Source organism: Triticum aestivum, chromosome 7D, assembly GCF_018294505.1.
Source record: "Triticum aestivum cultivar Chinese Spring chromosome 7D, IWGSC CS RefSeq v2.1, whole genome shotgun sequence".
NCBI classification, from domain to species: Eukaryota; Viridiplantae; Streptophyta; class Magnoliopsida; order Poales; family Poaceae; genus Triticum; species Triticum aestivum.
In genome coordinates this window covers 222,199,196-222,268,702 of record NC_057814.1, presented here as the reverse complement: position 1 = coordinate 222,268,702, position 69,507 = coordinate 222,199,196, and the positions used below count along the sequence as shown (strand labels likewise).

Sequence of the window (69,507 nt, the reverse complement as noted above, 5' to 3'; positions counted from 1 at the left end):
AACTGTGAAACTATGATGTTATGCTAATCACATGCCACATGATTTTTTAATATATTTTAAAGAACTGTTCTCACTACGTACTACTCCCTCCGTCCCATAATATAAGAACGTTTTTGACACTACACTAGTGTCAAAAATGTTCTTATATTGTGGGACGGAGGGAGTACTTAGCTGTAAGTACATTGTTATAGAAAAATTTGTTATATAATTAGTTAATCAACATCGTTACTCCATAGCTGCTGTAGTTCGTATTATGTATTTCTCATGGTAGTTTTAAAATGAGAATTGATTCTATTGACTTTATGAGAAAGAATATTATGATGTGTGCCTATTTTTCTTTAGTATAAGACTGCTGTTTACACGGAGAAATTATGATTGCAGGAACTAGGGGAGGCATACCAAGTGCTTAGTGACCCCGCTCAGCGCCAAGCTTATGATGCACATGGGAAATCTGGCATCTCAACGTATGTTTGATTTCCATTGACAAATTATCTAGAGGTTTTGAAACCTACTCGAAACTTTAGGGCTGTGGACTTGACACTTATGGCAAAGCAGCATGAGTACTGTTAGTCGGGGCTTTTGTAAAGGACTAGAGGCAACTAATTTTCTTCACTCCAAAAGATGCAATTTTTGAAAAAAAAAGTTTCACCTCATATTGTAAATAATCTTATGATAATCATATTCTAACTAACTTGCTTGTCAACATTCTACAGGGATGGGATAATTGATCCAGCAGCAATTTTCGCAATGCTATTCGGTAGTGAGCTTTTTGAGGATTATATTGGTCAATTGGCAATGGCGTCAATGGCTTCACTTGATAATTTTGACGATGATGAACAGATCGACACAAAAAAGTTGCAAGACAAAATGCAGGTTTAGTCTAGATAAATTCTATGATCATTTACTAATATGCACCGACTCCATGACCATTAGTTTGGTTGTTGATCAGATTTCCATCCATTTTCATTGCATTTTATACTCTTTCGACCACTAATCTGCTGAATGGTAAACTACAACCGCAGGCTGTTCAAAAAGAAAGAGAGGAGAAACTTGCAGAGATACTTAAAAACCGTCTGCACCTTTATGTTCAAGGAAATAAAGAGGAATTCGTTCGGCTTGCTGAGGCCGAGGTGTCCAGACTTAGTGATGCAGGTTTGCACCCTTCCTCCTTGAACTCTGGATCCTTTTCCCTTGGTTGTCCTGCCTATTGCTGTAAGAATTTAGCCGACAGTTGATGCGTTTGAAGGAGCTGCAATTTCGATGGTTCACTGTGTGATTATCTTATTTGATGTGTTCATGAGCATAGTGTATGTGATGGCATTCTTAGAATCGTCTGGAAAAAGCAGTTACTGTTTTTTCGATGGGGTAAGTTGGCAGGGGTAACAGCTGTTTCGCATTTGGCTTAACTAAAGACAATCAAACTTTATAGTCCCTCTTATCTGCTAACTAAAAATAATATTTAATGAATTACATCATTGTTGACGTCTTGTCTGAAGCAAAGGATGCATGGAAGATCTAAGCTGGTCTGTAGGAGTACTCCATAGTCCTAATTTGCTCTTCTCTTACTGAAGTACATGACAATGCTATAGGTAGACTAGAATGTGTTTCCTGAACCTTTTTGTAACTGTCTAATGCTTTTGTTTTAATACATTTTTCTGTTTGTATTCTCCTGTATGCTCTGTTGGATGGGCCCTTGATATCTGTAATCTGAAGTTCCTCCCTCTTTTTGTCCTGTTGTCGTTGTCCTGCAGCATATGGGCTTGTTATGCTGAACACTATTGGCTATGTATATTCAAGACAAGCTGCAAAAGAACTTGGAAAGAAGGCAATATATTTGGGGGTTCCGTTTGTAGCAGAATGGTTCAGAGACAAAGGCCATTTTATCAAATCCCAAGTAACAGCTGCAGCAGGTAAAAGTGTCTCATCAATATTTTGTGAGCTTGTTTTGATATGGCTTATCGCGATTGCATACGTGATACAGTGCTTCTTTGGGTCGTGAGTGTTCATGCTAGCACATGAATGCTAGTATCATGTTGGTGATAAAACTCGGTTTTCTTGCGGTATATTGCAGGTGCAATAGCTCTTATGCAGCTGCAAGAAGACTTGAAGAAACAGATGGGTGCTGAGGGCCAGACCACAGAGGAAGAACTTGAAGTGTACATGCAGAACCACAAAAAAGTTATGGTTGATTCCTTGTGGAAGCTTAATGTTGCTGACATAGAAGCCACCATATCACATGTCTGCCAGATGGTCTGTCCCAGCTTACCTGCAACCTTTTCATGCATGTTATGTGCCTTGTATTCTTCAGTACTTAAAAGCTGATTAGCAGTGATTTGTAACATTGTGTTGATACCAGGTGCTTCAGGACCCCTTGGCCAGGAAGGATGACCTGCGTCTTCGTGCCAAAGGACTGAAAACTTTAGGGAAAATTTTCCAGGTATTGCTCGTTCATTTGTCTAATTCACGTGTCAGTAATGTCATTTCAGTTAATGAGCTTTATTTCTTCTCCATAATAGGGTGTTAAGCTCAACAGTGGCGAGGGGGAAGGTTCGCACATGAAGAATATAGATAACATGGATGACAATGCCGGTAGCTCCCCTGATTCGTCACCAAAACGGGAGCCATCATTCAATCCCATTCCTAACCCTCCTCTTACCCAGGTAGTTGCCCCTAAATTTTCATCTCCTGTGAAATTCCTGAAAAACAGCTGTTCCTTTCTCCCATTGTAAATACATTGTCATTTTGACTCAGTGGAATTGTATTGGACTTGGGCCAGAGTTGTTTCTTGTTTTGACTTTTCAAACTAACCTTGGCCATAGTTAAAACTCTTACCTGACCTATTTTTCCCTCCTCCCACACAAGACACTGAGAACTCATTTTTTGTTGTTGTGCTAGAGTCCATATGTGGAGGCTCCCCAGTTTGGCGGAACCTATTGTTCGTTCAACTTCCCAATGCCGACGGCTCCACCAGGTGCGCAAAGGGATCCGGTGCCTTGATGGCTGACACCAGATTTCGTGTACCATTAATTATTTCATGTAATATCGCTTGTGCATGGTGCATCATTTGTACCTGTGGTAGTAGAGGAGACGGATGAGTCCGAATCAGTCAGATATAACCTCACTATTTCTCCGGTTGTGTAGCAGCCGCGCATTGTCTGTCTATTGTGTACAGTTGTGTTAAGGCTGCTGTTACAGCAGCAGCAGGTCACAATTGTTGTACATGATTTGGTGTTGTTATTCCTGAGCTGAGGTCTCTTGCTGACATTGAGGTTTACATGTCTCTGCTTTCTGTTGTGACTGTTCTTTTTTGCCAATTGCGCGATGAACAGTCGTTCTGTGCAAAGAAGTTGATGTCCTGTTTAGAATGCAGAAAACTGTACATTTTTAGGGCCCCTGTTTGATTTGATGAATACCAGAAGGAGCTGGAAAATTTTACAGGATTGCATGGGCTGATGGGCATGCAATGTGCAATGGGAAAAAGATAAAAAAATACGAAATGATAAGTGCCTTACGTGTGGCATAAAGCAACATGGGCCAAACGCCTTCATTATCATCCATTTTGCTACGTCAATCATATGACATCAGCGGAATCTTTTTGGTTTTTTGAACTTAAAAATATTTTATCTCCTAAATAAAAAATTGATTAAAATTCGTTTTCATCATTAAATTCGTCTCGACGAGATCTTCAAAATTAGATCCTATATTGATATGTTTCGATGACTTTTTTGGGGGCCAAAAGTTGCCATGATATGTTTCATCTATTCTTTTTCTTCTAGTTAAAGCAACCATTGCATTTCAACTACTTTTCATGGAAAATTTTATTAATTGATCATGGCAATTATATTAATTAACCACGACAAATTTACTTCATGGATCATGGCAATTTTTAGTAATTCATCATGGCAATTTTTTATTTTCACCATGGCAATTTTTTTTTGTATGAACTATGGCAGGTTTTGTGCATGTATCATGGCAAATTTAAATAATTCACCATGGAAATTTAATTTATGGTTCATGTCAAATTTGAGTCTTGACCATGCATTTTTCAAGTAATTGACGATGGATTTCTTTTTAATTATGAACCATGTCAAAATTATTTCATGGATCATGATAAATTTTAGTAATTCATCATGGCAAGTTTAGTTTCTTAATCCCTTTTCTATAACATGTCAAAATTTACTTTAAACGTAGAAGAGAAAAGTAATTGAAACATATCATGGCAACTTCGGTACAATAGACATGACAACTTTTAACCCATCTAAAAAGTCGTCAAAACATATTAATATGGGATCTAGTTTTGTATATGTCGCCACGGCGGATTTAATGGTGAAAACAGTTTTTTAATCAGATTTTTAATTTAAGAGATAAAACATTTTAAAACTGAAAACCCAAAAGATTCCCGCTAGCATCATCAGTTACGTAATTTGTGCATGCATGCGGTGACATGGCGCGATCTGTGGTGATGGGGGCGTTTAGTTCAAGTTGCTTCGTGCCACACGTGTGGTACTTACCGGGGTCCAAAAAAATAGAAACCATAGGAAGCGTCACATGAAAAGAGAAGGAAAGAAAAAAAGTGACGCGGTGTTGATCACATCATATGGAGAACGAGTCATGAATATGGATATGGATGACTATTGGCATGATATATGTGTTCTCATCAATAGATAAGACTCAAATATTACTTTTCCGTAGTTAAGCGCAAAGTGGCATATGAAATTTTTGGCACGACAATCCATGGGGAATATGTGGTGTTTTCATGATTGATGCTACCATTCCCCCAAGCAACCACAAACAAAAAAGCAATGGCACAACTAAGGGCTTTTCAAGAACTTCGAATGTTTTCAGTGAACTGATGCAATAGATATATACCATTTATTCCCTCCGATCCATATTACTTGTTGGTTTAGTACAGAGTTAGTACAACTATGGCATTGTCATGAGCCTTTGCTCAACTAGACTATCGGAGTTTGATCATGGTAAATGAAGGAACTCAGACCCGATCTAGACAACTTGAGAAGAAAGTTAGAGCTATGAGAGAATTCATGGATAAGATCCAAGCAGATCTAGCCGAACGGATGCAACAACAGGTTGAAGAGTTTCAAGCTCAAATACAATTACAACAACAGTTTGAGAAGCAAAAAATTTCTTCTATTTTTGAAATATAGAGAGAGGTTAGTGGCTTCAACCTCACACAAAGAGGGATAGAGGCAACACCTTTTGACGCAAAAAATATAACTTTGTACTAAACCAACAAGTAACATGGATCGGAGGGAGTACAAAATTTCAATTCAATGGACAAATAAATTCGTCCGCGAATACTTCTATGTTGGAGTTTTTTTTTTTGGAATTTGTATGATAAGTTAAATATACATAGTGTCGACTCAATTATTGTATTAGAATTTGTTCGGTGATGTTTGTGTGTGGGAACAACTCACAACTGAGAAATTTTTCTATGGTGACACTATTCATGCATGTAATTCAAACGAATGGACTATATGAATGGAGCAATTTTTCTTTGGATCAAAGTTTCATAGGAAAAACAAAAGGTTGACAATCCACTCAAACCTCAATTTTACATTGATATGCACAAAGAACAAGACAAATGTCATAAGTAGCATAATATTAACTTCACCTTACCTTTACATATGTTTTTTTACCTTAATTTAACCATGTTTTTTAGGATTCTTGTGTTTTTCCTATTTATGCGAGCCAAACATCCAGTTCTGCAGAATCATACACACATTTCTACAAATTTATGTGTTTTCACAATCCACTACTTTGGACATGCAATCCTACCTAATTCCCATGTTTTGAAATTCTGGAAATCAAAGAGGCCCTCAATGTTTCTAAGGGCCTCTTTGGATCATATGATTTTAGGAGATTCGAATCCTAAATTTTCTTTTTCCGTAAGGAAGCCCTTTGGATCACATGATCGAGGTTTTAAAATTCCTATGGAATCCATTCCTATATACACATTCCATGGAAATATGAATACGAGCTCCAACCTTATTTTCTTTTTTGCTTTTAGAAGTCCAATGCACTTTCACTCTATCTCTCTCTACCCTCTCTCCTCAATCCTCTAAAATCCACGTGTTTCTTTTTCCTGTGCACCATTCAAAGGCATATACTGCAGAATTCATGTGTTTGAAAATCATTTTATGATTCCATGCTACGTGACATCTAAATCCTGCGTTTTTTCCTACCTACGTTTCAAATCCATGCAATTCAAAGTGGTGTTACAAAATCAAAAGAATACAATTGGAATAGTGGAGTCCATATGTCTTAGAGCATCTCCAGCGCGCCGGGTTCGTCCTGGGGCCGCCGGCACCAATTCGGTTTTGGCGCGAAAACGCCGAGTCAGTGGCACGCGCCTCGTCTTTCCCAGAACGCCTCGGTTTCCCGCGGGGATCAATGGCAAGGCTGCCGCCGGTCAGCCTTGCCATTGATTCCTCACGGGCGGCGCGTCACGGGCGGCCTGGCGCGACGACGCCTCCCCTTCCAGCACGCGTTCACACGTCGCCTGGGGCTATAAAAACCAGAGGCTTCCCTCGCCGCTGGCCACCCAGTCCACCGAGCCCAAACCAGCCGCCGTCCCTCCCTTCCGCCGCCGAGCACTGCCGCTCTCCCCTTCCCTCCCCTTCCCCTCCTTCTCTCCATGGCGGAACGCTTCCCCGGCGACGCCGCGGCGGCCAACGGCTTCGGCCGCCGCTCTCTCCAGGAGTGCGAATCGTGGCTGCTCTTCGAGGCGAACATCCCGGCGCCGCCGGACATGCGTGTCGGGCCGACGGGGTGGAAGCTCAGCAACGGCGGCGACCCCATCCCCCCCGTTCCCGACGTCGATGCGCGCTGGCTTCTTCGCCGCCGAGGTCGACCGCATGCGGTCGTCCTTGTCGGAGGAGCAGCGCGCCCTGCCCCAGTACGCCGCCGACAACAACGCCGCGTGGGCGGACTACTTCAAGCGGCCGCAGGCGCAGCGGCTGGCGTCCACGAACGGGGCGCCGGTGGTCGGCGGCGTGAAGAACAACGACGGGCGTTGCCTCTGGTGGGGCGTCCCCGGCCGAACCCTGCACGAGGTGATAGCGCACCTCGAGGGCGGCAACAACCCGCCGCGCCGGCGGCCGTGCCGGCCCCTCGCCGGAGCGCCGGGCCGTGGGTGCCCGGGAGGTTCGGCGGCTCCTCCTCCTCCCACTCTTCATCCTCCTCCCGCTCCTCCTTCCACTCTTCTGGCTCGCCGGCGCTCCTCGGCGTCAAGGCAGAGCCCGCCGCGGAGACACCTGTTGGAAATATGCCCTAGAGGCAATAATAAATTGGTTATTAATATATTTCCTTATTCATGATAATCGTTTATTATCCATGCTAGAATTGTATTGATAGGAAACTCAGATAGATGTGTGGATACATAGACAACACCATGTCCCTAGTAAGCCTCTAGTTGACTAGCTCGTTGATCAACGGATAGTCATGGTTTCCTGACTATGGACATTGGATGTCATTGATAACGGGATCACATCATTAGGAGAATGATGTGATGGACAAGACCCAATCCTAAGCATAGCATAAAAGATCGTGTAGTTTCGTTTGCTAGAGCTTTTCCAATGTCAAGTATCTTTTCCTTAGACCATGAGATCGTGCAACTTCCGGATACCGTAGGAGTGCTTTGGGTGTGCCAAACGTCACAACGTAACTGGGTGACTATAAAGGTGCACTACGGGTATCTCCGAAAGTGTCTGTTGGGTTGGCACGGATCAAGACTGGGATTTGTCACTCCGTGTGACGGAGAGGTATCTCTGGGCCCACTCGCTAATGCATCATCATAATGAGCTCAATGTGACTAAGGCGTTAGTCACGGGATCATGCATTGCGGTACGAGTAAAGAGACTTGCCAGTAACGAGATTGAACAAGGTATTGGGATACCGACGATCGAATCTCGGGCAAGTAACATACCGTTTGACAAAGGGAATTGCATACGGGATTGATTGAATCCACCACACCGTGGTTCATCCGATGAGATCATCGTGGAACATGTGGGAGCCAACATGGGTTTCCAGATCCCGCTGTTGGTTATTGACCGGAGAGGCGTCTCGGTCATGTCTGCATGTCTCCCGAACCCGTAGGGTCTACACACTTAAGGTTCGGTGACGCTAGGGTTGTAGAGATATATGTATGCGGAAACCCGAAAGTTGTTCGGAGTCCCGGATGAGATCCCGGACGTCACGAGAGGTTCCGGAATGGTCCGGAGGTGAAGAATTATATATAGGAAGTCAAGTTTCGGCCACCGGGAAAGTTTCGGGGGTTACCGGTATTGTACCGGGACCACCGGAAGGGTCCCGGGGGTCCACCGGGTGGGGCCACCTATCCCGGAGGGCCCCGTGGGCTGAAAGTGGAAGGGAACCAGCCCCTAGTGGGCTGGGCGCCCCCCATGGGCCTCCCCCCCATGCGCCTAGGGTTGGGAACCCTAGGGTGGGGGGTTCCCCCTTGCCTTGGGGGGCAAGGCAACCCTTTCCCCCCCTTGGCCGCCGCCCCCCTTGGAGATCTGATCTCCCAAGGGCTGGCGCCCCCCCAGGGGTCCTATAAATAGTGGGGGGAGGGAGGGCAGCAACATTACAGCCTTGGGCGCCTCCCTCCTCCCCTACAACACCTCTCTCTCTCTCGCAGAAGCTTGGCGAAGCCCTGCCAGAGACCCGCTACATCCACCACCACGCCGTCGTGCTGCTAGATCTCCATCAACCTCTCCTTCCCCCTTGCTGGATCAAGAAGGAGGATACGTCGCTGCACCGTACGTGTGTTGAACGCGGAGGTGCCGTCCGTTCGGCACTCGGTCATCGGTGATTTGGATCACGGCGAGTACGACTTCGTCATCCACGTTCATTGGAACGCTTCCGCTCGCGATCTACAAGGGTATGTAGATGCACTCCTTTCCCCTCGTTGCTAGTAGACTCCATAGATGCATCTTGGTGAGCGTAGGAAAATTTTAAATTATGCTACGATTCCCAACAGTGGTATCAGAGCCAGGTCTATGCGTAGTTACTATGCACGAGTAGAACACAAAGCAGTTGTGGGCGTTGAGTTTGCCAATTCTTCTTGCCGCTACTAGTCGTTTCTTGTTTCGGCGGCATTGTAGGATGAAGCGGCCCGGACCGACCTTACACGTACGCTTACGTGAGACAGGTTCCACCGACTGACATGCACTAGATGCATAAGGTGGCTAGCGGGTGTCTGTCTCTCCTACTTTAGTCGGAACGGATTCGATGAAAAGGGTCCTTATGAAGGGTAAATAGAAATTGGCAAATCACGTTGTGGTCATACGTAGGTAAGAAAACGTTCTTGCTAGAAACCTACAAACCACGTAAAAACTTGCAACAACAATTAGAGGACGTCTAACTTGTTTTTGCAGCAAGTGCTATGTGATGTGATATGGCCAGAAGATGTGATGAATGATATATGTGATGTATGAGATTGATCACATTCTTGTAATAGGAATGACGACTTGCATGTCGATGAGTATGACAACCGGCAGGAGCCATAGGAGTTGTCTTTATTATTTTGCATGACCTGCGTGTCATTGAATAACGCCATGTAAATTACTTTACTTTGTTGCTAAACGCGTTAGCCATAGAAGTAGAAGTAATCGTTGGCGTGACGAATTCATGAAGACACAATGATGGAGATCATGATGATGGAGATCATGGTGTCATGCCGGTGACGAAGATGATCATGGTGCCCCGAAGATGGAGATCAAAGGAGCATGATGATATTGGCCATATCATGTCACTATTTGATTCCATGTGATGTTTATCATATTTTTGCATCTTATTTGCTTAGAACGACGGTAGTAAGTAAGATGATCCCTTATAATAATTTCAAGAAAGTGTTCACCCTAACTGTGCACCGTTGCGAAGGTTCGTTGTTTCGAAGCACCACGTGATGATCGGGTGTGATAGATTCTAACGTTCGAATACAACGGGTGTTGACGAGCCTAGCATGTACAGACATGGCCTCGGAACACACGCAATACACTTAGGTTGACTTGACGAGCCTAGCATGTACAGACATGGCCTCGGAACACGGAGGACCGAAAGGTCGAGCATGAGTCGTATAGAAGATATGATCAACATGGAGATGTTCACCGATCTTGACTAGTCCGTCTCACGTGATGATCGGACACGGCCTAGTTAAACTCGGATCATGTTTCACTTAGATGACTAGAGGGATGTCTATCTGAGTGGGAGTTCATAATCAGATGAACTTCATTATCATGAACATAGTCAAAAAGGTATTTGCAAATTATGTCATAGCTTGCGCTTTAGTTCTACTGGTTAAGATATGTTCCTAGAGAAAATTTAGTTGAAAGTTGGTAGTAGCAATTATGCGGACTGGGTCCGTAAACTGAGGATTGTCCTCATTGCTGCACAGAAGGCTTATGTCCTTAATGCACCGCTCGGTGTGCTGAACCTCAGCGTCGTCTGTAGATGTTACGAAACATCTGACATACACGTTTTGATGACTACGTGATAGTTCAGTGCGGTTTAGAATTGTGGCACCAAAGACGTTTTTGAAACGTCGCAGAACATGTGAGATGTTCCGAAGACTGAAATTGGGATTTCAGACTAGTGCCCACGTCAAGAGGTATGAGACCTCTGACAAGTTTCTTAAGCCTGCAAACTGAGGGAGAAAAGCTCAATCGTTGAGCATGTGCTCAGATTGTCTGAATGCCACAATCGCTTGAATCGAGTGGGAGTTAATCTCCCAGATGAGATAGTGATAGTTCTCCATAGTCACTGCCACCAAGCTAGTAGAGCTTCGTGATGAACTATAACATATCAAGGATAGTTATGATGATCCTTGAGCTATTCGCGATGTTTGACATCGCGAGAGTAGAAATCAAGAAGGAGCATCAATTGTTGATGGTTAGTAAAACCACTAGTTTAAGAAGGGCAAGGGCAAAAGGGATACTTCATGAAACAGCAAGTCGTTTGCTGCTCTAGTGAAGAATCCCAAGGTTGAACCCAAACCTGAGACTAAGTGCTTCTGTAATGAGAGGAACGGCCACTGAAGCAGTACTACCCTAGATACTTGGTAGATGAGAAGGCAGGCAAGGTCGACAGAAGTATATTGGATATACGTTACATGAATGTGTACTTTACTAGTACTCCTAGCAGCACCAGGGTATTAGATACCGGTTCGGTTGCTAAGTGTTAGTAACTCGAAATAAAAGCTGCGGAATAAGGAGGAGACTAGCTAAAGGTGAGATGACGATATGTGTTGGAAGTGTTTCCAAGGTTGATGTGATCAAGCATCGCATGCTCCCTCTACCATCGAGATTTGGTGTTTGCGTTGAACATGATTGGATTATGTTTACCGCAAAACGGTTATTCATTTAAGGAGAATAATGGTTACTCTGTTTATTTGAATAATACCTTCAATGGTCTTGCACCTAAAATGAATCTCGATAGTAGTGATACACATGTTCATGCCAAAAGATATAAGATAGTAATGATAGTACCACATACTTGTGGCACTGCCACTTGAGTCATATTGGTGCAGAACGCATGAAGAAGCTCCATGTAGGTGGATCTTTGGACTTACTCGTTTTTGAAAAGATTGAGACATGCGAACCATGTCCATTGGTATATATGCATGAAGAAACTCCATACAGATGGATCATTTGGACTCACTTGATTATGAATCACTTGAGACATGCAAATCATACCACATGGGCAAAATGACTGAAAGTCCTCGTTTTCAGTGAGATGGAACAAGAGAGCAACTTATTGGAAGTAATACATTTTGATGTACGCAGTCCAAGAGTGCTGAGGCATGCAGTGGATATCGTTATGTTCTTACTTCACAGATGATTTGAGTAGATGCTGAGTGTATTTACTTGATGAAACACTAGTCTGAATTATTGAAAGGTTCAAGTAATTTCAGAGTGAAGTTGAAGATCGTCGTGACAAGAGGATAAAATGTCTATGATATGATCATAGAGATATCTGAGTTACGAGTTTGGCACACAATTAAGACATTGTGGAAAGTGTTTCACAATTAACACCGCCTGGAACACCATAGTGTGATGGTGTGTCCGAACATCATAACTGCACCCTATTGGATATGGTGCGTACCATGATGTCTCTTATCGAATTACCACTATCGTTTATGGGTTAGGCATTAGAGACAACCGCATTCACTTTAAAAGGGGCACCACGCAATTCCGTTGAGACGACACCGTTTAGAGAAACCTAAGTTGTCGTTTCTTAAAAGTTTGGGGCTGCGATGCTTATGTGAAAAAGTTTCAGGCTGATAAGCTCGAACCCAAAGCGGATAAATGCATCTTCATAGAATACCCAAAAACAGTTGGGTATACCTCCTATTTCAGATCTGGAAGCAAAAGTAATTGCTTCTAGAAACGAGTCCTTTCTCGAGGAAAAGTTTCTCTCGAAAGAATTGAGTGGGAGGATGGTGGAGACTTGATAAGGTTATTGAACCGTCGCTTCAACTAGTGTGTAGCAGGGCACAGGAAGTTGTTCCTGTGGCACCTACACCAATTGAAGTGGAAGCTTATGATAGTGATCATGAAACTTCGGATCAAGTCACTACCAAACCTCGTAGGACGACGAGGATGCGCACTACTTCAGAGTAATGCGTGATCCTGTCTTGGAAGTCATGTTGCTAGACAACAATGAACCTACGAGCTATGGAGAAGCGATGGTGGGCCCATATTCCGACGAATGGCTCGAGGCCATGAAATCCGAGATAGAATCCATGTATCAGAACAAAGCATGGACTTTGGTGGACTTGCCCGATGATCGGCAAGCCATTGAGATAAATGGATCTTTAAGAAGAAGACGGACATGGACGGTAATGTTACCGTCTATGAAGCTCGACTTGTGGCAAAGAGAATTTTCACAAGTTCAAGGAGTTGACTACGATGAGTTTTTCTCATCCGTAGCGATGCTTAGGTCCGTCGGAATCATGTTAGCATTAGCTACATTTATGAAATCTGGCAGATGGATGTCAAAACAAGTTTCCTTACCAGTTTTCGTAAGGAAAGGTTGTATGTGATACAATCAGAAAGGTTTTGTCGATCCTAAGGATGCTAAAAGGTATGCTAGCTCCAGCGATCCTTCCATGGATTAGAGCAAGCATCTCGGAGTCAGAATATACGCTTTGATGGAGTGATCAAAGTTTTTGGGTTTATACAAAGTTTGTTAGAAACTTGTATTTACAATAAAGTGAGTGGGAGCGCTACAACAATTCTGATAAGTATATGTGAATGACATATTGTTGATCCGAAATGATGTAAAATTTCTGGAAAGCATAAAGGGTTGTTTGAAAGGAGTTTTTCAAAGGAAGACCTGGATAAAGCTGCTTACATATTGGGCATCAAGATCCATAGAGATAGAGCAAGACGCCTGATGATACTTTCAAAAGACAGCACACCTTGACATGATTTTGAAAGAGTTCAAAATAGATCAGCAAAGAAGGAGTTCTTGGCTGTGTTACAAGGTGTGAGTATTGAGTGAGATTCAAGACCTGACCACAGCAGAAGATAGAGAAAAGACGAAGGTCGTCCCCTATGCTTTAGACGTAGGCTCTATAGTATGCTATGCTGTGTACCGCACATGTAGTGTGCCTTGCCATGAGTTGGTCAAGAGGGTACAATGGTGATCCGGGAAAGGATCTCATGACAGCGGTCGAACTTATCCTTAGTACCTAGTGGATTAAGGAATTTTCTCGATTATGGAGGTGGAAAGGAGTTCGTCGTAAAGGGTTACGTCGATGCGAACTTTGACACTAATCCGGATGACTCTGAGTAGTAAACCGGATTCGTATAGTAGAGCAATTGTTTGAAATGGCTCCAAATAGCGCGTGGTAGCATCCACAAGATGACATAGATATTCGTAAAGCACACGGTTCTGAAAGGTTTAGACCCGTTGACTAATAACCTCTCTCACAAGCATAACATGACCAAACCAGAACACATTGAGTGATAATCACATAGTGATGTGAACTAGATTGTTGACTCTAGTAAACTCTTTAGATGTTGGTCACATGGTGATGTGACCAGTGAGTGTTAATCACATGGTGATGTGAACTAGATTATTGACTCTAGTGCAAGTGGGAGACTGTTGGAAATATGCCCTAGAGGCAATAATAAATTGGTTATTAATATATTTCCTTATTCATGATAATCGTTTATTATCCATGCTAGAATTGTATTGATAGGAAACTCAGATACATGTGTGGATACATAGACAACACCATGTCCCTAGTAAGCCTCTAGTTGACTAGCTCGTTGATCAACGGATAGTCATGGTTTCCTGACTATGGACATTGGATGTCATTGATAACGGGATCACATCATTAGGAGAATGATGTGATGGACAAGACCCAATCCTAAGCATAGCATAAAAGATCGTGTAGTTTCGTTTGCTAGAGCTTTTCCAATGTCAAGTATCTTTTTCTTAGACCATGAGATCGTGCAACTCCCGGATACCGTAGGAGTGCTTTGGGTGTGCCAAACGTCACAACGTAACTGGGTGACTATAAAGGTGCACTACGGGTATCTCCGAAAGTGTCTGTTGGGTTGGCACGGATCAAGACTGGGATTTGTCACTCCGTGTGACGGAGAGGTATCTCTGGGCCCACTCGGTAATGCATCATCATAATGAGCTCAATGTGACTAAGGCGTTAGTCACGGGATCATGCATTGCGGTACGAGTAAAGAGACTTGCCGGTAACGAGATTGAACAAGGTATTGGGATACCGACGATCGAATCTCGGGCAAGTAACATACCGTTTGACAAAGGGAATTGCATACGGGATTGATTGAATCCTCGACACCGTGGTTCATCCGATGAGATCATCGTGGAACATGTGGGAGCCAACATGGGTATCCAGATCCCGCTGTTGGTTATTGACCGGAGAGGCGTCTCGGTCATGTCTGCATGTCTCCCGAACCCGTAGGGTCTACACACTTAAGGTTCGGTGACGCTAGGGTTGTAGAGATATATGTATGCGGAAACCCGAAAGTTGTTCGGAGTCCCGGATGAGATCCTGGACGTCACGAGAGGTTCCGGAATGGTCCGGAGGTGAAGAATTATATATAGGAAGTCAAGTTTCGGCCACTGGGAAAGTTTCGGGGGTTACCGGTATTGTACCGGGACCACCGAAAGGGTCCCGGGGGTCCACCGGGTGGGGCCACCTATCCCGGAGGGCCACGTGGGCTGAAAGTGGAAGGGAACCAGCCCCTAGTGGGCTGGGCGCCCCCCCATGGGCCTCCCCCCATGCGCCTAGGGTTGGGAACCCTAGGGTGGGGGGTTCCCCTTGCCTTGGGGGGCAAGGCAACCCTTTCCCCCCCTTGGCCGCCGCCCCCCTTGGAGATCTGATCTCCCAAGGGCTGGCGCCCCCCCAGGGGTCCTATAAATAGTGGGGGGGAGGGAGGGCAGCAACATTACAGCCTTGGGCGCCTCCCTCCTCCCCTACAACACCTCTCTCTCTCGCAGAAGCTTGGCGAAGCCCTGCCAGAGACCCGCTACATCCACCACCACGTCGTCGTGCTGCTGGATCTCCATCAACCTCTCCTTCCCCCTTGCTGGATCAAGAAGGAGGAGACGTCGCTGCACCGTACGTGTGTTGAACGCGGAGGTGCCGTCCGTTCGGCACTCGGTCATCGGTGATTTGGATCACGGCGAGTACGACTCCGTCATCCACGTTCATTGGAACGCTTCCGCTCGCGATCTACAAGGGTATGTAGATGCACTCCTTTCCCCTCGTTGCTAGTAGACTCCATAGATGCATCTTGGTGAGCGTAGGAAAATTTTAAATTATGCTACGGTTCCCAACAACACCACTCGGCCGGCGCACCCGCAGCGCCGGCATCGCCATCAACGAGGGCGGCCGGCGTGCCTCCTCCTCGTCTCCTCCGCGTTTCGTCAAGCCGAAGACGGAGCCGGGGCTCGCCGCCGTCAAGCCCGAGCCGGACCTCCCCGCCGTCAAGGAGGAGGCGCTCGACGACGACGCGGCCCTCAAATGGGCGCACGACGATTGGCTGCAGACGGAGAGGGAGCGCCAGTGCGCCGCCTTAGCGCAGTTCGCAGCTCGTCGCCGTGGCCGGGACGAGGGGGGCATCGTCGTCCTCGACGACAGCAACGACGACGACGACGCGCCGCCACTGCCGGTCCGCCATGGAGACGCCGGGCAGACGTCCAGCAGGGGCGGCCGCGCCATCAAGAAGGAGAAGACCGATGACGACGACGAGGACGGCGGCGACGTCGGCGACTTCGCCTCGCTGATCGACTTCTTCGCCACGTAGATGCCTTTTTTTAATAATTTATGTAAAAAACCGAACATGTTGAATATTAATGTCAAGTTTGCCGAATTTTAGCTGAACTTTGCTGAATTCATATTTTTTTTTAAAATAAAAAAAGCGTCTGGGGCGACTCTGGGGTGAGCGGCTGCGAACCCGCTCGCCCCCGCGCCGATTTTAGCACCGGCTCGCCCCTGGGGGCGCGTAAAATCGCCGCCTTGGGGCCAACGGCCGGAGATGCTCTTATATGGGCAAACCCATTTGCAAGCTATTTTTGCTCTCACAGTGATTCACATCATCAAGATTAGGATTTTCTTGGTCCGTTAACAACTACCCGATGAAGACACGAGAGACCTATATCATGCAACATGCATCAGTACACTATAAGAACATTTTAAATCCCATTGCATTCAGTTGTGATATCTAAACTACTATTATGTCAAGTTTTATTTTTATTTTTTAGCGCTACATAAATTTCTCACATATTTAAATCGTAAGAAATGAATTTATTATTCTATATAATACGCAAAATACTATCGAATTACGACGCAACACGCTGGATATTTCTATGAACTCGTATGCACTCTATGCTGGAGGAGTGGAGTTCTAAATTTTATTTCATAGGTATGCACTATATGTCATATATTACATGTAAGTCTTGCAAAAAACTCACGAACTACTTGCTTGTACATATCATCTAGTACAACATAAAATACACTCTTCCTAAGAAAAGGGATAAACACACCTTTTACTTGTGACTGTTTTTTTTTTTTTTTGCGGATGAGGTTCGGCGCAGCTCGTTGCCCCATGCCATAGGTGTTTACTTTTCGTGTATCGCTTTTGGATCACTAAGATTTGGGTCGCAGGCGCTTGCCTATCAAGCTTTAGGTCGTAGTTGGTTGTTTTGGTGTTGCGTGGGTCGTGCCATCTCGACGACCTAAAGATCGCTATGTTGTTTGAGTCGCATCTTCATTGACGATGTAAAGTCTAGAGTGGACGAACTGCACGCAGTTATCCGGCCGGTCGCGCGCGGCGTGGTGATGCGTGCAGTTTGATTAACAAAATGAGTAAAGTGGAGATACAACGCGTGATACATGCAAATACCCTACCGCACGTCGGCCTCGTGGAGTAGCCGTGGTACTTATCCGACACGCAAAAGTGGGCGTGCTGCGCAGGACGTACAATGTGGGGGCGTTCGTTTCCTGTCCAGCGGGACCGGCGACGCTGACTAAAGCTATATACGGACTGGACTGGTGACGGCAAAAGATTAGGCTAATGTGCTTCTACTCGCACGAGTCCCTTTCCCGGCTGGGCGAAGAACAAGTGGTGCCGCGACAGCAGCCGGTGTGCTTCCTGTTCCGCCTGGATCTGCTCATGCCGATCCCCGGAGCGACGACGCCGGAGGCGTTGGTATCTGGGTTAGTGAATCCCTTCCTATTTAGTTGTTCTTGGTCAAAAATCTAATCTAGCGAGCTCGCCCCGGTCGCCGGTGCTACAGATCGATCTTGGCTGCTAGGGATGCAGTGGCGCATGAGGCGCCGTGCGTTTTGGGCGGGGGCGGCGACGCTGTGCCCGATTCGGCCGCTGGCTCGTCCGATTCGGCCGTCGGACCGGTCTCGCCGGGCGTGCGTCAGTTGGATCAAGGGGTGGGCTTGGCTGATGGCAAGTTTTCCGGGGCGTCCTGCAACACCTTCAGCTCTGGAGGCGGTCCGTCGAGTCGGGCGGCCGCAGTGGCGCGGCGGATTCGTGCACGACATTCAGTTCTGGGGGCGTGGCGACGAGTCGCCGGCCGTCGTCTCGAGCTGCACAATGCAGTCCCTACGTCACAGCGGCCCGGCTTTGGCTAACACCACCATCCGCGTAGGCTGGAAGCGGAGGTACATGCTAATTGTGCTGTCGCCTTGGGCAAATCTGTATTTACTTGATCGCATTCGTACGAGCTGATGAGAGAAGTTTCACTAGTTTGGCCAAATTGGGGATAAAGACTGGCGCTCAATCATCCCTGGCTGAAAAGTTCTTAGTAGCTATCCTTAAGCCGTACCGCATCGTTCGTTTGGTGAAAATTATCATTGCCACTGCATAAAAAAACGGTTTAAGTTCCGTTGACAGATAATGATTGAATTGCTGCTGCTGGGAACCAGTTGAATTGTATGGATAAGTTACTTTGTCCAAAATTTTCAGTCCCTAAACTGGTTATCCATTGGCATGTTGGCATTATTGAGTGTTCAAACAATGCAAGGGGGAGGATGTACTTAGTGCAGTCCAATTCGTAGAAGTTTGGTGGCTTTTTTTCCAGCAGTCTGAATGTATGATATGGGGAAGAATAAAGTCTGAATCAATCATGCCGAAAAAGGATCCTAAATCGATTTTTGTAATTATGAACCTATGTTGCAGCAGTTTGTGGTCTTTTTATTCTGCTATCCGTGGTAGTTATTTTTCATAACTATGTTGTTTGTGCTTTTCGAAACGCAGGCCAAGAGGTCCTCGTGCGCCAGACGAGAGGGCTGTAGTAGCTGACCGTGTTCCGCCATTGGAAGCTGCTATTAGAGGATTCGCTGATAGGGGGACTGATGTGGGCGTCAACCCGGTGCTTGGCACTATTTTTGATTCGCTGGTAGAGGCGTATGAATTCTATAATCTATATTCATGGGAGGTCGGCTTTGGGATTCGTTACGGCAAGAGCAGGCAAAATGTCAATGGGACATCTAGTCCTCGTCTCGGCGCACCTCGGGCACAGGATCAATGGCAGCAGTGGCGGGGGGCTGCGGAGACGACGCGCAGAAGATGAGCTCTGGGACACCTTGGCACGGCGGCGTCGATGGATCACGGCAACTAGCTGTGCTTGTGTGCTTGTTTGAACGAGAACGTCCAAAACAATCGGTACTGGGACAACGGCTGGTGCATGGGCCTTAAATACATGCATTTGGGGTAAAGTGTTTACATTACACATTTGTTCGTCGCAACGGTAATATTGTGTCCTTCATCCTGCGCGCGCAAAGTGCTCCGCAGGTGTGCGTCAGTCGCCGGTCAGTGCGCGATACACCGAATATAGCAATACGAAACACAGCGCTCGCTTTGGCCGCTCTATACGCCAAGTAGCACTTGCAGCTGGTCCAAATCGCGAAGCAGTACCAGCCGTGGATGCGCTGCGTGCAGCCCTGCACTTCTCATGTAAAGTCGTGTTATCTTCAGTGTTATACTTCTCTTTCTAGTGAATCACACGTTGCCCCAATCCTCCCGAGCGACGGACAGATATTAAGGCCCTGTTTGTTTAATAAGTCATAGGACTTTTTTAAGTCCCAACTTATAAGTCATAAGTCCCTACCTGTTTGTTTACATCGACTTATAAGTCCCGAGTCCCTGCCTGTTTGTTTACAGGGACTTAGGCCCTGTTTGTTTAATAAGTCATAGGACTTTTTTAAGTCCCAACTTATAAGTCATAAGTCCCTACCTGTTTGTTTACATCGACTTATAAGTCCCGAGTCCCTGCCTGTTTGTTTACAGGGATTTATAAGTTGATAAAACACTTGTTCACATAACCCTTTTTCATACAAACGAATTACAGAATAGTGACAACCGAAATAACACTTGTTCATACAAACGATTAACACTTGTTGACGACACACGTTGCTTCCCCGCAGCTTTTCCTCTATTGCCGGCCAATGAGGACCCATGGGCTCGACCTACACCGCGTCCGGTGACCTGCGACACGGTCCTCCCACGCCCTATCACGCCTCCCTCAACGGCAGTTGCGCCCGGGGCGACGAACGGACGCAGGTGAGAGCCGGCTCGGCCTCCCATGCTCAGAGACCGTGCTCGGCCTCCTCCGCCCTGGGGCACGGGCCTCCCACGACCAGGTCCAACCGGAGGAAGGCCATGACCGGCCGACTGGTCGAAGAGGAGTTGCTGGTACGAGCCCAACTCCGGGAAGCCGTTGACGTTGCTGTTGAGATCCAAGAAACCCATTCCCCTCCCGAGATTTGCACCGGCGGATGAGCCTTCGGATGTCTGTTGAGACAAGGGGAATTGAGAGAAGAAGGGGATCTCGTCCTCCTCATCGGCCATGGCGGCGGCGATTGAGGGTGCCGGCGGCGGCGGCGATTGGGGCGAGGCAGGGAAGGAGCGAGGCGAGGAGGAGGGGAACGAGCGGGGCGGGGTTCGTGCGGGGCGATGCGGGGTAGGTGCGTCCAGATCGATAAGTCCCAATAAGTTCCTCCCTGAGAGTCTTTTTTGATAAGTCCCAAATGACCCCAATAAGTCCCTATAAGTCCCTCCTGTTTGGTTTAGATGGGACTTATATGGACTTTTTTAAGTCCCTAAACCAATAAGTCCCTTGAAACAAACACCCTCTAAAAACCTGTGTGTGTTTTGTCTCTGTTTTTTTATCAAGTTTGGATTGCTTACCACATAGTATGTCACATGGTTGTTTATGAGTTCTTTTTGGGGATGTTGTTTATGAGTTCTTGATAACGATGATGACACACTTTGCGGTTTGAGTCGAGCCTCGGCACATGGATTGCCGTGTGGGGAGGATCATGCAATCAGCTGGCGTCTTCGTCTAATCCTCTCGCACGCGACAAAAGTTCAGCCCGAGTTTCCCCTGCATCGGAGCCAAAGCAGAGTATTATGATCCGCTAGAGTCGAGAGTCTAGAGCAGCACCCGTTAACGCACAGGTCCACTCCGCGTCCTCCCCCTCCCGCGTCCCGTCAGCCGCAGCAGATTCCCCGGGAGCTCGCCGCCGAACCGATGGCGTCGCAGGACGGCGGGTGGGGCGACGGCGGCGACTCGCTCTTCGAGGGCATGGTCCTCTTCGCCCCCGCTGACCCCGCAGCCGCCGAGGCCGAGGAGGCACCCGAACCCCCCAAGCCGCCCACGCCCCCTCCCGCCGCCGCCGCCGCCTCCGACGCCGAGTCCAGCGCCACTTCCCAGCCTCTGGACGAGGACCTCTTCTCCGATCTCACCCTGCTCGCCCCTCAGCCTCCACTAGACCAGGACCAACACCCCCAGCCCCAAGCCCAAGATCAGAACCACCGCCCCGCCTCGCCAGTCGCGGTCACGCCTCCCCCCGCCGCCGCTGCCCTCTCGCGCCAGCCGTCCTCCTCGTCGCTCCGGAAGAAGAAGAGGGCCGTGCGCATCGGGTACGGCCGCTCGCCTCAAACCGCCCCCGCTCTGCCGCCTACCGTGCCAATCGCTAACACCGCCGCCCCCGCCGCCGCCGCTGCTACGGCTACTGTACTTCGTACTACCAGTAGTAGTAGTAGCCTCTCCGATGCTTCTACATATGACGCTATTCCCCCTATCCCCATCCAGTACCTTGACCAACTAGGCAATGACGATGAGAGAGATGCAGCTGTGGTGGATCCGGATGCCAATTCTCTGGATGCAATCAGCGTCAATTCTTTGGATGCGAAACAGGAGGCGAAAGAAGAAGATGGTGGCAAGGATGCTGGAGAGGCTGTAGTTGCAGTAGTGGGGATCGAGGAGAGGTTGGCTCTTCTTAGATCTCAAATATCTAGTAAGCTTGATTCAATCCAGCAGAGCGCCGCTGCTGTCGCAGCCAAGAGGAGGCAGCTGGCGGGTAGGCAGAGGAAGGTTGCAGAGGATGTCGGTTCGGCGGCATCCAGGCACAAGGATTTGGAGAGGGAGCTGGAGGAGGCATGCGAAGCCGAGGATTTTGAGAGGGCCGAGAGGATCAGTGACTCCCTTGCCGCTCTGGAGAAGGACAAAGATCGGTTGTTGACTGCGCTGCGTGATGCGGAGCTTGATTATGATTCGGTGGATTTGGAGTTGCAGGATGTGCTTGAGTCCCGCATAGCCGTGGAGGAGGAAGCTGCTGCCCTTCTTGAGCAGTTTGCAAAGGTAAATCAGCTGTGCGTTCTTTTACTCAGCTTGCATAAAACTGTAATGTCAATGTTAGATGTACTTCCTTGAATTCAGGCATCCTTTTAAATAACACTTTGACATAAATAGGCTTTCATTGCATCAACCCTAGTCTTTCTAGAGAGCTACTCAAACATGTTTTTACACTAAGTATCTACTGATATTTTTTTTATTGGATAACATTAGTGGGACTACTATGCTTATATAATGTCTGATTTGATGATATCGTAATACATGTATTGTGTTGATGGCACTATTACAGTCCATTGGCATAATACTCCAATGTAATAATAAGTATCTAAAAGGTACTGAAATGTTCGAACAGCATGAAAGTTGTGAAAGAGAAGGATGATTTGAAGTTTTAGACTAACCCAAACGAATAAATTTTAGCAGTTCTATATGATTACGAAGGACACCAGTGTCCATGTTTACCTGAACCAGAGAATGGTTTGTCTGTTAAGAGTTATTCCCCTTATGAAATTTACTGGCAACTATATGATATCTACCTGAATACAGTGATAGTTAAATAGATGTAGTAATCTATGTTGCGACAATTTTTGACAACAACTAATTATGAACCTCTAAAGGATTCACTACATTTCAGTTTCTGTTCTTCTAGCTCATTAATATTCAAGCTCTGTCTTTCTTAGGATGCCACTGAGCATGCTGATTCTGTAAGCAAACAAGCAGAAGAAATGTCGTCGAAAGAAATAGAAGGGTGGCAAACATCAATGGAGTTACTACAAATAAAGAAGCTAGAGACGGAGGTTGAAACAGAATTGGTTTTAGCAGCACGTTCAGGGCTAGAAGGTTCAGTAGAGCATTTAATTGAAGACGATAAGAGAGAAAAGGACATTCTAAGTAAGAAAGGAGAAACCCTTGCAGTGGAATTAGCTGAGCTCCTGGAGTTGGTGAGGTTGAAAGAAGCAGAGATAGCTGAAAACAATGCTCAGATGCAGGAGGTTCAAGAAAGGATCGGTGCGGTGGTCTCCAGATTTCATGGCTCCCAGTCAGATATTGACATGAAGATCAATTCCTTGCAGGAATCCCAAACTAAAATTGATCAAGATACTGAGGCACTTGCCTTAAAAAAGAATGAAATCGACAACTGTATCTCTTCAGCAGAGCAGAAAGACTCAGACTTACGGGAAATCATCAATGCTTGTTCTGCTGAAGCAAAAGCTTGCCAACAATCAGTTGAAATCAGAAGGAAGCTTGCATCATCAATCTTGAAGTCAAGGCAGGATAGAATTGGGTTATTAAAAATGGAGGAGGAAATTTCGCAAGACATCCAAATGCTCAGGCAACAAACAACTGATGCTAGAACTAGTCTTCAGGTACAACATCTATTCTTTAAATGATTTCTTTTTGCTGATAAAGAACATTGGGTATATACTGAGATATTTTTCGGTGCTGATAAGATCCTCATTCTGAATATTTCTTAATTGATGGGTCTGCAGGAGATATCTTCAAAGAGAGCAGGCATACAGCAAGAGATGGCTACATGTAAGCAGAAGCTGAGCTTTATTGACAAAAGAGGCCCTGAACTAGAGGCTGAAAAGAAGGTTGCTGCTGCTGCAAGGAACTTTAAGGAAGCAGGGAGAATAGCTGCAGAGGCAAAAACACTGAATTCTGAGAAGGAAGAACTGCGTGCTAAATTGGAGAAAGCTGGTACTGATCTGGAGGTTATAGAAAAGGATATCGCAGCAACCACTGACAAGATACAGGAATGCGAAGGGCTTATTGTGCTCAAAGAACAAGAGTCAGCCATGGCAAGTTACAAAAGGCTCCGTCTGGACTCCTCTGCTGCTAGAGCAGAATTGACTGCTGCAACTGAAACAGATGACGGTGAGGAAGTGGAGATATTACGCAAAGAAGCTGAAGCCGCGGAATCTAAAGCGCTGGAACTCAAAACATTGTATAACCTCCAACCGGATAGCGACGAATATATATTTCAGCCTGTAGTTCCTATAGCATTCATAACGAATTCAACATGGCAGCACTTGGCAGAGATGGCATCTTCTTTTGGCCTCTCCCCTGAGACATGAATTGGATAGTGGACTTTTAGACATGGCTGTGCTTTGGTACACTTGGTAAAGTTTTGCCCCGTAGCAGAACCCTCCTCCCGGCGAATATGCCTACCTCATTGTTCCTCTAAGCTATCGGCATCTGGGATCTACTCCAAACAGGAGTAGTGTAAATTGAGTGTATACCACCTGTTTTGCATACTCTGAACTCTGAGGAATTTTCTTCCTCCCTCATTTTTGTGTACATTAAGACTGTAATTCTTTTGTTGTGCTGGTTTTTGATTGATTTACAGCGACGGGTTATCAGTCAAAATGTAATCAGAATAATATATCCATGAATAAAGCTTCTTCTGCTTTGCCATCACATCTTGCAGAAATTGGATGAGCAAACTGTTACAAATAAATCAGTGGATGTATATTCTTTTTGGCAAGACTTTTGGTAAAGCTGTACCTCAGTAGACTGGTTTCTGGTGTTCTTTTATATATTTTTGACAGCAGGTTTTCCTGGGCTTTTAAAATGCGATCTTGTGTAATGTACTATGACCAAGCACTGGAGCGTGGAAGCTGTGAACCTCCTAACCTACTCTCTACCTGCCAAACAGAATCACCAAAAGGGGGTGACATACCAGTATGCCTTTCTGCTTGTTCTACTTGTACAATAGATACTTCATGTGTCATATATAAGTTGATGTGTCAAATTTCAGGAGCACTTCCAGCTTCAGAGAATGGCGAATACTTCCAAGGGCAAGGTGTGTGTCACTGGAGCCTCTGGCTTTGTTGCCTCTTGGCTTGTCAAGCGACTTCTCGAGTCAGGGTATCATGTTCTAGGGACAGTCAGAGACCCAGGTCCTTCTCCTCTCACTCTAATGATCCACTCTCTTATTCCTCTCGTTGCTGCTAATGATGGAACCCGTTCTTGTTTCTTCTTGATAATGCGCAATTGTTGAAAGTGATAGCAATGTGACGGATATATTTTATTTGCTAATTGGATAGGCAATCAGAAGAAGGTAGCACACCTGTGGAACTTAGCAGGTGCTAAGGAGAGGCTGGAGCTCGTGAGGGCTGACCTCTTGGAAGAAGGGAGCTTCGACGATGCCGTGATGGCCTGCGAGGGCATCTTCCACACTGCATCGCCTATCATCACCAATGCTGATTCCAAGGCATGCTATACTAACTATGATCACTTCACTGCCCATCTTCTTTTTTCCCGTGTTAGAAGGTAAAAGATGTCCTGTGGTGGTGGGTCTCAATTGACAGCATGTGATGCCACTTCCATTGCAGGAAGAAATGCTTGATTCAGCGATAAACGGCACTCTGAACGTGCTGAGATCCTGCAAGAAGAACCCATTTCTCAAAAGGGTTGTCCTCACGTCGTCGTCGTCGACCGTGAGGCTGAGAGATGAAGCTGAGTTCCCCCCCAACGTGCTGCTGGATGAAACATCATGGAGCTCCGTGGAGTTCTGCGAAAGCATCCAGGTTAATGAATACCATGCTTCGTTTTTATGCTGATGTACTTTCTTTCCAAACACTTCCCTGAAGAAAGAGTGGGTTGGTTTTCTTCTCGACGTGCCTGGCAGATATGGTACGCTGTCGCGAAGATCCTCGCTGAGAAATCAGCCTGGGAGTTTGCCAAGGAGAACAACATCGATCTCGTCGCCGTCCTTCCGACGTTTGTCATCGGCCCTAACCTCTCCCCTGTGTTAGGCCCCACTGCTTCAGATGTCCTTGGCTTGTTTAAAGGTATGTTAGCATTTCTGCTGGTCTGATTTGTTCATGTCTAGGAGATGCCAGCCTGAAGTTATGCCGCTACCCTCTCCATGACACACTTAATAAGGTCCTGAATTTGAACCATGCCGCAGGGGAGACGGAGAAATTCACCATCTTCGGGAGGATGGGGTACGTCCACATCGACGACGTCGCGAGCTGCCACATCCTGGTCTACGAAACCGCCGGTGCCAAGGGGAGGTACATCTGCAACTCGGCGGTTCTGGGCAGCGACGAGCTGGTCGCGTTGCTCGCGAAACGGTTCCCTTCGTTCCCCATCCCGAAGAGGTCGGTCACCGGCCACCACGCCGGAAGCATATACATCATCATCGCTGTTGATCATCTGAACAATGTCAGCCTTAGTTTGTTAGCACATATCATCATTCTGAAACTCTGTGTGCAGTTTACCCAACATTTACGGGGAGCAGACGTATGGCTACAACACGTCTAAGATCCGGAAGCTGGGGCTCGAGTTCAGAGGCGTGGAGGAGATGTTCGACGACTCGGTGGAGTCGCTCAAAGCGCACGGCTATCTGCGCGAGGGCGCCGCGTGATGCGGATGAGCGGACAGGATCGATCCCGTTCCCGGAGGGAAGAAGATGAGGCCGTGGTGGTGCCTGCTCTAGAAGCATTTCAGCTATTACTAGTACTAGTACATGAGAAGAATGCGTTCCCTTTGTTGTCTTAAGTTCTGCTTTGGGCATTCTATTGCCACTCTGCGAGTGAATTGCAAAAAACATCGACACTTCAGGCTAGGTTTGCAGGTACCACACATATACGAAATTGTGTCAAAAAGCACTAATTTTTTGCAAAAAACACTAGTTGCTTGTTTGGACTGTTTTAAGTGCGTTTATGACAAGGGGGGCCCGTTTATGACAAGGGGGGCCCGCATCCGTCGACGTGTCAGCACTGTTCACACGGCAACGCCGTTAGACGGCGTTACACGCCGCTGGCGCACCGGTTCGAGCCGGGGGGGGGGGGGGGGGGTCAAACACCCCGAAGCGATGCAGGCCCCACCCCCAGCCCTCACTCTCTCCCGTCCTTCTCCCTCTCTCTGCTCCCGCTCGTTCGCCGCCGCCGCCCCCTCCCACATCTCCGACCGCCGTCGCCGCCGCGTCGCCATGGTTTCCTGGTCTGATGATGACAGCAGCGAGAACTCTCACCAGTACGCCGACTCAGCTTCAGACGAGGGCATCATCAAGGTGAGTTGCTCGAGCTCAAGCTAGGGTTAGGGTTGCGATTTGGGGATTTTTCTGTTGAGCTTGATCTGAAGTTTTGTTGCCTTTCCTTTGCACCTCCAGATCCCTGAGACCATCGATGACTCCGATTTCGAGGGCATTGAACCTGATGTTTTGTGCAATGAACACTCCCTGCCAGCAGAGAGGCGTGTTGCTTCAGGGCATCCATACTGGCAGGAGGTTCTTTGCTTGTGCTGTGAAGGTATGTGCCAAATTTATGCTAATCTGGTCACTGTTTAGTACTGATTTTATAGTTAGCAGATCTGGTGTGCTAGTTGCTCAGTGAGGTCATTGTTTATATGTGAGCATGTGCAGAGTGTTGTCAGCAGATCTGGCCTGTTAGGTAGGTTGCTAATTAGTTATGTATTTTCTGTGATAGTAGTGGGTTAGGGAGGTTATTGTTTATATGCCAGTATGTGCATAGGGTTCTGTTACTTTATAGCATGTGGATTAGTGAGCATTGTAATTGTTTAACTCATTGTGTCATATAACTAGCTCATACATGTTTGTTTAACTCATTCTGTTACTTTATACCTGTTTGTTACTTTATAGCATGTGGATTAGTGAGCACTTTACACCATTTGTTACTTTGTAGCATTGTGTTACTTTATACCTGTTTAACACTAAAATTACAGGAGGGAAGAAACTGTGGGCTAATTGAATGGGTTGATCCATTTTGGCCAGCTACAATGGAGAATGCATTGACCAAGTTGTGGGATAAGTATGAAGAGTGCAGGAGGAGCAAGATTGAGGACAATCTGGAAAGCTCATTTGTTGTTCACAATCTGACACAACAGAAGATCAAGCTGCAGGCAAGTTATGAGAGGTTGGTTGAAGATGTCAACGGCCTTTTGGATGCCCAGGAGCAGAGGGCTCAGATGGAGAGAGGTAAGATGCAGAACAAACCTGATGAGAGCAAGCTGCAGGAGAAGTATGACATGCTCAAGAACCTGACAGTTGCTCAAGCCAATGTCATTAGGAACATGAAGTTGAAGCTTGCTGAAGAGAAGATTAAGTTGCAAGCCCACATTGATGAGCTTGAGAAGGTTGCCGAGCAGACCAAGCTGAAGCTGAATGGGATCAAAGCCATCTTAGATGAATGAGCAGTATAATGTAATATGCTGCTTATTAGTACCACCAGCATGGTTATGGGATGATGAGTACTATAATTATGGTTATGTAATGACTACTATTAGATGAATGATCTAGTAATATCTGAATTATGGTTATGTAATGTACCTATTTAGTATTAAGCACTATCGTGTAATATGGTACTTATTAGTTATGATTATGTATGAATCTTCCAGTTATGCTGAATCTGATGTTGGTGCCCAAACATCCTCAAATCTCTGTTCCAAGCTAGAATGTGACCTCTCTGTTGGCCCTTTTCTAGCTTTCTTCTTCTTCTTTGTAGGCACCTCTTGCCGCTCCACCTGCCCATCTTGCTCCACCTGCTCCTCTTGGTGCACCTGCTCCTCTTGCTCCACCTCCACATGTTGCCCTTCCTCATCTTCATCATACAGTTCATCCACATCAGTGTCTCCATCAAAATGAATGAGTGGATCCTCTCTTTGCTTCCTCATCTCATTAAGCCTCTGAAGATAGTCCTCATCTGCATCCAGATCTGAATCATCTTCAGTTAGAAGAATTGGTAGCTTCTGCTTAACCTTATTTACATGCTCAGCTGCAATCTTATGTTTCCTAAATTTGGCAATCTTTGTTCTCCTCTTCAACTCCATTAATGTCTCCAGTTCATCCTGATCTGCTGCATTGGATTGGTCCATGGCAGCATTTGTATCCAGATCATGGTTTGTGCTCTGCTGTGTAGTGTAGAACTGCAATGGCTCTGGCTGACTCTGTATTATACTTTTTGGTGGTGATCTTAAGATAACACCAGAAGGATTTACTACATACACAGGGTTCTCTCCTATATGGCTCAAAGGAACCTGCTCCTCAACCAGATAGCCTGAGTTCAAATCTGCAGGTCTTGGATCAGTGCCCCTAACCACTGTCAAGTTCACTACATGCTGATCATTGTTAGCAATATGGTCAAGCATTTCATCCACCTTATCATCATCACAAAATTCATCCATTCCTGTAATCCCCACACCAGGATCCCTCACAAAATACATGAAATCATTAAGCCCATATCCCTCTGTCTCTATTAGGGCAACCAAATTATAATATGTTATGTCTGAAATGCAAACTGATCTCTCCAAGTTGTCTCTGTCATGGAAGTGCATTCTAACTTCCCAAACATCATCGCTCAAACTACACACAAATAATTAAAATAGCTTAATTAACAGAGCACTAAAACAGAGCATCAATGTACTGTAAAAAATGCATAATTCCTAAAACAGAGCACCAATGTACTGTAAAAAAATGCATAATTCCTAAAACAGAGCACTAAAACAGAGTAATCAACATTATAATTGCTACAATACAGTACAATACACTCTGAAAACAACAAACACCTTCTGAAAACCACTGTCAAGTTCTGAAAACCAGTCAACTTCACTGTCAAACCAATGCAAACTGATCTCTCCAAGTACAGTACCCTGCTAACTACTCTGCTGACTACATCATCAACTAGCTACTCTGTTAACTACTCTGTCAACTAGCTACTCTGTTAACTACAAATCAACCGCAACTAAATCACAATTAAGAGAGCACCAATTAACAGTGCCAAAAAACCTAACCCTAGAATCGATCTACAGGAAGAGGGAAGAGGGAAGAGGGAAGAGGAAACTCACTAGACGCCGCCGAATGACGAGGCAATCTGGTGACTCTCCGACGGGTTCTCCTTCACTGCCCTGGCCCAAGCTCTTGCCGCCGCATATTCGAGACAGTGCTGGGGGCTCTGGCTGGGGCTGCTCGTATCCGACGGCCAGCTAGGGTTTGAGCTCCCGCATATATCTCCCATAGGTGGACCATCGTCTCCAACGCTGGCAGACCCGCCGCAGTCGCCGCCTGCGCCGCCAGCCGTCGCCATGACTGAGAGGAGAGAGTGCGGGGGAGGAAAAGAGAGTGAGAGGAGCGGACTGGGCGGGGTACGGCTCGAAGACTAAGCGGCCCGGCTAGAACCGGTGCGCCAGCGGCGTGTAACGCCGTCTAACGGCGTTGCCGTGTGAACAGTGCTGCCACGTCGACGGATGCGGGCCCCCCTTGTCATAAACGCACTTAAAACGGTCCAAACAAGCAACTAGTGCTTTTTGCAAAAAATTATGAAAAAAATTAGTGTTTTTTGGCACAATTTCGTATATGTGTGGTACCTGCAAACCTAGCCTGAAGTGTCGATGTTTTTTGCAATTCACTCCCACTCTGCAGACAGTCATGAACGACAAGGAAATGACATGTACTCCATGTTGCATTGCGTGCCATGTTTCATCCTTTTAGCTCATGGTCAAGGTGGTCTAGAACAGGGACTTCGCTTCCACCGCAATGTTTGGCAAACGACGACACCGTTGTTGCCGCCGAGCCTATGCCCATGCTCGGGGAAGCCTTGTGGACCCCGTAGACCATACCTTTGTCACCGACGACCTCTGTTTTGCCGGTGGCGGTGGACCGGTGGTCGCTGCCATTAAAGGGTGCATCTCCGTGTCTCGCTCATGTAGGCCGACTGCAGCCCCGAAGGGGAAGACATCAAAACACCGGTGGAGAGTAATAGTCATCGGAGCAAACCCTAAAAGATGGCATCATTGTTTGCAAGAAATCATTGTCAGAGCAAAGCCCTTGTTCCAACCGGGTTTGACTGAGAAATATCGCTGTCAGGGACTGAGAAATATCGCTGTCAGAAATAGAGCTGAGGGACAAATGTTGCGCCCGAAAAAGTTGAGGGATGAAAGCCACACTTCACGACAAGTTGAGCAATGAAAAATGCACTTTACTCTTTAAAAACATTCATTTTTTTAAAAAAGTGTGTGTTTAAATAATATTCAAAAACACTTTAAAAATGTTCTCAAATTTAAGAAAATGTTTTATTCCAAAAATATATTTCCTCCCATGTTTTAGGAAAAAGAAAACACTCGCTATAGACTACAGTAGACAGGGGTTTTTAGACACAACTACAGTAGACATGTAGCTACAGTACCTAGCCATTGGGCCGGCCCAGGAAACGTGGAAGAGCTCCTCGGCCCAAACTGGTTAAATCCAAATCACACACACATGCCGTCGATTGATGCAAAACGCAAGATAAGCCATTTTTAGACTTCTAGCGCACTCGCTCCAGTCCAGGCTCAGGCAGGGCTTCCTCATCCTCTCTTATCCTCCTCTTCCGCGGTCACACTTCACATCTCCGTCTTCTTCTGCATCCCGCCTCGATCTGGATCCACAAGGTGGGTTACATCCTCATCAAATATCTCCCTCCGCTGTGTTCGATTATGGTACCGTAGTACCCAATTCCCACCATGCCGTAGATTTGGGGGGAAGAAAAACCATCTGTTGACAGCAAATGTCTATAATTTTGCGACTGCTCCCCTTTAGCACTGCTATGGATTACGCCTTTTTCGTACCATCAGATCAGTGTGTGCGTATGATAATATGAACCAACTGAACCTTCTTGTTTGATTTGATTCCTTAGTCACCTGCACTGTCGGTGTTCGACGAATTGCTTCACTGCCATGTTTCTTAGCTGAATGAGTGCACCAGGATTCCAAACTGATAGCCTGGCATTGCATGTATGATGCTTCATCGCATTTCAGTTCTTGTGCAGAGATCAGCCCTGCAATGGCCAGCGTTGGCGGCGATGCCAAGAAGAGCCTGACGCAGTGGCTCGGGGAGAAAGGGTTCGACGAGGAGGCCATCAGGCGCATGTCGAAGCGGTGCAGGAACCTGCCGAACCTCGACGCCGGCGAGGCCTCCGGCGTCTGGGACTACCTCCTCAACGACGTCAAGATCGAGCACCGGAAGCTGCGGTACGTGGTGACCAAGTGCCCCAAGGTGCTCACCATGTCCGTCAACGACAAGCTCATCCCCACGGTCCAATGCCTCACCACGCTGCAGGCCAAGCCCGGGGAGATCGCGCAGGCCATCATCAAGTTCCCGCCGATACTGTTCCACAGCGTGGAGGAGAAGCTCTGCCCTCTCCTCGCCTTCTTCCAGACGCTGGCCATCTCCGAGAAGCAGCTCGCCAAGCTGCTCATGGTCAACCCGCGCCTCATCAGCTACAGCATCCAGGCCAAGTTCTCCCAGACGGTCGACTTCCTCGTCGGCCTTGGCATCGACAGGGAGGTCATGATTGGCAAGATCCTGACCAAGGAGCCGTACATCATGGGATACAGCATCGACAAGCGGCTACGTCCTACTGCCGAGTTCCTCAAGTCGGCAGTCGGGTTGCAGGGGTCATATCTCCAGAGGGTCATCATGAATTTCCCTAGCATACTGTCGCGAGATGTCGACAAGACTCTGCGGCCCAATTTGGTGTTCCTGCAGAGCACTGGATTCAGCAAGGATCAGATCATGAAATTGGTGGCTGGATACCCTCCTGTTCTCATCAAGAGTATCAAGCATTGCTTGGAGCCAAGGGTGAAGTTCCTGGTTGAAGAAATGGGGCGGGACAAGGGCGAGGTGGTGGATTACCCCCAATTCTTTCACCATGGTCTCAAGAGGAGCCTGGAGTACCGCCACAAGATACTCAAGCAGATGAACTCAAGGTGCAGTCTCAGTGAGATGCTTGACTGTAATCAGAAGAAGTTTGCCATGAAATTTGGTTTGATCCCAGTAGCTTAGGGTCTGATCTTCTGTCTCTTCAGTTCCCATGTAGCATGTTTTATATTCAGGTGAACGTTTTATTTTTGTACCATTGGCCGTGTTGTTTCTTGAACATTTTGGGCATTGAGAATACAAGCATTTTGCTTTAACTGGATGTTTTCTGAATGTTCAGTGCAACTGCCTCTTTCAACAAGTGGCTTGAGTATGTATTTTCATATTTCTTCCAAGCAAAGCGTGTGAATTTTCCATCTGTCATGTTCTATTCATTTCAAATGCATAACTTTACTCCCCTAAAATGCTATCATAGTAACCTAATTACACAGTCACACACACACACACACAAGTTAATGATTTCCAGTTCATTACTTACAAGCACAATTTGGGAAAGCAAAATACAGTGCCTACTCAGCCAAATTCCTGTGTACAGTGTATCTGAAAGAAGACTTATAGGGCAACCATTCAACACACTTATCTATCCTCCTCCTAAGACATTTATTTATTTCTTTTTGCTGGGCTTCAGGCATACTCTTGCATACCATCTCAATCAGACCAGGCAACTCCAGTGTAGCATCCTTTGCATAGTAGTGGAGAATTTTGGGAAGAAAAATGATCTGCTTCCTGACCATGACATTAGCTCTAATAAACTCAGTCTTGGCTTGATCCAGTTGATGATCCAGTTTCTTGGCTGTGTACAACCTTACCTGCAGAGATTTTGTACAGTAAGAATAATGTGATCAGTGTACAGTCAAATGCAGAGATTTCCTACAGTTAGAGTAATGTGTTCATTTTGCAGTTAAAATGTTAGCATTAGCTGTAAAACTTACAGGTGGATCTGAAAATGCTCCAGTGGAAAGACTAAAGTGAGCAAGCGGCTCTGGCTGACGAAGAGCATATGGATGAGTGGAGCTTCCTGATGCTGATTTCTTCGTGGGAGTAAATAGCGTGCGAACCCACTGTATGGCCATTAGCTTGTTAGCGCCTTTTCATTTTAAAATTTGATTGTGTTTGTATTGCTAATGGAAACTGCAATGTAGGTGCATGCCATACCAGGGAAGGACGATGGGATTGACATCCAAGAATTGAGTTCTGAATAATTTGGGAGTTTACTGAATGCCCGCCCACGTCATATGCAGCCTGACAAACATATTCCTCAAGTAATGTTAAGAGAAGTTCAAATATGACAAATGATGACAATAGAGCCATTCAAATTTTGTTAATTGTATACCTTCAGAATCATGTCTGAGCTTTTCATGCGTTTGTCCTGAAGTCCATAAGCCATAAAAGCCTGTCATATTTCAAAAGCCATTACGGGTTAGACATGAACTAGCAAGATGCCCGTGCGTTGCACGGAACATCAAGATGCATTTGTATGAGTAGTTTATCTTGTAAGAGAAAAGGATGAACGAGGGAAGGCCCTATTTGCAAATGTGGAGAGGGGTGTGGGTATCCTTTTACAAAATTGCCATAGTTTCCTTCCTATCCGTCAGATTTAAATCGGACGGCCTATATTGCAGGATGGCAGGCACACCATCATCACCAACTCTGTTTTTTATAAGAGTAGAGATATTTTCCGAGGTTAACATGAACATATGTAAGGTAAGAGTTGTTATCAATGTTGAACTTACATGCATCACTAAAGCGTTGTGGATGTTGATCCAAAAACAGAGCTGCTCCTCATGTGCCATCTTTGTAGGGTCGATTTTCTCAAGCCGCTTTATCAATGCTCTGAGACCAAGACAAAATGCGGTGTTGAGATGAAGAGTTGTTTATTGTGTTCCATATTCATTTGCAGAGTTGCTCACCTGATTGTTTCAAGCATTTTAGAGGCATAATCGAACTTGTCTGCATCAATATTTATCCTTGGAAAAATTATCATGCCACTGTACTGGTCATTATTCTCATTCAATGTACCATATTTTTCAGAGCTTGCGTCAACATTGCAGCTGAGTCGGGGGCTCCAACTATCGACACGGTGCTTTAGGGAAAAGGTACTCGATGCAGAAGAGAAGGAAGGAGTTGACAAAGTCTCGGAATCAACATCCTGTGATGGGCTGCTCGCGAGTTTGCAGTACACCGCGGAAATGCATCTTAGAATGTCCTCCGAAAGCTTGCATGCAATCCTGGGCACATATTCAGCAATAGAAGCACTCAAGAAATTTGCAAGACAAGAATGCCCTGAAGTTGATCTTGGCAGTCCCTGTGAATACTTCAATGATATGAAAGCTGCATCAGATTATCTCACTTTGGGAGGTTTCATCAGAAAAAGCTAAAGCTTGTATTCTCAAAGAAAGAAAAAAAAAATGTTTAGATAACATTGGCATGGGTTTGCGGGATTAAGCTGACTAGCTTTGATGGTGAATACTGAATGAACGAAGAAGAAAAGCCGTCCATACATGTCTACGATCTGAAACTGTTGGCAAGTTGTAGGATGCTGACTCCTTGATATCTCTCAACCGGAGAGCACCTTCATCAACTTTCTTTCTGCTGCCTTGACGGTGCGTTTCTTGACCCATCTGACCATAAACTTTATAGCCTTAGTACACGGTCTGCTATCTGAATTTCTATGCATTATAAAGTCCCAACATTGAAATCCTTCGAAGGTGGCAGGCAGAGTGTGTACCTGACCAGAAACACGAGGGGAGATGCCCAGGTATTGATCAAATGTCGCCCTGTAGAGCGAAAGCAAATGCAGTTCCCTCCGTACGACTTCCTCCTCAAGGGCTGCTATCTCCCAAACCAATTCTGCAACGGGCTGCATTCCCCACAAGAACAATCATAACTTGGTTAAAAGGCAGCATAGCAAGCGTGTATAATTAACTTACTATTAATTTTCTTCTGTACTATTTAAAGTTGAAAGCTGACATACTGTTCCTGAGTATAGAAGATAGGCAATTTAAAGGGGGAAAAAAGAAAGCATAATCATGGCTCATGGCCTTGGTTACAACTCCCTAGATATGACAAACATCATTTTGTTGATAAAGGTGATAAACTTAAGCTAGTGAGAAAAGGTAAGATGATGATAGCTTTATAAAGTATTGATACAAGACCTGCATTGAACAGCTTTACTTCAGCTTTTGGAAACGATTAGGCCGTTGAGATCATGAAATAGTTTATTTGTATCTGGAACAAACCTTCGACATAGCCTTTTCATTTGGTTCTGCTGTAGTAATCATGGGGTGGTCTTGAAACTGCTCTGCTAGGTTAAGTGAGTATCTCCTATGGGGAATATTATCCTGATTGGTTGTCTGCACGATCATGGAAGCATGACAGAGAAAAATAACTTAGCAAGAACGTAGAATCTGAACTTTTTTTATGTACAATAGTACAACATAGAAAATTCATCAGTAAGAGCAAAAACAAAAGGGGAGCCTAGATTACCCACAGGTTTGTTATACGAGAATCGCGGTGTTATGTCCGATAGATTTCCATGTGTGCTTGCAACACTGAAAATATAAGAAATGAAGTTAGAACAATACTTAATCAGGCAGATATTCATTTAAAGTAACTGTTTGTCCAAAAAAGAGAGAAGTAAATAAATGCAAAAACTGGATATCTTTTTATTGAAAGACATAATGTTCTGTCATTTGAAAAAGAAAAGAAAATAAAAGAAAAAGAAAAATCAAATGTTCTGTTGGTCAAAAGGACTTGCAAGACTGCAAGAGTATTAGGAAACATATGCGGTGCTGGAAAATGATGTGCAAGTACAACTGTCTACATTGGTACCCCCCTTTACATTCAGAAAAGAAGGGGAAAACATCAGCGTTGCTACGACACAGCTTCGGTAATATTATGATGCTAATACAACCATCTAGATGTAAGATTGGCAGAAAATACGTAAATATTGATCAAAACGGCCAGAATTGTCCTGCATATATGCATGCTCTGTCGAAACTGCTCTTTATACCTTTTTACCAGTTATCATCTCGCCGCAAGAAAGAGCTTACCCTGGAGGACTGCTAGAAGAACAAATTTAATGATGACCATGCTGAAAAGATTGCTTCGTGTGCATACTAACCTTCGGGTGTGGCGGTGTTGCAGGCGAGAAGACGAGTGGCCAACCTTTGGTGTCTCCATGGCTAATGCTGAGTTCTCCTTCTCCTTGGCTGCTTCTTCTGCTTAGCCCGTGCTTGAGTCACCAAGAACCTGCCAACCATCGAGTCCAAAGCACGTACTGCAATCAGTATCCAGTTCTCCATAGCTAGGTGAGGAGAAGGAGGAAGCCATCTAATCACTCGGCTAATGAACTTACCAAGCTCGTACATCATGAGTTACTGCTGTGTACTACAAGCTGCCAATTATTGATCAGCCTGGTCCGGGTAATGACTGATGAGAAACCTTCTCTATCTCCCTCCCAGCTCCAGCTACTGCTCCACTAAACAGAGAAGACAAAGGGAAGGGAAGGAAAATTGGAAGGAAAAATGCAGAGTTTTGCTGGACAACGGTGGTAGAGACAAGCAAGAGCCAATGGAGCTAAGCTCAACAGAAATGATGAGCAGAGGACGCACTAATGCTGGCAGTTGTATATAGGCATAGGGAGATAATCATGAGCCATATGCATGCAGGAGATGGTATTTAAGACTCAATGAGAGGAGCAGCCAAGGATTAGCCAAAGGACGAGGTGAGGTGGGCTGACCCACGGACGGAGGCCAAAGAAGCAAAGGGAAAGCGAATGCGGCAGCCCTGCGGGAAGATACGGTGCGGTGAAAGGGCGGTAAAACTCCCGGAAAAGGTTAAAAGGGAGCGAGGAGGAAGAAGAAAAGAAGAGAAAATGGAGGAGCAGTGGCGCCTATCAGTGTGTCTCCCTCCCCCCCTGCCGATTCCTCCATTAAAAGAACAGAGAAAGGCGAACGGCTATACACAGTGGGATGTCATGGCGAAGTGGACGCAATGATAGGGTTAAGATGTCTATAGTGAGAGGTTTTGGTGACGGTACAGCAGCTGCAAGATGGACAGTGACCGGCACCCAATCTCACTAGTGTGATGTGTATATTTCGAAATTCAGCCATGACCTAATTTTTAGAAAAGAAAAAAAATTGTAATCATCATCTTTCTTAGTTTATGGAACAAGAAGAAAATCAATATGAGCAAACCATGATTCAGACAGAAAAAAATCTCAGAAAAAAATGGATCAAAGTATGGGAGAAAGAGTGTGCATGATTAGGTGGGCGTGGGCGTGGGCGGGGGACAGGGCGAGCAGCTGGGGATTAGGTTGGAGTGTTGCTGCCACCCTTGGCCCATTTTTGAGTGAAAACAATTAATAGGCCCGCAACCACCGCAACCACTGCGCTGCGCATCGCATGCCTTCCCTCGTCAGGCGTCTCGTCGGAGCTTCAGCTAACCCATTCATTATTACGTGCATGGTCATGCATGATGCGTGTGTTCCGTTTGCAGCTTACAGGAGCCGTTTGGTGTACCAGAAGCCAGTTGGATTAAATTAGCCAACACAAAGATTTGGTCTATGCATGGAGCCCTAGGCCACAGTAGAAGGAGAGATGGTGAGATTTTCTTGATTTTGGTTTCCAGTAGTTACCCATGCAAATGCAACGGCGACCCCGGTGTCTGGCTACAGTAGATGCAGAGCGGCTAAGATGGAGACCAATTTAGTTAAGGAGAAGCAGACAAAGATGGGGGCCAAAGGATGCCATGGATGGGACCGGCTGCAGTTGCATGCATACTTGCATAGCGGTGAAAGACGGTGAGCGAAAGAGGAGGAAAGCTCTCTCTCGGCGAGGCGCGCGCGGCAACCGGCCGGCCGGCAGGTAAAAAAGTGGAGACGAAAGCGCCTCCATCAACCCGGACGTCGTCAAAAGGAAAGGGAGAGATACACAGTCGTGGCGGGGGCACGATTTTTTCTTTCCTTCGAAAAAAAAAAGACCAGATCTATTATAAAATTTCATTAAAAGTACAGTATCTCAAATATGATAAAATTACATTGAAATTTTGGACCACCGAACTACCACTACTGCTTTCAGAGCAAGCCGACGACACGCTGCTATCGCTGCTCTTCTACCGGAGCTGGCTTGATATTGTCGATGACTGTTGAGTATATTGTGTACGTGTATATTGTGTATTGGGCCCACCTCCAGTTTTCTCTGTATAGTCGAGGTTGTGGCCCCCCTCTGTACTCATATATACATGCCTGGTGCACCGATCAATGCATTGCGATTGCACAGCCTAATTTTCTCGTTCTACATGGTATCAAATTCCGTCCCCCGATCCTAAACCTAGTCTTCCGCTCCCAGCCGCCGCCGCAGTTTGTGTCGCCGCTGTATTCCTCTGCAGCCGCCGCAGCATCCCGATCCCAACCCAGCGCCCGCTCGCCTCCTACCTCTCGCGTCGCTAGCGCATCCCGATCCCACGCTCGCCTCCCGCAACATCCCGATCCCACGCTCGCAGCCTCGCTAGCGATCGCCGCCGCCTCCCGATCCCACGTCCCGTCGCAGTCTCCCGATCCAAACCATCGCTACTTCTGGCCCAGCAGTCGTCGCCCGATCCCACGTCTTCTAACCGCCGCTGCCTCTCATGATCATTAGTTGCTGGATCGCTAGAGCTGCTGCCGCTCTCTCTAACCGCTACACACGCCACCGCTGCCTCTTCCTAGCCTGCGCCAAAACCCGAGCCGCCTCCACCTCCTCAATCACATCATGAGCTCCTCCATCTCTTCCGGCAGTAACCCGTTCGCCGGTCCCGATGTCACGCTCATCCGCGACCTCAACATCTATGAGCGCGTCCCGGTAAAGCTTGATCAGTCCACCGCCACCTACTCCGCTTGGAAGCAGTACTTCTCCTTGGCATTTCGCGAGTACCTCCTCCACGACCACGTCGACGGCACCGTGGACTCGAGCCTCATGATTCATGACGAGGAGTGGATGATCATCGACGCCACCATCATCCGCTGGTTCTACCTCACCATCTCCGACGACCTCTTCCACACCGTGGTGGCTGATGACGACGACGCCTGCGCCGTCTAGACCAAGCTCAATGGCCTCTTCACCGACAACAAGCTGCAGCGCAAGGTTCTCCTACACGGCGAGTTTTACGGGTGCCAGCAGCTTGACTCGTCCATCGACGATTTCTGCATGCGCCTCAAGAAGCTTGCCGATGAGCTCCGCGATCTCGAGGAGACGGTTGGCGATGAGCTCCTCATCAGCACCCTCACCGTCGGCCTCAACGAGGATTTTGGGAACGCCGCCTCCAACCTCACCCTCATCCCGGAGCCTACCTTCGCTAAGGTGGTGCCGTACCTCAAGCTGGAGGAGCGCCGGATGCAGATGGCGCGGACTCGCACGACCCATACCGCCCTTGTTGCCGGCACCCGCGGGGGCCACGCCCCGCCCCGGCCCAGCAGCCGGCGCCCGCCTTCCCGACTACCTTCCCGCCCGCCCCCTTCCAGCCGCCCCAGCCGGCCGCCAATGGGGGGGGGGGGCGTCGCGGCGGCCGCCGCGGGGGCTGCAAGCAGCAGGGGGCGTGGGCCTCAGGGAGGAGCAGCCCGCCCGCCCCAGCAGCCCTATGAGCCGGCCCCATGGTACGCCGGCCAGAACCCATGGACCGGCGTTGTGCACGCCTACTCCATGCCGGTTCCACGTGCCCCTGCCCCGGGTATTCTCGGTGCCCGGCCACCGTCTCACCAGGCATTCTACGCCGCACCGAAGCCCTACGCGGCGCCCTACGGCCCCCTCTCCTACAGCCAGCAGCCGCAGCCAGGCGGGCTGCCGCTGCTGCCCCTGACGGCCGCGCTGCAGCCGCACGCTCTCCCGCCGGCGCCGTGGGACCCGGCTCTTCTGGCGGCTCTTCACACCGCCCCATCACCGTCCACCTACATCGGCAGTGGTGACTGGTATATGGACACTGGAGCTACCGCGCATATGGTCGCCTATCCCGGTAACCTCCACACCTCCTATCCCGTCCACACTTCCGCTCGCATCACCGTCGGTGACGGTTCCTCCCTTCCCATTACTCACATAGGACATGCATATTTTCCGTCTAATTCCACTCCAATATCCATGACTAACGTCTTAGTTTCTCCTGAGCTTATTAAAAATCTTGTTTCTGTTCGTTCTCTTACACGTGAAAATCCTGTTACCGTTGAGTTTGACGAATGTGGTTTTTCTGTTAAGGACGCCCTCACCGGGATGGTACTCCACCGATGTGACAGCCCTGACGAGCTCTACCCGGTTCACTCCGCCACCTCCACCACCTCCGCTGCCCCTGTCGCTCTCGCCACCGGAGTGGATCTTTGGCACGCTCGCTTGGGTCATCCCAATCCCGCCACCCTTCGTCATATACTTCGGAGTTTTTCTTTCACGTGTAATAAGAACGAGGATCACTCGTGTCATGCATGCCACCTCGGCAAACATGCTCGTCTCCCGTTTAGGGCATCTTCTCATGTTGCATCGTACCCGTTTGAGTTAATTCATAGTGATGTTTGGACCTCTCCTGTTGCAAGTAATACGGGCTATCTTTATTATCTTGTCATACTTGATGATTTTTCGCATTATGTGTGGACCTTCCCGTTGCGTCGCAAGTCGGATGTTATATCCACTCTCGCCGCCTTCTACTCTTATGTTCTCATGCAGTTTGGTCGTCCCATTCTTGCGTTCCAGATAGATAATGGGAAGGAGTTCGACAACCTAGCTGTTCGTACTCTCCTCACTACACATGGCACGACTTTTCGTCTCACCTGCTCGTACACTTCGTAGCAGAACGGTCGCGCTAAGCGTGTCCTTCGCACTCTTAACGACTGCGTTCGGACTCTCCTCTTTCACGCCAATGTGCATCCGCGCTTTTGACCTGACGCTCTCGTCACCACTTCACTCCTCATTAACATCCGTCCATGTCGCACTCGCGGGAACTTTGCACCTCATCACCTCCTTTTCGGTGCACCGCCCTCTTATGATGAGCGTCGCATCTTCGGTTGTCTCTGCTATCCTAGCATCGCCGCCACTGCGCCTCATAAGCTTGCACCCCGCTCCGTCGCCCGCATCTTTCTCGGCTACCCACCTAACACTAAGGGCTACCGCTGCTACGATCCCGTCTCCCATCGTGATTTCACCTCCCGACACGTTTACTTTGATGAGAAGGTGTTTTCGTTTCAGAAGCAGGTACCCCTTGTCGCCCCGTCGCCGCCGGCCACCGCCGGCCCTTCGGCGACTCCGTCAGGTGGACGACCTCGCTCGGCTCTCGGACCGCCTCCGGGCTTTGGCGGTCCTCGCGCCCCCACGCCGGTGCCTGCCTCCTTGGCCGATCACGCCTCCTCGGCCGGCCTCGACGCCTCGGCCGGCGCCCCCCTTCACCCGCTGCACCCGACTTGGGCGTCGCGGGCTCGGGCGCCGCGGGCTCGACCGCCGCCTCGCCGGCTGTGTCGCCGGCCGCCTCACCAGTAGTCACGTCGGCCTCGTCGCCGGCCACCTCGCCAGCTTTCACGCCGGCCCCGTCGCCGGCCGCCTCGCCGTCCGCCTCGCCGGACGTTCCGGCATTGCCGTCTCGCCCAGTCACACGGGCTCGAGCTGGCGTTCACCGTCCGAGTCTGCGGTACTCGAGCGACGAGTACCTCCTCGCCGCCTCCACCGCGGAGCTGTCTCCTCTTCCCGCGTCCGCTCGCGCAGCCCTCCGTGATCCTCACTGGCTTGCCGCAATGCAGGAAGAGTCGACGCTCTCCAGCGGAACCGCACCTGGACACTGGTTCCCCGGCCTCCTCGCGCCAATGTCATCAGCGGCAAGTGGGTCTTTCGCCACAAGACCCGCTCCGATGGTACACTTGAGCGCTACAAGGCTCGTTGGGTGGTCCGTGGTTTTCGACAGCGCGCTGGAGTTGACTTCACCGAGACGTTTGCATCGGTTGTCAAACCGGGCACGATCCGCACCGTCCTCCAGCTTGCGGTGTCCCGAGGCTGGCCAGTTCATCAGATGGATGTCTCCAACGCCTTCCTCCACGGCCATCTTGAGGAGTAGGTTTATTGTGAGCAGCCCACCGGTTTTGTCGACGCATCTCTTCCTGGCCATGTGTGTTTGCTGTCCCGGTCTCTCTACGGGCTCAAGCACCTCGCGCCTGGTACCAGCAGATCGCTGGGTTTCTTCAGACACTGGGCTTCAGTGTCACTCGCTCGGATGCCTCACTGTTTGTCTATCGCCAGGGTGACACGACTGCATATTTGCTCCTCTACGTCGACGACATTATCTTGACGGCCTCCTCCGCAGCTCTTCTTCAGCAGATTACTCTCCGGCTGCGTGACGAGTTTGCTATCAAGGACTTGGGTGCTCTCCATTATTTCCTTGGCATTGAGGTTGTTCGGCGACCGGATGGCTTCTTTATTCATCAGCAGAAGTATGCGCACGAGCTCCTTGAGTGTGCTGGCATGCTCAACTGTCACCCTGTTGCTACTCCTGTTGACACGAAGGCCAAGGTTTCTACTCTTGAGGGCTCGCCAGCGTCGGATGCTCCCTTCTACCGGTCCATTGTCGGTGCTCTTCACTATCTGACCCTCACCCGACCGGATCTACAGTATTGCTATTCAGCAGGTGTGTCTCCACATGCACGCCCCTCGTGACTCCCATTGGACTCTCGTGAAGCAGATCCTCCGTTACATTCGCGGCACGATGACTCTTGGGTTCACTGCTACCTCTTGAGCACTGCGTTGGTTTTTCCCTTGAAGAGGAAAGGGTGATGCAGTAAAGTAGCGTAAGTATTTCCCTCAGTTTTGAGAACCAAGGTATCAATCCAGTAGGAGACCATGCTCAAGTCCCTCGCACCTACACAAACAAATAAGAACCTCGCAACCAACGCGATAAAGGGGTTGTCAATCCCTTCACGGTCACTTACGAGAGTGAGATCTGATAGAGATGATAAGATAATATTTTTGGTGATAAAGACTAAAAGTAAAGAAAGCAAAATAAACGGTAATAGCAATAGTTTGTTGATGCGAGATTAATATGATGGAAAATAGACCCGGGGGCCATAGGTTTCACTAGTGGCTTCTCTCAAGATAGCATAAGTATTACGGTGGGTGAACAAATTACTGTCGAGCAATTGATAGAATTGAGCATAGTTATGAGAATATCTAGGTATGATCATGTATATAGGCATCACGTCCGTGACAAGTAGACCGACTCCTGCCTGCATCTACTACTATTACTCCACACATCGACCGCTATCCAGCATGCATCTAGAGTACTAAGTTCATAAGAACGGAGTAACGCTTTAAGCAAGATGACATGATGTAGAGGGATAAACTCATGCAATATGATATAAACCCCATCTTTTTATCCTCGATGGCAACAATACAATACGTTTCGTTTCCCCTACTGTCACTGGGATCGAGCACCGCAAGATTGAACCCAAAGCTAAGCACTTCTCCCATTGCAAGAAAGATCAATCTAGTAGGCCAAACCAAACTGATAATTCGAAGAGACTTGCAAAGATAACCAATCATACATAAAAGAATTCAGAGAAGATTCAAATATTGTTCATAGATAAACTTGATCATAAACCCACAATTCATCGGTCCCGACAAACACACCGCAAAAGAAGATTACATCGAATAGATCTCCACGAGAATCGTGGAGAACTTTGTATTGAGATCCAAAGAGAGAGAAGAAGCCATCTAGCTAATAACTATGGACCCGAAGGTCTGAGGTAAACTACTCACACATCATCGGAGAGGCTATGGTGTTGATGTAGAAGCCCTCCATGATCAATGCCCCCTCCGGCAGGACGCCGGAAAAGGCCCCAAGATGGGATCTCACGGGTACAGAAGGTTGCGGCGGTGGAATTAGGTTTACGTGGATGCCTCTGATGGTTTGGGGGTACGCACGTATATATAGGAGGAAGAAGTACGTCGGTAGAGCAACGTGGGCCCCACGAGGGTGGAGGGCGCGCCGGGGGGGGGGGGTAGGCGCGCCCCCGGCCTCGTGCTCTCCATGTTGATTGCTTGACATAGACTCCAAGTCCTCTGGATCACGTTTGTTCCGAAAATCACGTTCCCGAAGGTTTCATTCCGTTTGGACTCCGTTTGATATTCTTTTTCTGTGAAACACTGAAATAGGCAAAAAAACAGCAATTTGGGCTGGGCCTCCGGTTAATAGGTTAGTCCCAAAAATAATATAGAAGTTTATAATAAAGCCCATTAAACATCCAAAACAGAATATAATATAGCATGGAACAATCAAAAATTATAGATACGTTGGAGACGTATCAAGCATCCCCAAGCTTAATTCTTGCTCGTCCTCGAGTAGGTAAATGATAAAAACAGATTTTTTGATGTGGAATGCTACTTGGCATAATTTTCAATGTAATTCCCTTAATTGTGGTATGAATGTTCAGATCCGAAAGATTCAAGACAAAAGTTTAATATTGACACAAAAATAATAATACTTCAAGCATACCAACTAAACATTTATGTCTTCTCAAAATAACATGGCCAAAGAAAGTTATCCCTACAAAATCATATAGTCTGGCTATGCTCTATCTTCATCACACAAAGTATTAAATCATGCACAACCCCGATGACAAGCCAAGCAATTGTTTCATACTTTTGGTGTTCTCAAACTTTTCAATCTTCACAGAATACATGAGCGTGAGCCATGGACATAGCACTATATGTGGAATAGAATGGTGGTTGTGTAGAAGACAAAAAGGGAGAAGATAGTCTCACATAAACTAGGCGTATCAACGGGCTATGGATATGCCCATCAATATATATCAATGTGAGTGAGTAGGGATTGCCATGCAATGGATGCACTAGAGCTATAAGTATATGAAAGCTCAACAAAAGAAACTAAGTGGGTGTGCATCCAACTCGCTTGCTCACGAAGACCTAGGGCATTTTGAGGAAGCCCATCATTGGAATATACAAGCCAAGTTTTATAATGAAAATTTCCCACTAGTATATGAAAGTGACAACATAAGAGACTCTCTATCATGAAGATCATGGTGCTACTTTGAAGCACAAGTGTGGTAAAAGGATAGTAGCATTATCCCTTCTCTCTTTTTCTCTCATTTTTTTATTTGGCCTTTTCTCTATTTTTATGGCCTTTTTTTATTTAGTCCGGAGTCTCATCCCGACTTATGGGGGAATCATAGTCTCCATCATCCTCTCCTCACTTGGGACATTGCTCTAATAATGATGATCATCACACTTTTATTTACTTACAACTCAAGAATTACAACTCAATACTTAGAAAAAAATATGACTCTATGTGATGCCTCCGGCAGAGTACCGGGATATGCAATGAATCAAGAGTGACATGTATGAAAGAATTATGAACGGTGGCTTTGCCACAAATACGATGTCAACTACATGATCATGCAAAGCAATATGACAATGATGAAGCGTGTCATAGCAAACGAAACGGTGGTAAGTTGCATGGCAATATATCTCGGAATGGCTATGGAAATGCCATGATAGGTAGGTATGGTGGCTGTTTTGAGGAAGGTATATGGTGGGTGTATGATACCTGTGAAAGGTGCGCGGTATTAGAGAGGCTAGCAATGGTGGAAGGATGAGAGTGCGTATAATCCATGGACTAACCATTAGTCATCAAGAACTCATATACTTGTTGAAAAAACCTACAAGTTATCAAAGCAAAGTATTACACGCATGCTCCTAGGGGGATAGATTGGTAGGAAAAGACCATCGCTCGTCCCCGACCGCCACTCATAAGGAAGACAATCAATAAATAAATCATGCCCCGACTTCATCACATAACGGTTCACCATACGTGCATGCTACGGGAATCACAAACTTTAACACAAGTATTTCTCAAATTCACAACTACTCAAATAGCATGACTCTAATATTACCATCTTCATATCTCAAAACAATTATCAAGCATCAAACTTCTCATAGTATTCAACACACTCATAAGATTTTTTTACTAATCTTCAATGCCTATCATAATTAAAGCAAATTACCACGCTGTTTTGTAGGACTCTCAAAATAATGTAAGTGAAGCATGAGAGAACAATAGTTTCTATAAAATATAACCACCGCCGTGCTCTAAAAGATATAAGTGAAGCACAAGAGCAAAACTATAAGCTCAAATGATATAAGTGAAGCACATAGAGTATTCTAACAAATTCTGAATCAAGTGTGTCTCTCTCAAAAAGGTGTGTACAGCAAGGATGATTGTGGTAAACTAACAAATAAAGACTCAAATCATACAAGACGCTCCAAGCAAAACACATATCATGTGGTGAATAAAAATATAGCTCCAAGTAAATTTACCGATGGATGAGGACGAAAGAGGGGATGCCTTCCGGGGCATCCCCAAGCTTTGGCTTTTTGGTGTTGTTAGATTATCTTGGGGTGCAATGGGCATCCCCAAGCTTAGGATCTTGCCACTCCTTGTTCCATACTCCATCAAATCTTTACCCAAAACTTGAAAACTTCACAACACAAAACTTAACAGAAAATCTCGTGAGCTCCGTTAGCGAAAGAAAACAAAACACCACTTCAGGGTACTATATTGAACTCATTCTTTATTTATATTGGTGTTAAACCTACTGTATTCCAACTTCTCTATGGTTTATAAACTATTTTACTAGCCATAGATTCATCAAAATAAGCAAACAACACACGAAAAACAGAATCTGTCAAAAACAGAACAGTCTGTAGTAATCTGTAACTAACGCAAACTTATGGAAGTCAAAAAATTCAGCCAAAATAGGACGACCTAAATAATTTGTTTATTGATCTGCTTCAATTGGAATCAAAATTTTATCACGTTCTGGTGATTTTTAACAATTGTTTTTGTGAACAGAAAGTTTCTGGAATTTTCAGCAAGATCAAATAACTAACATCCAAGAAGTTCCTATAGGTTTAACTTGGCACAAACACTAATTAAAACATAAAAACAAGTTTAACCAGAGGCTAGATCAAAGATTTATTCCTAAACAGAAGCAAAAAGCAAAAAAATAAAAATAAAATTGGGTTGCCTCCCAACAAGCGCTATCGTTTAACGCCCCTAGCTAGGCATAAGATTTCAACGATGCTCACATGAAAGACAAGAATTGAAGCACAAAGAGAGCATCATGAAACACATGACAAACACATCTAAGTCTAAAATACTTCCTATGCATAGGCATCTTATAGGCAAACAAATTATCATAGCAACCAAAAATTACCATATGCAAGGAAGTGGAAAGAAACAATAGCAATCTCAACATAACGAGAGGTAATTTATTATCATGAAAATTTCTACAACCATATTTTCCTCTCTCATAATAATTACATGTGGGGTCATAAGCAAATTCAACAAAATAGCTATCACAATAAATATTTTCAACACGATCCACATGCATGCAAAGTTGACACTCTTCCAAAATAGTGGGATTAACATTAACTAAAGTCATGACCTCTCCAAACCCACTTTTATCAGAAACTTCATAAGATTGAACATTCTCCAAATATGTGGGATCTAAAGTTGACACTCTTCCAAACCCACTTTCAATATTATTGCAAACACTATTATCAATCTCATATTCATCATGGGGCTTAAATAAATTTTCAAGATCAAAAGAAGAATCACCCCAATCATGATCATTGCAACAAGTAGTAGACATAGCAAAACTAGCATCCCCAAGATTAGGGTTTTGCATATTATTAGCATAATTGACATCAAGAGAATTTATAGGAAAATCATTGCAATCATGTTTTTTTATCGAAGGAACTACCAACTATGGGTGCGATAGCAACGATCTCATGTTTAGCGTAAGGAACTATAGCAAATTCATCTTCATAAATATTGGCATCATGGCCACAAGGATAGAAAGCATCATGCTCATCAAGGGATATTTCAATCAAATCATCCGAATCATAATTATCTATAGATTCATGTTTATCATTATTTTATTTAGAAGCAACGGTCATTCTTTCAATAAATTCTTTGACATAGACATTATGAGCATAGTTTTCATAGCAATATTCAAGTATGACAAAATTTTCAGGTTCGTAAAGAGTAATATCATACTTTTCAATCAAAGAAGCAACTTCAAAAGAACCCTTAAAAGCAACAAATTCTTCAATTTGTTCAATATCATAGTAGCTATAAACACCCTTTGCATAAGAAGATAAGATTTCATTTTCATTAAACTCACATAGGTAGGGGAGGTGTTTTTTAGGGTTCTTAGAGCAACAAGTAATATCACAAATTTCACAAAGGTTCCAAGCATAACACAACAATTTGTTTATTTGATTCCATAAGAGTATACCCTTTTAAGACAAACGGTGACGCACAAAATGAGCATGCTCATCTAAAGATTTCCCATCAACTAGGCTATTTGGGGTTTCAGCACGAGCGCATAAGGATCGAAGATGATCCAAGTAGAACACTTTAAGTGGATCCATATCAATAGATTTTTAGCAAGCAATGATGCAAGCAAATAGAAGGCACGTGGAAACACAAACATAAAAGCATACGGGAAGAAGGCGAATACAACGGCAAGGGTGAAGTGGGGGAGAGGAAAACGAGAGGCAAATGGCAAATAATGTAATGCGAGGGATAAGGGTTTGTGATGGGTACTTGGTATGTTGACTTTTGCGTAGACTCCCCGGCAACGGCGTCAGAAATGGCTCGTTGACGGGAAATCAAATCTTGACTTGACTTGGCGTGAATCTCCCCGGCAACGGCGCCAGAAATCCTTCTTGCTACCTCTTGAGCACTGTGTTGGTTTTTCCCTTGAAGAGGAAATGGTGATGCAGTAAAGTAGCATAAGTATTTCCCTCAGTTTTGAGAACCAAGGTATCAATCCAGTAGGAGACCACGCTCAAGTCCCTCGCACCTACACAAACAAATAAGAACCTCGCAACCAAAGCGATAAAGGGGTTGTCAATCTCTTCACAGTCACTTACAAGAGTGAGATCTGATAGAGATGATAAGATAATATTTTTGGTATTTTTATGATAAAGACTAAAAGTAAAGAAAGCAAAATAAACGGTAATAGAAATAGTTTGTTGACGGGAGATTAATATGATGGAAAATAGACCCAGGGGCCATAGGTTTCACTATTGGCTTCTCTCAAGATAGCATAAGTATTACGGTGGGTGAACAAATTACTGCCGAGCAATTGATAGAATTGAGCATAGTTATGAGAATATCTAGGTATGATCATGTATATAGGCATCACGTCCGTGACAAGTAGACCGACTCCTGCCTGCATCTACTACTATTACTCCACACATCGACCGCTATCCAGCATGCATCTAGAGTATTAAGTTCATAAGAACGGAGTAACGCTTTAAGCAAGATGACATGATGTAGAGGGATAAACTCATGCAATATGATATAAACCCCATCTTTTTATCCTCGATGGAAACAATACAATACGTGTCGTTTCCCCTACTGTCACTGGGATCGAGCACCGCAAGATTGAACCCAAAGCTAAGCACTTCTCCCATTGCAAGAAAGATCAATCTAGTAGGCCAAACCAAACTGATAATTCGAAGAGACTTGCAAAGATAACCAATCATACATAAAAGAATTCAGAGAAGATTCAAATATTGTTCATAGATAAACTTGATCATAAACCGACAATTCATCGGATCCCGACAAACACACCGCAAAAGAAGATTACATCGAATAGATCTCCACGAGAATCGTGGAGAACTTTGTATTGAGATCCAAAGAGAGAGAAGAAGCCATCTAGCTAATAACTATGGACCCGAAGGTCTGAGGTAAACTACTCACACATCATCAGAGAGGCTATGGTGTTGATGTAGAAGCCCTCCGTGATCAATGCCCCCTCCGGCAGGACGCCGGAAAAGGCCCCAAGATGGGATCTCACGGGTACAGAAGGTTGCGGCGGTGGAATTAGGTTTTCGTGGATGCCTCTGATGGTTTGGGGGTACGTAGGTATATATAGGAGGAAGAAGTACGTCGGTGGAGCAACGTGGGCCCCACGAGGGTGGAGGGCGCGCCTGGGGGGGGGGGGTAGGCGCGCCCCCTGCCTCGTGCTCTCCACGTTGATTGCTTGACATAGACTCCAAGTCCTCTAGATCACTTTTGTTCCGAAAATCACTTTCCCGAAGGTTTCATTCTGTTTGGACTCCGTTTGATATTCTTTTTCTGCGAAACACTGAAATAGGCAAAAAAACAGCAATTTGGGCTGGGCCTTCGGTTAATACGTTACTCCCAAAAATAATATAAAAGTGTATAATAAAGCCCATTAAACATCCAAAACAGAATATAATATAGCATGGAACAATAAAAAATTATAGAAACGTTGGAGACGTATCAAGCTTCCCCAAGCTTAATTCCTGCTCGTCCTCGAGTAGGTAAATTATAAAAACAGATTTTTTGATGTGGAATGCTACTTGGCATAATTTTCAATGTAATTCTCTTAATTGTGGTATGAATGTTCAGATCCGAAAGATTCAAGACAAAAGTATAATATTGACATAAAAATAATAATACTTCAAGCATACTAACTAAGCATTTATGTCTTCTCAAAATAACATGGCCAAAGAAAGTTATCCCTACAAAATCATATAGTCTGGCTATGCTCTATCTTCATCACACAAAGTATTTAATCATGCACAACCCCAATGACAAGCCAAGCAATTGTTTCATACTTTTGGTGTTCTCGAACTTTTCAATCTTCACGCAATACATGAGCGTGAGCCATGGACATAGCACTATATGTGGAATAGAATGGTGGTTGTGGAGGAGACAAAAAGTGAGAAGATAGTCTCACATCAACTAGGCGTATCAACGGGCTATGGAGATGCCCATCAATATATATCAATGTGAGTGAGTAGGGATTGCCATGCAACGGATGCACTAGAGCTATAAGTATATGAAAGCTCAACAAAAGAAACTAAGTGGGTGTGCGTCCAACTCGCTTGCTCACGAAGACCTAGGGCATTTTGAGGAAGCCCATCATTGGAATATACAAGCCAAGTTCTATAATGAAAATTTCCCACTAGTATATGAAAGTGACAACATAAGAGACTCTCTATCATGAAGATCATGGTGCTACTTTGAAGCACAAGTGTGGTAAAAGGATACTAGCATTGTCCCTTCTCTCTTTTTCTATCATTTTTTCTATTTGGCCTTTTCTCTTTTTTTTATGGCCTTTTTTATGTAGTCCGGAGTCTCATCCCGACTTATGGGGGAATCATAGTCTCCATCATCCTTTCCTCACTTGGGACAATGCTCTAATAATGATGATCATCACACTTTTATTTACTTACAACTCAAGAATTACAACTCAATACTTAGAAAAAAAATATGACTCTATGTGATGCCTCCGGCGGAGTACCGGGATAGGCAATGAATCAAGAGTGACATGTATGAAAGAATTATGAATGGTGGCTTTGCCACAAATACGATGTCAACTACATGATCATGAAAAGCAATATGACAATGATGAAGCGTGTCATAGCAAACGGAACGGTGGTAAGTTGCATGGCAATATATCTCGGAATGGCTATGGAAATACCATGATAGGTAGGTATGGTGGCTTTTTTGAGGAAGGTATATGGTGGGTGTATGATACCGGCGAAAGGTGCGCGGTATTAGAGAGGCTAGCAATGGTGGAAGGATGAGAGTGCGTATAATCCATGGACTCAACATTAGTCATAAAGAACTCATATACTTGTTGCAAAAATCTACAAGTTATCAAAGCAAAGTATTACGCGTATGCTCCTAGGGGATAGATTGGTAGGAAAAGACCATCGCTCGTCCCCGACCGCCACTCATAAGGAAGACAATCAATAAATAAATCATGCTCCGACTTCATCACATAACGGTTCACCATACGTGCATGCTACGGGAATCACAAACTTTAACACAAGTATTTCTCAAAACCACAACTACCCAACTAGCATGACTCTAATATTACCATCTTCATATCTCAAAACAATTATCAAGCATCAAACTTCTCATAGTATTCAACACACTCATAAGATTTTTTTTACTGATCTTGAATGCCTATCATAATTAAAGCAAATTACCACGCTGTTTTGTAGGACTCTCAAATAATATAAGTGAAGCATGAGAGAGCAATAGTTTCTATAAAATATAACCACCGCCGTGCTCTAAAAGATATAAGTGAAGCACTAGAGCAAAACTATATAGCTCACATATAAGTGAAGCACATAGAGTATTCTAACAAATTCCGAATCAAGTGTGTCTCTCTCAAAAAGGTGTGTACAGCAAGGATGATTGTGGCAAACTAAAAAATAAAGACTCAAATCATTCAAGACGCTCCAAGCAAAACACATATCATGTGGTGAATAAAAATATAGCTCCAAGTAAATTTACCGATGGATGAGGACGAAAGAGGGGATGCCTTCCGGGGCATCCCCAAGCTTTGGCTTTTTGGTGTCGTTAGATTATCTTGGGGTGACATGGGCATCCCCAAGCTTAGGCTCTTGCCACTCCTTGTTCCATACTCCATCAAATCTTTACCCAAACTTGAAAACTTCACAACACAAAACTTAACAGAAAATCTCGTGAGCTCCGCTAGCGAAAGAAAACAAAACACCACTTCAAGGTACTATATTGAACTCATTCTTTATTTATATTGGTGTTAAACCTACTGTATTACAACTTCTCTATGGTATATAAACTATTTTACTAGCCATAGATTCATCAAAATAAGCAAACAACACATGAAAACCAGAATCTGTCAAAAACAGAACAGTCTGTAGTAATCTGTAACTAACGCAAACTTATGGAACTCAAAAAATTCAGCCAAAATAGGAAGACCTAAATAATTTGTTTATTGATATGCTGCAATTGTAATAAATATTTTATCAGGTTCTGGTGATTTTTAACAATTGTTTTCGTGAACAGAAAGTTTCTGGAATTTTCAGCAATATCAAATAACTAACATCCAAGAAGTTCCTATAGGTTTAACTTGGCACAAAAACTAATTAAAACATAAAAACAAGTCCAAACAGAGGCTAGATAAAAGATTTATTCCTAAACAGAAGCAAAAAGCAAAAAACTAAAAATAAAATTGGGTTGCCTCCCAACAAGCGCTATCGTTTAACGCCCCTAGCTAGGCATAAGATTTCAACGATGCTCACATGAAAGACAAGAATTGAAGCACAAAGAGAGCATCATGAAACATGTGACAAACACATGTAAGTCTAACATACTTCCTATGCATAGGCATGTTATAGGCAAACAAATTATCATAGCAACCAAAAACTAGCATATGCAAGGAAGTGGAAAGAAACAATAGCAATCTGAACATAACGAGAGGTAATTTATTATCATGAAAATTTCTACAACCATATTTTCCTCTCTCATAATAATTACATGTGGGATCATAAGCAAATTCAACAAAATATCTATCACAATAAATATTTTCAACACGATCCACATGCATGCAAAGTTGACACTCTTCCAAAATAGTGGGATTAACATTAACTAAACTCATGACCTCTCCGAACCCGCTTTTATCAAAAACTTCATAAGATTGAACATTCTCCAAATATGTGGGATCTAAAGTTGACACTCTTCCAAACCCACTTTCAATATTATTGCAAACACTATTATCAATCTCATATTCATCATGGGGCTTAAATAAATTTTCAAGATCAAAACAAGAATCACCCCAATCATGATCATTCCAACAAGTAGTAGACATAGCAAAACTAGCATCCCCAAGCTTAGGGTTTTGCATATTATTAGCATAATTGACATCAAGAGAATTTATAGTAAAATCATTGCAATCATGTTTTTTTACCGAAGGAACTACCAACTATGGGTGCGATAGCAACGATCTCATGTTTAGCGTAAGGAACTATAGCAAATTCATCTTCATAAATATTGGCATCATGGCCACAAGGATAGCAAGCATCATGCTCATCAAGGGATATTTCAATCAAATCATCGGAATCATAATTATCTATAGATTCGTGTTTATCATTATTTTCTTTAGAAGCAACGGTCATTCTTTCAATAAATTCTTTGACATAGACATTATGAGCATAGTTTGCATAGCAATATTCAAGTATGACAAAAAATTTCAGATTCGTAAAGAGTAATATCATACTTTTCAATCAAAGAAGCAACTTCAAAAGAACCCTTAAAAGCAACAAATTCTTCAATTTGTTCAATATCATAGTAGCTATAAACACCCTTTACATAAGAAGATAAGATTTCATTTTCATTAAACTCACATAGGTAGGGGAGGTGTTTTTTAGGGTTCTTAGAGCAACAAGTAATATCACAAATTTCACAAAGGTTCTAAGCATAACACAACAATTTGTTTATTTGATTCCATAAGAGTCTCCCCTTTTCAGACAAACGGTGACGCACAAAATGAGCATGCTCATTTAAAGATTTCCCATCAACTAGGCTAGTTGGGGTTTCAGCACGAGCGCATAAGGATCGAAGATGATCCACGTAGAACACTTTAAGTGGATCCATATCAATAGGTTTTCAGCAAGCAAAGATGCAAGCAAATAGAAGGCACGTGGAAACACAAACAGAAAGGCATACGGGAAGAAGGCGAATAAAACGGCAAGGGTGAAGTGGGGGAGAGGAAAACGAGAGGTAAATGGCAAATAATGTAATGCGAGGGATAAGGGTTTGTGATAGGTACTTGGTATGTTGACTTTTGTGTAGACTCCCCGGCAACGGCTCCAGAAATGGCTCGTTGACGGGAAATCAAATCTTGACTTGACTTGGCGCGAATCTCCCCAGCAACGGCGCCAGAAATCCTTCTTGCTACCTCTTGAGCACTGCGTTGGTTTTTCCCTTGAAGAGGAAAGGGTGATGCAGTAAAGTAGCGTAAGTATTTCCCTCAGTTTTGATAACCAAGGTATCAATCCAGTAGGAGACCACGCTCAAGTCCCTCGCACCTACACAAACAAATAAGAACCTCGCAACCAACGCGATAAAGGGGTTGTCAATCCCTTCACGGTCATTTAGGAGAGTGAGATCTGATAGAGATGATAAGATAATATTTTTGGTGTTTTTATGATAAAGACTAAAAGTAAAGAAAGCAAAATAAACGGTAATAGAAATAGTTTGTTGACGGGAGATTAATATGATGGAAAATAGACCCGGGGGCCATAGGTTTCACTAGTGGCTTCTCTCAAGATAGCATAAGTATTACGGTGGGTGAAAAAATTACTGTGAAGCAATTGATAGAATTGAGCATACTTATGAGAATATCTAGGTATGATCATGTATATAGGCATCACGTCCGTGACAAGTAGACCGGCTCCTGCCTGCATCTACTACTATTACTCCACACATTGACCGCTATCCAACATGCATCTAGAGTATTAAGTTCATAAGAATGGAGTAACGCTTTAAGCAAGATGACATGATGTAGAGGGATAAACTCATGCAATATGATATAAACCCCATCTTTTTATCCTCGATGGCAACAATACAATACGTGTCGTTTCCCCTACTGTCACTGGGATCGAGCACCGCAAGATTGAACCCAAAGCTAAGCACTTCTCCCATTGCAAGAAAGATCAATCTAGTAGGCCAAACCAAACTGATAATTCGAAGAGACTTGCAAAGATAACCAATCATACATAAAAGAATTCAGAGAAGATTCAAATATTGTTCATAGATAAACTTGATCATAAACCCACAATTCATCAGTCCCGACAAACACACCGCAAAAGAAGATTACATCGAATAGATCTCCACGAGAATCGTGGAGAACTTTGTATTGAGATCCAAAGAGAGAGAAGAAGCCATCTGGCTAATAACTATGGACCCGAAGGTCTGAGGTAAACTACTCACACATCATCGGAGAGGCTATGGTGTTGTAGAAGCCCTCCGTGATCAATGCCCCCTCCGGCAGGACGCCAAAAAAGGCCCCAAGATGGGATCTCACCGGTATAGAAGGTTGCGTTGGTGGAATTAGGTTTTCGTGAATGCATTTGATGGTTTGGGGCTACATAGGTATATATATGAGGAAGAAGTACGTCGGTGGAGCAACGTGAGCCCCACAAGGGTGGAGGGCGCGGCGTGGGGGGGGGGGGGTAGGCGCGCCCCCCTGCCTCATGCTCTCCACGTTGATTGCTTGACGTAGACTCCAAGTCCTCTGGATCACGTTTGTTCCGAAAATCACGTTCCCGAAGGTTTCATTCCGTTTTTACTCCGTTTGATATTCTTTTTCTGCGAAACACTGAAATAGGCAAAAAAACAGCAATTTGGGCTGGGCCTCCGGTTAATAGGTTAGTCCAAATAATAATATAAAAGTGTATAATAAAGCCCATTAAACATCCAAAACAGAATATAATATAGCATGGAACAATAAAAAAATATAGATACGTTGGAGACGTATCACTCACCCTCACGGCGTCCACTTCTCTGGAGATGGTGGCCTACTCCGACGTGGATTGGGTCGGCTGCCCTGACACCCGTCGGTCCACCTCTGGCTACTGCGTTTACCTCGGTCCTTCACTCGTCTCGTGGTCGTCCAAGCGACAACCCACGTTTTCGGGCTCCAGCGCGGAGGATGAGTATCGAGTTGTGGCTAACGCTGTTGCCGAGTGCACCTGGCTACCAGAGTTACTTCAGGAGCTGCATCATGATGTCTCCCAGGCTACGGTTGTCTACTGCGACAACGTCTCTGCGGTGTACCTCTCCGCCAACCCCGTTCATCATCGCCGGACTAAGCACATTGAGCTGGACATTCACTTTGTGCGCGAGCAGTTGGCCCTTGGACGTATTCGGGTCATCCATGTTCCGACTGCACAACACTTCGCCGATGTGATGACGAAGGGACTGCCGACTTCCACCTTCGAGGAGTTTTGTTCCAGTCTCTGCGTCACTGGCGCCGCTTCAACTGCGCGCGGGGGGGGGGGGGGTGTTGAGTATATTGTATTGGGCCCACCTCCTGTTTTCTCTGTATAGTCGAGGTTGTGGGCCCCCTCTGTACTCATATATACGTGCCTGGTGCACTGATCAATGCATTGCGATTGCACAGCCTATTCTTCTCGTTCTACAATGACAATCGGGATGTCTTCGTGTATGTGTCCCTAAGGACTAGTACCCTAAAGTTGTAGTTGTCTCCGATAAACCCTTGCATATATCTGAAATACTTGGCACCAAATCTCGCCACATGACGAGAAACTCCAACTTCAATGTCTCAAGGAAAATACAAAAATCTAAGCCGAAGCTTCGTCGACTACGTCCAGACGGACGAACTTGAGGATGATCAAAGCTCAAAAGAAAAACTCGAAGAAGCGCCACCATCTGACTGAGTGTCGCACGCGCGATAATTAACAAACCCTAATTTCTACCACTAATCAGAGCGGAGGCAGCAAGATCCCCCCCCCATCGGGCTGGGCCACCGGCACCGGAGCGACGGATTTATACAAGTCTACTGTCATCTGTGGTACATAAGAGGGAGAGGAGAAAAACATGTGGGGTCAAGCTTAATATCATTCAGATTTACCGAATAATTTTTCTCCACGTCTGTGGGTGCTGGACCTGTATCTACCCCCATGCAAGTATGTCAAGTGGCCGTGTGCATCACTCGATGCAGATGTGAAGGATCTTTTTTGTCGACTACAAAAACCTTGTTTGGATATGCAAGATAGTACTACCTTGGGCTAGATTTACAGTCTCCGTTCTATTTTGGATCAAAATTTAATCATATATTTAACTATTAAAATGTTAATGCATGTGACACAAAAAAATTATTGGATTCGTATTTGAATGTGGTGTTCAATGCTACTATTTTTATTATGTACTCCCTTCGTCCCAAAATAAGTGACTCGACTTTATACTAACTTTGTCCTAAATCTAGTACAAAGTTGAGTCACTTATTTTGAGACGGAGTGAGTATAATTTATATTTTATTAGTCAAAAGCATGGTTAAAATCTGACCCAAAATATCATAGGCTAGTAAACCAGGGCAGAGATAGTATTAGAGCAACTCCAACGCGCCGACCCAAACAAACACGTGCTTTATTCACTTTTTATCCGTTTGGGTCGGCGTGTTTGGATCAACAGTGCATTCAACGCGCAGATGAATTTTTGTTCTCGCGGCCGATTTGCGGCCATATTTGAGCTCTTTTTTGTGACATATCAAAAAAATTGACCAAAGTTCATATAATTCAAACAAAATACAAACATCTCATAGTTTCGCAACCAAATAAATATCTCATAGTTTACAAGCCAAATAAAATTTAAATTGTCTTAAATACATTTGAAAGAAAAAATAACCAATACATCTACTGGTTGCCAACGTGAGCCCACGTACGGTCAACCAAATCATCTTGCAGTTGAATGTGAGTTTTCCAATCATGCATTTGATGATAAAATTTGGTGAACTGTGCAAAAGTTGCCGCTCCTTCATGCTCAGGACAACATTGCCACCCTGAAATTGAAACCTTGGTCATAGATTTCATCTAGACGCACATCCTCTATGATCATGTTGTGCATGATCACACAAGCAGTCACCCCTTCCCACAACTTCTTGGTGCTTCAAGTTCTAGCCAAATACCGAGCGATACCCCATTGAGATTGAAGAACACCGAAGGAACTCTCCACATCCTTCCTAGCACTCTCTTGTGCTTGGGCAAACCTTTTCCTCTTCTCTCCTACAGGGTTGGGGATTGTCTTCACAAGAGTAGTTCACTGAGGATAGATACCGTCAGCTAGGTAGTATCCTTTGTTGTAGTGGTGGCCGTTGATCTCAATATTGACCTCCGGGCAGTTGCCTTCTGCAAGCCTTGCAAACACCAGAAAGCGTTGAAGCACGTTGATGTCATTGTGAGATCCAACCATGCCGAAGAAAGAGTACCAATTTAAGAGATCTTATGAAGCCACGGTCTCAAGTATGACAGTGCAAGCTTTGTCATGGCCCCTATACTGCCCCTGCGAAGCAACCATAGTCTCCTCATCATCTGATGAAGAATCATCCGAATCACAAATGAAATTGTGGGAAAAATACTCATCGCCAGAGTCCATTTGTACCTTGTGGGCAAACCGTCGAACACCTTGCAGGTGTGGTGGAAGAAGCCGATCGATGAAGAGCCTCGCGCCTCTCCGAGACCAGGAAGCAGGCTTGTCGGCGTGGAGGTGAACGTGGCAGTGTTCAGCGAGCGAGGTAGCCGCGCTTGTGTGCTGCCGGCAGGGGAGGCGAGGGGGTGGTGGCGTCGACGCCGACGGCGGTGAAAACGGTCCACCAAACGGCAAAGCATGTGGCCGTCGGGGGGTGGCGTGCTGCTGGGGGAGGTATGTGGGTGCGGGCGACCGGCTTGGGCAGCGACGGCAACAGGTGTGACGGGCGGGTGTGCTGGTTATCAATCGGAGGAAGGGGGAATGGCCAATGTGCCATTGAATGGCGAGCCAGGGAGGGTCAAGGGCGGGCATAGCGCGTGTCCACACCGACACAAACACGACCCAAATTTGGGTCTGAAATGGGCCACGCGCGGACGGAAGCAAACGCTAATCGGTTTATGTCGGTGTGTTGTACCGATTTTTATGCCCGTTTCGTTCCCAACATATACATGCGAATAGTTTGGGTAGGCACATTCAAGTTGCTCTTACCTAGCTGCTGGTAAGGGCGTGTTTGGTCCCAGTTTGCTATAGTAGCTGCATTGCATGTCCATCTCCAGCCAGCCTGGTTCTTCATATGCAGCCACATATGCAACAGATGCAACCTGTTTGGTTGCCTGCATCGCATGGAGGGGCACTTACCCCCTGCTGTTTGGTTGTCTTTTTTGTGCTTAGGGTGTGAGCAGATGCAAACTTCAGTTGTTTGGTTGCAAACAACGTTTGTGTTCTGCTCACCCCATTCAAATATGGTGGCCTTATCACCACATGATCAGCACAAACAACAAGCACATACGAAATCAAACAAAGCAAGCAACCAAATGAAATCAAACAAAGCAAGCAAGGAAATGACAGCAAACTACTTAGGTTAACAGCAGGGGCATCCTCCTTCCCTGCTCCACGCCAGGGTGCTGCTCCTGGCTAAAATATTAACAAGTTCCCAGCACAAGTACCATAAGTCTAGCCACACACCATAAGAGTTCAACACTAACACCTTACTTAACTACATTGCATGCTCAATATCACCAACGCAGTTGTGCCTGCTGCAATGAAACCTACACATGAACGAGGAGTCGTGGTTGTAGATTTGGACCTTCAGTCCGAGTCCTGAGATGCACACAACGACGAGGTTGAAGGAAATATGCCCTAGAGGCAATAATAAAGTTATTATTTATTTCCTTATATCATGATAAATGTTTATTATTCATGCTAGAATTGTATTAACCGGAAACATAATACTTGTGTGAATACATAGACAAACAGAGTGTCACTAGTATGCCTCTACTTGACTAGCTCGTTAATCAAAGATGGTTATGTTTCCTAGCCATGGACATGAGTTGTCATTTGATTAATGGGATCACATCATTAGGAGAATGATGTGATTGACTTGACCCATTTCGTTAGCTTAGCACTTGATCGTTTAGTATTCTGCTATTGCTTTCTTCATGACTTATACATGTTCCTATGACTGTGAGATTATGCAACTCCCGTTTACCGGAGGAACACTTTGTGTGCTACCAAATGTCACAACGTAACTGGGTGATCATAAAGGTGCTCTACAGGTGTCTCCAAAGGTACTTGTTGGGTTGGCGTATTTCGAGATTAGGATTTGTCACTCTGATTGTCGGAGAGGTATCTCTGGGCCCTCTCGGTAATGCACATCACTATAAGCCTTGCAAGCAATGTGACTAATGAGTTAGTTGTGGGATTATGTATTACGGAACGAGTAAAGAGACTTGCCGGTAACGAGATTGAACTAGGTATTGAGATACCGACGATCGAATCTCGGGCAAGTAACATAGCGATGACAAAGGGAACAACGTATGTTGTTATGCGGTTTGACCAATAAAGATCTTCGTAGAATATGTAGGAGCCAATATGAGCATCCAGGTTCCGCTATTGGTTATTGACCGGAGACGTGTCTCGGTCATGTCTACATAGTTCTCGAACCCGTAGGGTCCGCACACTTAAAGTTCGATGACGGTTATATTATGAGTTTATGTGTTTTGATGTACCGAAGGTAGTTTGGAGTCCCGGATGTGATCACGGACATGATGAGGAGTCTCGAAATGGTCGAGACGTAGAGATCGATATATTGGACGACTATATTTGGATACCGGAATGGTTCCGGGTGAGATCGGGATAATACCGGAGCACCGGGAGGTTATGGGAACCCCCCGGGAGGTATATGGGCCTTAATGGGCTTTAGTGGAAAGGAGGGGAAAGGAGCAAGGGAGCCCCCCCCAAGCCAAATCCGAATTGGGAGGGGGGCCTGCCCCCCTTTCCTTCCTCCCTCCTTCCTCTTCCTTTCCTCTCCCTCTCCAAATAGGAAAAGGAGGAGTCCTACTCCCGGTGGGAGTAGGACCCCCCTTGAGCGCGCCTCCTCCCCTTGGCCGGCCCACTCCTCCCACCTTTATATACGGAGGAAAGGGGCACCCCATAGACACAACAATTGATCTCTTGGATCTTTTAGCCGTGTGCGGTGCCCCTCTCCACCATAGTCGACCTCGATAATATCGTAGCAGTGCTTAGGCGAAGCCCTGCGTTGGTAGCAACATCATCATCGTCACCACGCCGTCGTGCTGACGGAACTCTCCCTCAAAGCTCGGCTGGATCAGAGTTCGAGGGATGTCATCGAGTTGAACGTGTGCAGAACTCGGAGGTGCCGTGCGTTCGGTACTTGATCGGTCGAATCGTGAAGACGTACGACTACATCAACCGCGTTGTGCTAACGCTTCCGCTTTCGGTCTATGAGGGTACGTGGACACACTCTCCCCTCTCGTTGCTATGCATCACCATGATCCTGTGTGTGCGTAGGAATTTTTTTGAAATTACTACGTTCCCCAACAGTGGCATCCGAGCCTGGTTTTATGCGTAGATGTTATATGCACGAGTAGAACACAAGTGAGTTGTGGGCTATACAAGTCATACTGCTTACCAGCATGTCATACTTTGGTTCGGCGGTATTGTTGGATGAAGCGGCCCGGACCGACATTACGCGTACGCTTACGCGAGACTGGTTCTACCGACGTGCTTTGCACACAGGTGGCTGGCGGGTGTCAGTTTCTCCAACTTTAGTTGAACCGAGTGTGGCTACACCCGGTCCTTGAGAAGGTTAAAACAACACTAACTTGACGAACTATCGTTGTGGTTTTGATGCATAGGTAAGAACGGTTCTTGCTCAGCCCGTAGCAGCCACGTAAAACTTGCAACAACAAAGTAGAGGACGTCTAACTTGTTTTTGCAGGGCATGTTGTGATGTGATATGGTCAAGGCATGATGCTAAATTTTATTGTATGAGATGATCATGTTTTGTAACCGAGTTATCGGCAACTGGCAGGAGCCATATGGTTGTCGCTTTATTGTATGCAATGCAATCGCCCTGTAATGCTTTACTTTATCACTAAGCGGTAGCGATAGTCGTAGAAGCATAAGTTGGCGAGACGACAACGATGCTACGATGGAGATCAAGGTGTCGCGCCGGTGACGATGGTGATCATGACGGTGCTTCGGAGATGGAGATCACAAGCACAAGATGATGATGGCCATATCATATCACTTATATTGATTGCATGTGATGTTTATCTTTTATGCATCTTATCTTGCTTTGATTGACGGTAGCATTATAAGATGATCTCTCACTAAATTTCAAGATAAAAGTGTTCTCCCTGAGTATGCACCATTGCGAAAGTTCTTCGTGCTGAGACACCACGTCATGATCGGGTGTGATAGGCTCTACGTTCAAATACAACGGGTGCAAAACAGTTGCACACGCGGAATACTCAGGTTAAACTTGACGAGCCTAGCATATGCAGATATGGCCTCGGAACACTGAGACCGAAAGGTCGAGCGTGAATCATATAGTAGATATGATCAACATAGTGATGTTCACCATTGAAACTACTCCATCTCATGTGATGATCGGACATGGTTTAGTTGATTTGGATCACGTGATCACTTAGATGATTAGAGGGATGTCTATCTAAGTGGGAGTTCTTAAGTAATATGATTAATTGAACTTAAATTTATCATGAACTTAGTACCTGATAGTATTTTGCTTGTCTATGTTGATTGTAGATAGATGGCCCGTGCTGTTGTTCCGTTGAATTTTAATGCGTTCCTTGAGAAAGCAAAGTTGAAAGATGATGGTAGCAATTACACGGACTGGGTCCGTAACTTGAGGATTATCCTCATTGCTGCACAGAAGAATTACGTCCTGGAAGCACCGCTAGGTGCCAGACCTGCTGCAGGAGCAACACCAGATGTTATGAACGTCTGGTAGAGCAAAGCTGATGACTACTCGATAGTTCAGTGTGCCATGCTTTACGGCTTAGAACCGGGACTTCAACGACGTTTTGAACGTCATGGAGCATATGAGATGTTCCAGGAGTTGAAGTTAATATTTCAAGCAAATGCCCGGATTGAGAGATATGAAGTCTCCAATAAGTTCTACAACTGCAAGATGGAGGAGAATAGTTCTGTCAGTGAGCATATACTCGGAATGTTTGGGTATTACAATCACTTGATTCAACTGGGAGTTAATCTTCCGGATGATAGCGTCATAGACAGAATTCTTCAATCACTGCCACCAAGCTACAAGAGCTTCATGATGAACTATAACATGCAAGGGATGGATAAGACGATTCCCGAGCTCTTCGTAATGCTAAAGGCTGTGGAGGTAGAAATCAAAAAGGAGCATCAAGTGTTGATGGTCAACAAGACCACCAGTTTCAAGAAAATGGGCAAAGGGAAGAAGAAGGGGAACTTCAAGAAGAACAGCAAGCAATTTGCTCCTTAGGAGAAGAAACCCATGTCTGGACCTAAGCCTGAGACTGAGTGCTTCTATTGCAAACAGACTGGTCACTGGAAGCGGAACTGCCCCAAGTATTTGGCGGATAAGAAGGATGGCAAGGTGAATGATACGTTGGAGACGTATCTATAATTTTTGATTGCTCCATCCTATATTATCTACTGTTTTGGACATTATTGGGCTTTATTATTCACTTTTATATTATTTTTGGGACAAACCTATTAACCGGAGGCCCAGCCCAGAATTGCTGTTTTTTGCCTATTTCAGAGTTTCGCAGAAAAGGAATATCAAACGGAGTCCAAACGGAATGAAACCTTCGGGAACGTGATTTTTAGGAAGATTATGATCCAGGAGACTTGGAACCTATGTCAAGAAACAAAGGAGGAGGCCATGAGGTAGGGGGCGCGCCCTCCACCCTCGTGGGCCCCCTATTGCTCCACTGACGTACTCCTTCCTCCTATATATACCTACGTACCCCCAAACGATCAGATACGGAGCCAAAAACCTAATTCCACCGCCGCAACCTTCTGTACCCACGAGATCCCATCTTGGGGCCTGTTCCGGAGCTCCGCCGGAGGGGGCATCCATCACGGAGGGCTTCTACATCAACACCATAGCCTCTCCGATGAAGTGTGAGTAGTTTACCTCAGACCTTCGGGTAGTTAGTAGCTAGATGGCTTCTTCTCTCTTTTTGGATCTCAATACAATGTTCTCCCCCTCTCTCATGGAGATCTATTCGATGTAATCTTCTTTTTGCGGTGTGTTTGTTGAGACCGATGAATTGTGGGTTTATGATCAAGATTATCTATGAACAATATTTGAATCTTATCTGAATTCTTTTATGTATGATTGGTTATCTTTGCAAATCTCTTCGAATTATCAGTTTGGTTTGGCCTACTAGATTGATCTTTCTCGGAATGGGAGAAGTGCTTAGCTTTGGGTTCAATCTTGCGGTGTCCTTTCCCAGTGACAGTAGGGGCAGCAAGGCACGTATTGTATTGTTGCCATCGAGGATAACAAGATGGGGTTTTTTTTTATCATATTGCATGAATTCATCCCTCTACATCATGTCATCTTGCTTAAGGCGTTACTCTGTTTCCATGAACTTAATACTCTAGATGCATGCTGGATAGCGGTCGATGAGTGGAGTAATAGTAGTAGATGCAGGCAGGAGTCGGTCTACTTGTCTCGGACGTGATGCCTATATACATGATCATACCTAGATACTCTCATAACTATGCTCAATTCTGTCAATTGCCCAACAGTAATTCGTTCACCCATCGTAAAATACTTATGCTCTTGAGAGAAGCCACTAGTGAAACCTATGGCCCCCGGGTCTATCTTCATCATATTAATTTTCCAACACTTTGTTATTTCCTTTGCTTTTTACTTTGCTTTTATTTTACTTTGCATTTCTATCACAAAAATACCAAAAAAATTATCCTATCATATCTATCAGATCTCACTCTCGTAAGTGACCGTGAAGGGATTGACAACCCCTTATCGCGTTGGTTGCGAGGAGTTATTTTTTTTGTGTAGGTACGAGGGACTCGCGCGTAGCCTCCTACTGGGCTGATACCTTGGTTCTCAAAAACTAAGGGAAATACTTATGCTACTTTGCTGCATCACCCTTTCCTCTTCAAGGGAAAACCAACGCAGTGCTCAAGAGGTAGCAAGAAGGATTTCTGGCGCCGTTGCCAGGGAGTCTACGCAAAAGTCAACATACCAAGTACCCATCACAAATCCCTTATCTCCCGCATTACGTTATTTGCCATTTGCCTCTCCTTTTCCTCTCCCCCACTTCACCCTTGCCGTTTTATTCGCCCTCTCTTTTCCGTCTGCCTCTTTTTCGCTTGCTTGCCGTTATGGCTAGTCCTCTATCCTCTCCGTTGTCTCCCGAGAATGAAGTTCTAAATTTTAAACAAAGGGAGGGAGAAAATCTAAAAGATGCTTGGTATAGAATTTGCAATGCTCAAAATAGATCTACCAGGAAGCAATCTACTTCCGTTCTTCTCCGCAATTTTTATGTAGGTGCTAATCCTTGGTATAGATATATCCTTGATACCATTACCGGAGGGAATTTCTTGGGTAGCCATACTTTTGACTCTTATAATGCTATGATAGATTTGTTTGGCTCACCACCTCTTTTGGTTAATGGAACTATGTTAACTTTGGAGCATGTAATCCAAAGACTTGAAATTATTGAAAATAAGGTTGCTACTGTAGAGTTAATCGAAAATTTGGATAAAAAGATCCACAACCAAATTACCCAATATGGATCTAAGGTAGGAGTCACTTTGAAAAATATTAAGGAAAAGGAACCCATAGTTAATGAAAGAATAAATCAAGATTCCACTAGAATCGATAAACTTGAGGGTATCATTACCAACTTGGGAACTGCTTTTTCTTCCGTAAAGAATACTCCAAGTCCTCCTACTAAAATTGCCAAGCTTATGTATGTTCCTAAAAATAAGGGTGAATCCTCTAATAAGGAAACTGCGGATCTCAAATCTATAAGTATTCATCCCAATCTTTTTGCCATCATTAAGGAACCATTTGCTACGAATGAATTTTTCGATATTGTGCCTAAAAGTTTGATAATTACTAAAAATAAATAAATTCCTAAGGATGATAGATGTCTCATTGAAGAATTGCCTACCAAAGATGGCAATACCTAGATCTATCCTTGCTTTTATGCCTAGCTAAGGGCGTTAAACGATAGCGCTTGTTGGGAGGCAACCCAATTTTATTTTTAGTTTTTTAGTTTTTGCTTCTGTTTAGGAATAAATATTTGATCTAGCCTCTGGTTAGATGTGTTCTTATGTTTTAATTAGTGTTTGTGCCAAGTTAAACCTATAGGATCTTCTTGGATGATAGTTATTTGATCTTGCTGTAATTTCCAGAAACTTTCTGTTCACGAAAACAATTGTTAAAAATCACCAGAACATGATAAAATAGTGATTCCAATTGCTGCTGATCAATAAACAAATTGTCTAGGTCTTCCTATTTTTGCTGATTTTTTGGAGTTCCAGAAGTTTGCGTTAGTTACAGATTAGTACAGACTGTTCTGTTTTTGACAGATTCTGTTTTTCGTGTGTTGTTTGCTTATTTTGATGAATCTATGGCTAGTAAAATAGTTTATAAACCATAGAGAAGTTTGAATACAGTAGGTTTAACACCAATATAAATAAAGAATGAATTCATTACAGTACCTTGAAATGGTCTTTTGTTTTCTTTCGCTAACGGAGCTCACGAGATTTCGGTTGAGTTTTGTGTTGTGAAGTTTTCAAGTTTTGGGTGAAAGATTTTGATGGATTATGGAACAAGGAGTGGAAAGAGCCTAATCTTGGGGATGCCCATGGCACCCCCAAGATAATCTAAGGACACCATAAAGCCAAATCTTGGGGATGCCCCGGAAGGCATCCCCTCTTTCGTCTACTTCCATCGGTAACTTTACTTGGAGCTATATTTTTATTCACCACATGATACGTGTTTTGCTTGGAGCGTCTTGTATGATTTGAGTCTTTGCTTTTTAGCTTACCACAATCATCCTTTCTGTACACACCTTTTGAGAGAGCCATACATGATTTGGAATTTGTTAGAATACTCTATGTGCTTCGCTTATATCTTTTGAGTTATATAGTTTTGCTCTAGTACTTCACTTATATCTTTTAGAGCACGGTGGTGGATTTGTTTTATAGAAACTATTGATCTCTCATGCCCCACTTAGATTATTTTGAGAGTCTTAAATAGCATGGTAATTTTCTTAAATAATCCTGATATGCTTGGTATTCAAGATTTGTAAAACTTTCTTATGAGTGTGTTGAATACTATGAGAAGTTTGATGCTTGATAATTGTTTTGAGATATAAAGATGGTGATATTAGAGTCATGATAGTTGAGTAGTTGTGAATTTCAGAAATACTTGTGTTAAAGTTTGTGATTCCCGTAGCATGCACGTATGGTGAACCGTTATGTGATGAAGTCGGAGCATAATTTATTTATTGATTGTCTTCCTTATGAGTGGCGGTCGGGGACGAGCGATGGTCTTTTCCTACCAATCTATCCCCCTAGGAGCATGCGCGTAATACTTTGCTTTGATAACTTGTAGATTTTTGCAATAAGTATATGAGTTCTTTATGACTAATGTTGAGTCCATGGAATATACGCACTTTTCTTCCTCCCACCATTGCTAGCCTCTCTAATACCACGCACTTTTCGCTGGTATCATACACCCACCATATACCTTCCTCAAAACAGCCACCATACCTACCTATCATGGCATTTCCATAGCCATTCCGAGATATATTGCCATGCAACTTTCCACCGTTCCGTTTATTATGACACGCTCCATCATTGTCATATTGCTTAGCATGATCATGTAGTTGACATTGTATTTATGGCAAAGCCACCGTTCATAATTCTTTCATACATGTCACTCTTGATTCATTGCATATCCCGGTACACAGCCGGAGGCATTCACATAGAGTCATATTTTGTTCTAAGTATCGAGTTGTAATTGTTGAGTTGTAAGAAAATAAAAGTGTGATGATCTTCATTTTTAGAGCATTGTCCCAAGTGAGGAAAGGATGATGGAGACTATGATTCCCCCACAAGTCGGGATGAGACTCCGGATGAAAATTAAAAAAAGGAGAAAAGAGGCCATAAAAAAAGAGAAAGGCCGAAATAAAAAAAGAGAGAAGGGACAATGTTACTATCCTTTTACCACACTTGTGCTTCAAAGTAGCACCATAATCATCATGATAGAGAGTCTCTCATTTTAT

The 69,507-nt window shown here is 45.1% G+C and overlaps 7 protein-coding genes across 11 annotated transcripts in view; 6 read left to right on the top strand and 1 right to left on the bottom strand.

The window, feature by feature from the left end:
• LOC123165872 (chaperone protein dnaJ 10) overlaps positions 1–3,274 on the top strand; it is a 5,056-nt gene extending 1,782 nt beyond the window's left edge. Inside the window, exons 3-10 of the mRNA XM_044583617.1 lie at positions 382–464; positions 714–873; positions 1,023–1,152; positions 1,752–1,910; positions 2,072–2,250; positions 2,357–2,437; positions 2,517–2,660; positions 2,896–3,274. Coding sequence (XP_044439552.1) covers positions 382–464; positions 714–873; positions 1,023–1,152; positions 1,752–1,910; positions 2,072–2,250; positions 2,357–2,437; positions 2,517–2,660; positions 2,896–2,997 — 1,038 coding nt within the window. The 3' untranslated portion in view covers positions 2,998–3,274. The remainder of the gene's footprint in view (positions 1–381; positions 465–713; positions 874–1,022; positions 1,153–1,751; positions 1,911–2,071; positions 2,251–2,356; positions 2,438–2,516; positions 2,661–2,895) is intronic.
• A 14,217-nt stretch (positions 3,275–17,491) lies between these two features.
• On the top strand, positions 17,492–19,270 carry LOC123166953 (uncharacterized). Its single transcript, XM_044584775.1, has 3 exons — positions 17,492–17,725; positions 17,806–18,184; positions 18,780–19,270. The coding sequence occupies exons 2-3, from the start codon at positions 17,826–17,828 to the stop codon at positions 19,093–19,095; spliced, it is 675 nt and encodes a 224-aa protein (XP_044440710.1). The 5' UTR covers positions 17,492–17,725; positions 17,806–17,825; the 3' UTR covers positions 19,096–19,270.
• A 1,571-nt stretch (positions 19,271–20,841) lies between these two features.
• Positions 20,842–24,579, top strand: LOC123166949 (CAP-Gly domain-containing linker protein 1). Its single transcript, XM_044584771.1, has 3 exons — positions 20,842–22,167; positions 22,839–23,525; positions 23,649–24,579. The coding sequence occupies exons 1-3, from the start codon at positions 21,055–21,057 to the stop codon at positions 24,234–24,236; spliced, it is 2,388 nt and encodes a 795-aa protein (XP_044440706.1). The 5' UTR covers positions 20,842–21,054; the 3' UTR covers positions 24,237–24,579.
• Positions 24,580–24,899: 320 nt separating this feature from the next.
• LOC123166952 (tetraketide alpha-pyrone reductase 1) lies at positions 24,900–26,810 on the top strand. Its single transcript, XM_044584774.1, has 6 exons — positions 24,900–25,061; positions 25,209–25,375; positions 25,497–25,691; positions 25,793–25,955; positions 26,075–26,267; positions 26,383–26,810. The coding sequence occupies exons 1-6, from the start codon at positions 24,941–24,943 to the stop codon at positions 26,531–26,533; spliced, it is 990 nt and encodes a 329-aa protein (XP_044440709.1). The 5' UTR covers positions 24,900–24,940; the 3' UTR covers positions 26,534–26,810.
• Positions 26,636–28,398, top strand: LOC123166950 (uncharacterized). Of its 2 annotated transcripts, XM_044584772.1 has the most exons (3): positions 26,636–27,181; positions 27,281–27,419; positions 27,902–28,398. In XM_044584772.1, the coding sequence occupies exons 1-3, from the start codon at positions 26,636–26,638 to the stop codon at positions 28,318–28,320; spliced, it is 1,104 nt and encodes a 367-aa protein (XP_044440707.1). In that variant the 3' UTR covers positions 28,321–28,398. The 2 variants fall into 2 exon arrangements, with proteins under 2 accessions (XP_044440707.1, XP_044440708.1); XM_044584773.1 differs by lacking the exon at positions 26,636–27,181 and having other exon boundaries at positions 27,197–27,419; positions 27,853–28,398.
• A 3,010-nt stretch (positions 28,399–31,408) lies between these two features.
• Positions 31,409–33,075, top strand: LOC123164972 (transcription termination factor MTERF6, chloroplastic/mitochondrial). 2 transcript variants are annotated; one of them, XM_044582598.1, is made up of 2 exons: positions 31,409–31,551; positions 31,929–33,075. In XM_044582598.1, the coding sequence occupies exon 2, from the start codon at positions 31,943–31,945 to the stop codon at positions 32,942–32,944; it is 1,002 nt and encodes a 333-aa protein (XP_044438533.1). In that variant the 5' UTR covers positions 31,409–31,551; positions 31,929–31,942; the 3' UTR covers positions 32,945–33,075. The 2 variants fall into 2 exon arrangements, with proteins under 2 accessions (XP_044438533.1, XP_044438534.1); XM_044582599.1 differs by having other exon boundaries at positions 31,918–33,075.
• Positions 33,076–33,163: 88 nt separating this feature from the next.
• On the bottom strand, positions 33,164–37,818 carry LOC123164971 (uncharacterized). 3 transcript variants are annotated; one of them, XM_044582596.1, is made up of 12 exons: positions 37,176–37,818; positions 36,942–37,069; positions 36,309–36,369; positions 36,058–36,171; positions 35,547–35,678; positions 35,320–35,439; positions 34,729–35,123; positions 34,552–34,651; positions 34,152–34,211; positions 33,974–34,060; positions 33,751–33,879; positions 33,164–33,627 (listed from the first exon to the last, which is right to left on the bottom strand). In XM_044582596.1, the coding sequence occupies exons 2-12, from the start codon at positions 36,998–37,000 to the stop codon at positions 33,328–33,330; spliced, it is 1,557 nt and encodes a 518-aa protein (XP_044438531.1). In that variant the 5' UTR covers positions 37,001–37,069; positions 37,176–37,818; the 3' UTR covers positions 33,164–33,327. The 3 variants fall into 3 exon arrangements, with proteins under 3 accessions (XP_044438531.1, XP_044438530.1, XP_044438532.1); XM_044582595.1 differs by having other exon boundaries at positions 34,729–35,132; positions 37,176–37,816; XM_044582597.1 differs by lacking the exon at positions 37,176–37,818 and having other exon boundaries at positions 34,729–35,132; positions 36,305–36,369; positions 36,942–36,973.
• Between the last annotated feature and the right edge of the window lie 31,689 nt (positions 37,819–69,507).

Coding starts and splice junctions, on each gene's coding strand:
- LOC123164971 (XM_044582595.1), bottom strand. CDS start 37,000: ATGGAGACACCAAAGGTTGGCCACTCGTCTTCTCGCCTGCAACACCGC. Junction 35,679..36,057: donor ATGAAAAGGCTATGTCGAAG/GTTTGTTCCAGA, acceptor TGGGGAATGCAG/CCCGTTGCAGAATTGGTTTG. Junction 35,440..35,546: donor CCCCTCGTGTTTCTGGTCAG/GTACACACTCTG, acceptor GTTTATGGTCAG/ATGGGTCAAGAAACGCACCG.
- LOC123166952 (XM_044584774.1), top strand. CDS start 24,941: ATGGCGAATACTTCCAAGGGCAAGGTGTGTGTCACTGGAGCCTCTGGC. Junction 25,376..25,496: donor TCACCAATGCTGATTCCAAG/GCATGCTATACT, acceptor CTTCCATTGCAG/GAAGAAATGCTTGATTCAGC. Junction 26,268..26,382: donor TCGTTCCCCATCCCGAAGAG/GTCGGTCACCGG, acceptor CTCTGTGTGCAG/TTTACCCAACATTTACGGGG.
- LOC123166950 (XM_044584772.1), top strand. CDS start 26,636: ATGAGAAGAATGCGTTCCCTTTGTTGTCTTAAGTTCTGCTTTGGGCAT. Junction 27,182..27,280: donor CAGACGAGGGCATCATCAAG/GTGAGTTGCTCG, acceptor TTGCACCTCCAG/ATCCCTGAGACCATCGATGA. Junction 27,420..27,901: donor TCTTTGCTTGTGCTGTGAAG/GTATGTGCCAAA, acceptor CATTTTGGCCAG/CTACAATGGAGAATGCATTG.
- LOC123164972 (XM_044582598.1), top strand. CDS start 31,943: ATGGCCAGCGTTGGCGGCGATGCCAAGAAGAGCCTGACGCAGTGGCTC.
- LOC123166953 (XM_044584775.1), top strand. CDS start 17,826: ATGCAGTGGCGCATGAGGCGCCGTGCGTTTTGGGCGGGGGCGGCGACG. Junction 18,185..18,779: donor CGCGTAGGCTGGAAGCGGAG/GTACATGCTAAT, acceptor TTCGAAACGCAG/GCCAAGAGGTCCTCGTGCGC.
- LOC123166949 (XM_044584771.1), top strand. CDS start 21,055: ATGGCGTCGCAGGACGGCGGGTGGGGCGACGGCGGCGACTCGCTCTTC. Junction 22,168..22,838: donor TTCTTGAGCAGTTTGCAAAG/GTAAATCAGCTG, acceptor TGTCTTTCTTAG/GATGCCACTGAGCATGCTGA. Junction 23,526..23,648: donor ATGCTAGAACTAGTCTTCAG/GTACAACATCTA, acceptor ATGGGTCTGCAG/GAGATATCTTCAAAGAGAGC.